Genomic DNA, 71,798 nt, shown 5'->3' on the forward strand with positions numbered 1-71,798 from the left:
CTGCCTGGAGGCCTGGGCCATCAGAACCTGGTGCGTGGAACACAGAGCAAGCTAGAAAGTGCTGTGAGCCTCAGTTCTCTGTGCCTCCTGTGGCAATGCAGGGACATCAGAACATGAAGAAGAAGTTCTGTGCTCTGTCTACAAGCCCAGTCCTGTATCCTTAGGGGACTGGCTCCCAGGGCCAGACTGGGTCACATGTTCACTTCACTGCATAACTCTGGAGGAGAAAATGGAACCCATCCCCTCTCAAGCACCCCATCTCTTACTCCTTCACCCTCCCGTGTGTCACCACCTTCTAAGTACTCGACCTGGGTCCTGACACCCGCTTTTGCTTCACCAAGCTGCCTGGGCCGGGATGCCCTGCCAAGCGAGAGCAGCTATAGCAGGTCCAGGCCTGAGCAGGGAGTGGAGCAAGGCAGGTGAACAAGGTCAGGAGCTGGCAAGGTTGACGTGACCTGAGCCAGCAGCTGTAGGCTTCCTAAGTTCTCTACACCTGGAGTAGGTTGGGCCCTACTGCTTAGAACAGTGCTATGCCCAAGAGCTGAGGCAGGGCCTGCCTGCTTCTTGCTAGAATTCACCTGACATCAGCTGCCTTGTGGTCTTGAGTCCTTGTAGCTCAGGCTGGGACTTTGAATCCTCTGTGTTCATTAGTATATGCTAGCTCTGTGGCGGTGGCTGACAGGACTGGATTTGCTCTCAGCCTTTTCAGATGTCATTTTCATCCTTAAACAACCGGTACTGAGAATGCGATTGTCTCCACTGTGCAGGAGAGAACATTGAGGCACCCGAGGGTAAGCCACATGCCCAGTTACTATCTATAGAGTTATGTTCATTTTTACACTTTGAACCCATGAACCAAGCTGGTGTTTAATAAGTGCTGGGGGTGGGGGCTGGAGACATGGCTGACTCTTCCAGACCACTCTAGTTTGGTTCCCAGCATCCATGGCAGCTTATAATTTTCTGTAAGCTGAGCTCCAAGGGATCCAATATCCTCTTCTTGCTTTTGAGGGTACCTGCACACACATGGCATATACCGAAACACACACAAGCACACAAGTACACACACACACATACACAAACACACACACACACACACACACACACACACTGCTCTTTCAGAGGCCCTAAATTCAGTTTCTAGAACTCAATTGGGCAGTTCTCAATTCTAGTTCCAGAGGATCTGACTTCCTCTTCTGGCTACTACAGATACCTACATGTATGTTTATGCATGCATGTGTACATGTACACACACTCACACATAAATAATTTAAAAATTACTATTAAAAAAATCTGTAAAAGTTTGGCAAGCTGAGCTGAATTAGTACCATACCACTGTGGACTGTTGGTGACTACTTTTGTTCACAGGGACCTGTGTTTCTTGGGGTGACTGCTAATACCTGCAGTGTAGATTGTTTCTTGGGGGTGACTTTTAATATCTGCAGTGTAGATGCTATTCTGGCATCAGGGTGGGCAACCTCACTTCCCTACAACCCCCAACACTTCAGTTTGAGGAAAGATTGTGCCATCCATGTGTTGCCCAGTCTTGGCAAGTTTGGTTCGGCCCTTCATCTACCCTCTGGGCAAACAGTTTGCTCTGGCCTCATTCCACATGCCAGGAGCAGCCGACTCCTGGTGCAATTGACTGGGTTCAGCCCTTACAGAGTGAAAAATCGCTTCAAAAGTGGTAAACAAGCCCAACCCCAACCAGGGCCCATGCCAGTCTTCACAGGACTGTTCTGTTGCTACAAGCTGGGGAGCCGGGGATGGTTCCTGTCTTGTAGCTTGCCTCTGGTTTGCTTAATCTGTTGAGAATGTAGATGAGCAACGGATAAATGTTATCTACCATCTATCAACTCTTTGTTTATGGAGTTCTTGGCTAACCATTATCACCAGCATCACCACCACTGTGAGAGGACATCATGTCTGTGCTAATCTCTGAGCTGTCTTTGCACTCACCCCAGCCTAGCAAGGAACCACATTCGGGCTGGTTAATTGTATCGCTCTTTAAAGACCTTCCATTCAGGTCCAGACTGTGGGTTCAGCCCCACTCCCTCTAGGGCCTGCAGGAAGGTCTTCCCTTCCCCTTTCCAGATCTTAGTATTGCTGGCCATCCTTGGCACCTTCCCTCTCTGTTTTTCTCTGTGCTTGATTTTCTCCTTTGTATATGGACACAAGTCAGCCGGTTAGTGTCTACCCCAATGCTCTTGCTTTAACTTCCTTTTGTATAGTTCCAAATAAAGTCACGGGAACGAGGTGTTAAGACTTTAACATCTCTACCTTGGGAGGCCCATTTGTTGTCTTACCTTTGACAAATTGTTAATGTCAGCTGGGATCCATTTCTTTATCTGTAGAATGGGTTGTGAGATCACTAGATGACTAAATGTGCTGCTGGAGGAACAAGGTGTTTGTTACAGAGTCAGGCACTTTCTCCTGCTGTGTGAGAGCTGCCATCCTCACCTAGTTACTGTGCTTGGACAAATGCAGGCTCCAGGGAAGCCAAAAGTGCTCACTGAAGGGTTCAAAGATGGCAACCCAAGTCCCAGGCTTCCCCCACCTCAGATCAACATCGTGCTTCATAGACAGGCTCCCTGCAGCCGCATCTGGAAAGTAATGTTTTTCCAACTGTTTTGTTTAAAGTCTTTTTTTTTTTCTTTTTCTTTTTGGAGACAGGGTTTCTCTGTGTAGCCCTGGCTGTCCTTGAACTCAGAGATCCGCCTGCCTCTGCCTCTCAAGTGCTGGGATTAAAGGTATGCACCACCACCGCCTGGCTCGTTCAAAGTCTTGTTGAAGAATCAACTCAGATACACATAGGAGAACAGTGGTGGCTTGAGCCCCAGTCTTTAACACAGACGAAAACTTGCTTTCCTGGGTCCTTTAGTGGCAAAGTCAGTATTTGTCCTAATGGTCCCAAAGCTCTTCCTACTCCACAGCCTGTGTTCTGGTGTCTATAGATACAAGGACAAAGTACAAAACTGGGCAGACTTGTATTCTGCCTTTCTACAGGTGGCAGAACATATCTTGATGGCAAGCCATGGTGAGCAAGCCAGTGGGAAGACTCCATGGTCTGCTTCAGTTACCACCTCAACTTCTGCTGACTTTCTTTCCTCCACGACAAACTATAAACTGTAAGCTGAAATAAGTTCTCTCCTTCCCAAGTTGCCTTTGGTCATGGTGTTTATCACTGCAATAGAGAACACATTAGGACACGGGGGTTATGTAAAGCATGGAAGAGTCCAGCCCTGTACCCAGTCCTTCGGGTTCTAGTGATTCAAGGTTGAAATAGAGTAAGGCTTTCCAGAGTGGCTGCTGAATAGCAGGACCACCAGGGGCTTTTGCAGAAAAGGGTGTCAGGTGTAACCCAAGCTTCTGACTCAGGAGCTTGACAAACTTACATTTCTAGGGAGCCCCTCAGATGTGTCCCCACTGTTGGTCTGAACAGTGCTTTGGGCCTGCTGCTGTAGGTGCTTCTAGGACATCTCAAGCCAGGGCGTCTCCTATCTTCTGTCTTCACAGTCCTGCCTCTTCTCCTTTCTACCTGGGGTACTACAGTTCTTCCCCATATTGACTTTGCCCTTTGATAAGTGCTGAGCTGTCCCAACAGGGTTATTCTTTTTCTCAGCCCAAAGGAGAATGGAATGCCCGTAGACTCCCCCTGTCCCTTCTTCCATCACAGAATACCACAGATAGCCAGGTTTATGAAGCATATAAGTTTTTCTGGCTCCAAGTTCTAGAAGCTAGGTAATCCAAAAGCATGGTGTGATACCTGGGAAAGTCTTGTGCTATCTCATACTATAACTGAGGGTACCACATGAGGATGCAGGGCAAATGTGACATCTTGGTTATTGTTTTATTCCTTCTGGAAAATCAACAGGGCCATCTCAGGCCCCATCCTCATGATCTTCCCTAATCCAAATAGGCTAGCCAAAGCCCCACCTCCAAAGATAGTTTAAAAAGCTGGAGATTAAATTTCCAACATGTGAACTCTTGGGGCATACATTCAGTCCACAGCAAGTATTATACCTGAGGGGGAGGTGGTCACCTAAATAGGGGACCAAGGGTACAGAAATGATTCATGGAGTGTCTGGCCTGTTACTTGGCTTCAGAGATGACTAGAATGTGGCCCCAGGGGACAAGGGTACCTGGGAACAGCCAGAAATGCTACTGGGGGAGCTGGGGTGGGGGAGAGGGCTGTTGAGACCTCTCCTGAACTCAACCTGGATTCACTCTCTGTGTCTTTCTGTCACCTTCCAGGACCCCGATAGTGCGAGGAGAGGTGCTCAGCTCTGAGGGTGTTCAGTGCCCCAATGTAGGGAAATGCCAGGGTGGGAGAATGGGAGTGGGTGGGTGGGGAGGCACCGTCATAGAGGCAGGGGGTGGGGTGAGATAGGGGGTTTCCGAAGGGGAGACCTGGAAAGGGGAAAACATTTGAAATGTAAATAAAGAAAATATTCAAGGGGAAATAAGAATATAGAGCACGGTTGAGCAGTTGCTCAGGGTGTGGGCGTTGTGTTGGTGGGTTTGAGACACAAACAGTCTGTGGGCAAGTATACGGGCTTGGTAAACTAGAACAGTCTATAGTCTCAGAGCTAGGTGGGCCCTGTGGATCTGCTTTTAAACCCTTTTCTTTAGAACAACGTCTAGCTGGCTCTTTGCTGAGTCCTGGACTATTCATAGCTGGAGTGAAATAAAGATTTTGCTTGTTTGAAATTAGTTTTCTGCATTAATCTTGCATTAAGGGATGAAAATAAAATGAGGTTCCCCTTGGGGTCTTTTGACCACCAAGAGTGAGTCTGAATTTGGATCTCCACTTCTTGTATGGTTTGTTTTTTCTCTTTATTTTTTGAACAGCACAGAAAACACGGCAAGGGGAAGGGATAAAGGAGTTCCTGCAGAAATTGTTAACTGAGCTTAAAAGGGAAGATTCCTTATAACCTCCCCCATCCTGAGTCTGAACAGTATAGAAACTAAGCGTATGATATATTATATGATATAATTTGATATGGTTTGATATATGATATATGATATGACATGATATGATATGACATGATATGATATGATTTGGTATGATTTGATATATGTTATGATATCACATGACATGATATGTTATGATGGGCAGCTGGAGGATTGGAGGGACAGTGACCTAAGACTCGGCTACACAAGGCTTTGGGTAGTGATTTTTTGAGATTTGTCTCAAATAAGTTCTATATATATCGGGTCTTTTAAAGTCCTAAAGCAGATTTCTAAATGTAAACTTCTAAAACTAAATCTGATGCTTGTCAATCTTTTTTAGCATGGGCCTTTATTTTTTAGTATACCGAGAGCTTTGAAACACCGTCTCCACACATCTGGGGGCGTCCTAGAGTAGAGACCTTGTCTTAGTCAGGGTTTCTATTCCTGCACAAACATCATGACCAAGAAGCAAGTTGGGGAGGAAAGGGTTTACTCAGCTTACACTTCCATACTGCTGCTCATCACCAAGGAAGTCAGGACTGGAACTCAAGCAGGTCAGGAAGCAGGAGCTGATGCAGAGGCCATGGAGGGATGTTCTTTACTGGCTTGCCTCACCTGGCTTGCTCAGCCTGCTCTCTTATAGAACCCAAGACTATCAGCCCAGAGATGGTCCCACCCACAAGGGGCCTTTCCCCCTTGATCACTAATTGAGAAAATGCCTTACAGTTGGATCTCATGGAGGCATTTCCTCAACTGCAGCTCCTTTCTCTGTGATAACTCCAGCTGTGTCAAGTTGACACAAAACTAGCCAGTATAGACCTCATCTAAAGGTTTGTGTGTATGGGTGTGTGTGTATGTGTGTGTGTATGTATGTGCCCGAGCGCATGCACCAACCTCTTTATGAGTCATGTCAACTCAGTTCTTCAGAATGTTTTCTTCTATTAGAAGACAAGGGGAGCCAATGAGATAGCAATTAGACTCTCCACCATGAGAAAATATCCATTTTCTGATACTAAGGGAAGGGAACTTTTTCTCCCTCCCTGCACAGTGGAGGGTACAGAACCCCTGGCAGTGAGTGGCCAGTCAGTGGTCAGTTTCGTTTCAGGGGTTTACTTCCTGGATAGGCCCAACAGCGGCAGAAGGGCAAGGGGGAGGAGCAGCTCTCCATATGTTAGGGCCATTTCTGTCAACACAACTGCTTAACGGAGTGGGACAGAAGTGAAGGGGGAGGTCTCGGGCACATAACCCTCAACCAGAACTGTCACAGGAGTCTCCTCTAGAACCAACACTTCCCACAGAGGCTACCACAACCACACACACACACACACACACACACACACACACACACGCATGTTTCTACCCAACAACTTCCTGTTTAATTTGACTGAAGCCATGCATGTTATTGATCCTGTGGTCGGGCATTATTATTTCCAAATAACTTATCCAAGCCTCCCCTGTTTCCCTTTAAAGCTGCTCCTTGGCTCAACCTCCTTAAATTCCCACATTATTTACCATGCTGCGTTCCCACCTTGACACCCATTCCCAAATAAACTCATCGCCATTGCGATGGATAGTTAGTGTTTGATTTACGTGAAGGACACAGTGGATTCAGAAAAGGGCAGGGAGACCACTTGGTGACCCTGGAGACTCAGGGTTGTAGAAAAGACTTCGTGGAATTGATGAGGCAAACTCAGGGTCCAAGGTGGCATTGAAATGAGACAAGGTTCTAGCTGCCCTTACATCAAGGCCTGGGTCTTGGGTGTGCTGGTGTGAGAGTGATCAGGAGTGGTCAAGGTTAAGGTGGAGGGGGGGTCCCTCTGGAATCCCCATTCTTCCTCAGTTTTCCTGAAAACTCTAAGGTGGGAATAAGAAGAGGCGGGAACAAGAAAATTAAAAAAAAAAAAAAATTTCCACAGCGAGTGCCAGATTTTCTTGGAATTGAACAGCAAAGTAAAACTTCCTGGATTTCTCCACTTTCAGTTCAACTTTAACCTGGGATGTGAAAGGAATTGTGGGATTCCAGTGAGTAATACCGCAGGGCCACGCTGGGACTCCAGGCGCCTATGGACATCCTGAAAGGAGTCATCTTCTCAAGGCTCTATCTAGAACTGCGAAGCACAGACTGAACGCTGGAAGGAAGGTTTGAGGTTAGGCCAAAAGATGCCACTGTCTGAGTCTTTGGACGCTGGGAACACGCTGCCTAATGTAGAGAAAGTGACTTTGCTAATGTAAATAAGTTAAGGATTTCCAGGTCGGGAGACAGGCTCGGGTTTGGTGCTTCAGGAAAGAGTGGTTCTTACTCCACGTTCAGTTCCCACTACCCATGTCAAGTCAACTCCAGCTCCAGGGAAATCCTACTTCCTCTCCTTGTCTCAGAGGACATTGCGTCCACGTACACTTAGCCCCACACAGATACACACACAAAAATGTAACTTAAAAAAAAAAGAAACAAAATATATTTTTTTCAAGTCTCAAGGTCTTTTTGACAGCAAAGAAGGTAATTCTTAGAACTTCAATTTTCAGGCTGCGTAAATAGTATCTAATAAAAATAAAAGCCGAGAGTGGATACTTGGACACAATCAACCCATCCTCCAGATGAAAAAGAGCAAACTGAGGTCAGCAAAGTGTTTGAGTTAGCTATGTGAATTTAATCATGTATATAACTTCATACTGGGTGTCTTAGTTATGGTTTCTATTGTTATGATAAAACTCCATAACCAAAAGCAAGTTGGGGAGGAAATGGTTGATTTCATTCACACTCCATCATCTAGGGAAGTCAGGGCAGAAACCTAGAAGCAGGAACTGAAACAGGCCAGAAAGCTTGCTCCCCACGTCTAGATCAGCCTGCTTCCTTTTACTCTCTAGAACCACCTGCCCAGAAGCTGGACAACCCAGATCAATCATGAGTCAAGCAAATACCTCACAGTCCTGCCTACAGGCCAATCTTACAGACACATTTTCTTAATTAGGATTCCTTCTTCCGGGGGCTCCAAGGCCTGACACTATTACTGATGCTGTGGGATGCTTACAGATAGGAGCCTAGCATGGCTGCCCTCAGAGAGGCCCAAGGAGCAGCTGAAAGAGTCAGATGCAGATACTTATACCCAACCAATGGACAGAAATGGAGGACCCCTGTGGTTGAATTAGGGAAAGGCTGGAAGAAGCTAAGGAGGAAGGTAACACCATAAGAAGACCAGCAGCCTCACCTAACCTGGACCCCCAAAATCTCTCAAACACTGAGACAACCAGACAGCATACACCAGCTGATATGAGGCCCCTGACACATATACAGCAGAGGACTGCCTGGTCTGGTCTCAGTGAAAGAAGAAGCACCTAACCCTCTTTGAGGCCCCAGGGAGTGGGGGGTGGGGGGCTAGTCGGATGGGGAGGGTGGAAGTGGGGACATCCTGTTGGAGACAAGGGAGGAGGAATGGGATGAGGAACTGTAGGAGGGTTGACTGGGATGGGGATAACCACTGGACTGTAAAAAAATAGATTTCACAACAACAACAACAACAACAACAACAACAACAACAACAACAACAAAGATTCCCTCTTCCCTGGAACATGTATCAAGTTGATAAAACCCAACAAGCACACTGGATAATGATCTTATGAAGCTACAACTGCCCCAAAATGAGTTTGTAGGGCAAAGGGTAAGTGTTAAATTACATCCATTTTATTCTTTTTCTCAGGACTCTTGAAGGAAGATTGCTTACTTTTGTTTCTTAATTCCAGCATTCTTAACTCATGGCAGGAGGAAGCTATACATTTCAAGTCAAATACATATCCAAGGCCGAGATCCATTCCAACAGGAAGGTCTCCCAGGTGCCACCACCATCCCAGCATAAGGGTCATGCAAACAGTTAACTCCTGCACACCATCACTCCATGGATCTGCCTAACTTAGGATCCCATTCACTCAATAACAAAGGTGGCACATGGCTTAAGAAAGCCTCAGAGGAGAAGGAAGATCATGCCAGATGCCTTTGTCTACACTCAAGAGGAACTGTGGACCAAAGAGTAATTTGTTCCATCTTATTTTCTGTCTTTGGAAGAACTCGATCATTGTGCTGGTTGGTTTTGTTGACTTAATACAAACCTAGGTATATCAGAAAAGAGGAGTATTTATTTAATTGAGGGAATGTTTCCACCAAACCAGCCTATAGGCAAGTCTGTGTGGGAATTTGATTATTGATTGCTTTGGGAGGGTCCATCTCACTAGGCAGCAGGGGACAGGCTGTCAACCCTGAAGGGCAGTCCTGGATACTATAAGTATGCAGTCAGAACAATCCAAGAACAAGCCAGTAAGCAGTACGTCTCCAGGTTCACGCTTCAGGTTCCCACCCTGAGTTTTCTTCATGAAGAACTGCAAACTGTAATCGGAAATAAGCTCTTTCCTCCTGAGCTGGCTGTGGTGGTGTTTATCATAGAATGAGAAACTTAACTAAGGCAATCATAGAGTCTAATGATCCTTTCAAGTCCTGATGCTCAAGGCCTGGTTTAGGAATGTCAGGAATCCCAGAAACTTGGGAGACAGAGGCAGGGAGCTCTCTGTGAGTTCAAGGCTAGCCTGGTCTACATAGAGAGTTCCAGTCTAGCTAGGGATAAACGTAAGGTCCTAACAAGAGGAAGAAGAAGGAAGAGGAGAAGGAGGAAGAAGAATAGGAGGAGAGAAGGAGGAGGAAGAGGAGAAGAGGAGAAGGAGGAAGAGGGAGAGGAGGAAGAGGAGAAGGAAGAAGAACAACAACTACTACTATTACTACCACTACTAAAGTTCAAACTTAGTAGTGACAGTAGCAAGCCTCAGCAGGACCCATGGAACAATGACTGCTTCTCCTGTATCCCTCCATCTCCATTCATGGGCCCAGCAGCAATAGAATGTTCAGTTCAACTTCCCCACCAGTGCATGGGAAATGACCAAGATCCTTTGAGGTTCAAGATGCCTGTTACCCAAGATGCTTGTTGCAAATGCTGAGGTAGAGACTCCTCCTCAATTAGACCCAATGTGGTTCTGGCTCAGAAACCAGAAGCCACCCATGGAAAACCTGTGGCAAGGTACTTTTAAGTGACATGCAGCCCAGAGAGTGGAGGAAGGTGACTGGAAGACAGTATGTGTGAGCCACCAACATCATGCATGCATGCCCAGTTTGAGGGGGTGGTCTGAACTCTGAATACTTTGACACATTGTCTTTACCATTCATTTGTCTTTAGCAGATACAAATTCTGCGATATTGATGGAAGAAAATATGGTCATCAAATACCTAGGATAAAATTCACAGTGAGACAATATGTGGTGGAGAATTCTAAGCCCTACTCTGGTCAGCTGGGCAACAGAAGGACTCTTTGTCATACAAACAATTCTTTCTCATAAGTACTTCACAAATTAAGGACAGGGAGAGAAAACATGGGCTTCAGACTCCTTTTGGGGAGGTAAGATGAAGGCGGGGGTGGGGGGCAGGGGATGAGATTTGCATTTGTTCTTATTCCTACATCATTCTGGAGGTCGGAGGTCTGCATGGGCCTCAGTGGGCTAGAATGAATTGTAGTCCATACAGGGTCCCTGGAGCCACAAGGGCAGCATCCATGTCTTGGGTTTTTGTCCAGCCTCTGGCTCTCTGGCTCATGGACTGCAGCACTACACACACCATCCTCTTCCTCCTTTGGCTGTCTTACCACTTTTTCCTGAAGCACCAAACCCGAGCCTGTCTCCGGACCTGGAAATCCTTAACTTACATTAGCAGTCACTTTCTCTACATTAAGCAGCATGTTCCCAGCTTCCAAAGACTCAGACAAAAAGTTAAAAACAAAACCAACCAAACAAACAAACAAACAAAAAGCCAAACAAAGGCCCCCCTAAAACAAGCCCATCCATTTAATCCTCCTCCTAGTCAAGAAGAGTTCCTTGGGGGTGGGAGTGGGGATCTTGTGTCCCACTCATTTAAAACCCTCCTTTTCTCTTTAATGGGACCATGGTTGGGTTTTAAGCAGCATCCAGCAGATGGGGTGAAATCTTGCCTGTGAAACTGTTTACAACTTCTTCATGTACAGCCAGCATCACTTTAAAATGTGTTCTTGGCTGGAAGCATGCCATTCTAGCGACACACACACACACACACACACACACACACACACACTCAAATAAGGAAACTCAGAGTTTCCTAGGCCACTTCCCCATATGGCAAGGATGTACGCACAAAGCACCATGAGCAGGGTGCTCCCCGTGAGCAGGGAAAAGGTGTGTCCACCACCACCCAATTAGAGTGAGTGACACAGGCCAGTTAGGAAACCACAAGCAGGAGCCTATAAATCCCTGAGGGGGCTGCTGGGACATCACAGAAGGTGAAAGTCTGGCCCAGCAGCCTTCCCCAGTCAGGCAAGAAGCAGCAAGGTACAAGAATACACAGCTCCAGGTAAGAAGGTGGGAAAGAGGCAGGGGGAGACACCAGGAAGCCAGTCACCAGTCAGACACCAGTCTGAACATCAGGTCTGCTTTTAGTGGGTCCTCAGGCAACCCTCTATGAGTCTCCTAGCTTCCTCTGGGTGAGCGGTCTCCTCACCTGTGTGGAGGTCACTTTATTCCTTGATTGTTTTCTACTTCGTTTTCTCTGTTAGAAAAAAAGGGAGGGGGGGGACTACATCAGAGAGCTGCTATTGAATGTCCACAGATCCAGGTAGCAGGGGACAGACAAGCATCTAGAATTCACCTGGAGGAAGGGAGTGGGCTGGGTTCTTACCTTGGGAGGCTGAGCATCTGGGACAGAGCGCAGAGCACGTTGAAAGGCTTTGGGGACTTTCCTAGGGTGATTTTTTTTTTTTAAATGTACCTGATGCCTCTCAGAAACCATAGCTTCCAGGCAGACTGGGCAGCACTCTAAGACCTGCCTGGCACACACAGTTATTAGATAAATGAATGTACTGGTTTTTTTCCCTCCTCTGCTTCTTAAAGTCTCTTCTCTTCAGTCCCCTACTCTATTTTGAAGCCCATTTTTTCCCTTCTGAGCCCTAGCTTATATGTCTCTGACCTCAGCCTCCTTACACAGGGTGATCTTGGCCAGAGCTTCTCTCTGGGTTTCCTACTGTGTAAATAGAGGCAAAAGACTGGCCTGTCCTTCCCAGTCCCTGCTTGCAGTGGGATGTTGCTGGCTTCCGTCCGTGTTCCATATCGGCTTCCATCAACCTCACCCTCCTCTAGCTCTGCCTTACCTGGAGGCTTGCTCTCCGGGATCAGCATCTTGTTCCTACAGGCATAAGTGCAGAAGAATGTCTTCCCCGAGGCCTCTCTGAGCCTCGCCTGCCTCAATGCATTCTTTTCCTTTTCTTAGCTGGTAGTGCTGCGGGGATGGACCCTCCCTCGTGTGCTGCAGGTTGTCCTGGGCTTCCCCAAGCCATTCTCATTCCCAGCTCACCCTCAAATCCTACTGTTTTGACAGCGAGAATGGAGCGATCACGTGACCACGTCCGACTTTTTGACAGTGAGACCGGGGAGATCACGTGATCACGTCCCTCCTCCCATACCCCAGGATAGCAGCGCCAGCCTCTAGGGACAGCAGAAGCGGCAGAAGCGGGTGCTTTTTCAAGGAACTTCCGACTACTCTGTTTATCAGGTCTTCCAACTTGGCCTTTACCATATCTGCCTACGACACGCATTGCTTGGCCCACGCAGATTTTTTTTTTTTTTTTTTCAGATTCAGTAGATGTGGGTGTGTGCCCAAGGACTCGATCACACGCTGGAACTGCTTGTATGGGAAGAGCCCTTTTGGAGGACTATTTTCTTAGGAGATTAGATGAGGCTCATGCTCATTAGAGAGCCCAGGACGGAGGGAGTTATCTGTGGACAAGGAACTTGTGAGATCATTGCTTCTTGCATCTCCCGGGAGTCTTGTAAACACGCAGGTGACTTTTATTCCTGAGAGTTGATGTCTGGGCATCTGCTTTCTTCTCACGTGTTGATCATGTTGTGAGCAACCAAGCTTTCAAGAGTCAGGAAAGAGACCTTCCTTGGGAGTGAGGAATGAGTAAATGTATAGCATTGGGTGAGTGTTGAATGTTCGAGAGGTCGTAGTCATCAGATGTTTTACATGTGTGCAACAGGCGGGACTGTAGAATGAGACCCACTGATTCATGCCCTGTAGAATCCCCTCTCATTGAGTAAGGCTGGGGTGGATAAACAGAAGAATACTTACAGACATGCTACCTTATATAGTACTACTAGTACTATATAGTATTATATAGTACTCTTAGTGTACTACCTTAAGTAGTAAGGATGAAGGATTTTTGTGGGTCACTTCAGGCTCGGTTAGTTAAGCTAAAGGAAGAACAGGTTGGTGGATCCCATGTAAGAGCCTTACTCTTTGTGAGCTGGTCTGAAGGTCAGAGTCAAGAGATTTGAAGCAGTGTCACATAGGCTGTTGGCCTTAGAGAGAGGCTTCAGGCTTGAGACTCAGCAGTCTTTGACATCTGGCCTTCAGCTGATAAAATAGCAGGGAGTTCAGTACTGCAATCATAACCATCATGTAAACTTGGGAAAGAATCAGAGGCTCAAAAGGGAACATAGCCAGGTTGAGCCTTGGCTATAGCCAGGAAGGACTCGGAGCAGAGAGACCCTCTAAGATGAGCCTAGACATTGGACCACAGCAGGCGAGGCTAAACTGCTGAGTATGTGGTATTGCTTTCACTGCAATAGGAAACAAATCTTTCTCGTTGCTGTGTGCACTAACCCAAGAAATGATGTAGCCGTACCTACAACACCCTGAAGCTTAACACAGTATCTATCAGTCATTTCTTGCTCCTGCTAGCGTATGTTTGGTCAACTGTGCCAGATCTTGATGATTCCTCATAACTTCTGGCCTTCAAGGCCATTTTCAAAGCAGCATTTGCAGAGAACATCTGCTTGATTAATATCGTTTTGATGTTCTTTCTCTCTGTCCCTCCCTCTCCCTCTCTCTGTGTCTCTACATCTGTTTTTGTCTCTCTGCGTCTCTGTTTCTCTCTCTTCCTCTCTCTGTGTCTCTCCTTCTCTCCCTCTCTCTCCTTCCCCTCTCTCTGTGTCTGTCTCTCTCTCTCCCTCTCTGTGTGTCTCTGTCTTTCCCTCTCTCCCTCTCTCTCTGTGTCTCTGTCTTTCAGTGTGTGTGTGTGTGTGTTTGTGTGTGTGTGCTTGCGTGTACACAAGACTTGCTACAGGATATTCAGGACACGAAACTTCCTCTCTGTTCTAAGGAAGTGGTTTTCAAAGTGAACTCCCTGGACTCGTGGCTACAGCATCATTTGGGAACTTACTAGAAATGTAAGCACTTGTGTTTTCACTCATGTCCACTGAGATAGTCAAAGCAGGAAGAGATGCATGGACTGGCAGCTGGAGTTTAGACCTCACCTAAATGAACCTGGGTCTACTGTATCAACCATGTCCTGTTGCTCCGTTATGTTAGCTGGAGTGGCTGGGAGGGAAATCCTGGGCATAAGATTTCAGATTGCAAGCTTCCTAGAGATGTTCTCAGGAACACAATGGTGATTTTGTCTTACAGCTGAGAGAAGCTAGAGGGTTCAGCATGAGAAGGGAATGTAGCCTTTTGAGCAGAGCAAGGGTTTTAGAGCCCATGGAAAATACAATAAGTCTGGGGTAGCTTCCAGTCAAAGATTACATTTTCTTATGGCAAAGGATTTTCCCACACAGTATAGATAAAAAGTTCTTGGATTCCAAGTGTGTGTGTGTGTGTGTGTGTGACTGTGTGTACATGTGTGTGTATGTATGTGTGTGGGAGTGTGTATGTATGTGTATATGAGTGTGTGTGCATGTGTGTATATGTATGTGAGTGTGTCTACATGTGTGTATGTGTGTATATGAGTGTGTGTGCATGTATGTGTATTTATGTGTGTGTGCATGTGTGTAGATGGTGTGTACATGTGTACGTATGTATGTGAGTGTGTATGTGTGTGTGGTGATTGTGTGCTTACTGCTCACCTTTATTTTTTCTCATGGATAATTGTCATGTAGGGCTCAGTGATCCTCAGAGGAAAGGCCATTTTAGCTATTGTCCTTGGTGACTCTTAGATGACAGGCCATTCTAGGTGGGCATAATTTCTGGAGAGTGGGATATAATCTTTCAAAGCATGAAAAGAAAAGTCCTATCTGTGCTGACATCCTGCCAGTTGTAGAAGAAAATAGTTCTACTATATATAGATGTAGTAGAGAGAAACTTCAGTATAGAGAAACTTTATACTCACTGTGGTCACTGCCTCTTGTGTACTTATTCACTGTTGTAAGAAGAATCTCATTTTGTTCCCAAGTCTCCTATCCACAGAGGAGCACGTTCAGCCTGCTAATATGTATTACCTCTGTCTCAGATGCCTCAAGTTATTCTCTTGTGCTCATCAGATTCCTCAGGGTAGACGCACATTCTAGTTCCTCTGTCTGTCCCTTCTAGCCTTCTAGGATCATTCCTGATGAATGGTAGGGAGTGTTCTAGATGTGTGTATGCTGACTTGGGGGTTACTCATCGGCTTCCTCAGAGCTTTGTGTATATCTGCCTGGTCCTAGAGTCACTACTACTGGGATCCATGGTTGGGAAACACCATAGTCTAATGCCTAAGGTATGTGACAGCCAATGTTCTGGCCAATGTGTCCTCTGTCCTCCGGTCCTCCATTTGGCCAAACTTAGTTTTTTTTTTCCCACTCTCTGGTTCAGAATGTCTGGGTGACAGTCAAAATCATCAGCAACCAGTGGGGGACCCACCCCAAATGATCTGAATGGATCCTGCCACATCTGTCGCTGGACTGTGGGGGTGGCTGGGGGCACCAAGAAAACTGGAACATCAGTGAGTGGAGCTCAGGACCTTGGCAAAGTAGATTGGGAGATTGGGAAATGATAAGTAGAACCTGCCCTGCTTCCTTCTCTGGCTTCTCCTTCCAACTGCAGCCTCAACTGGACCAATCCATTTCCTGTTGGTGGCCCTAGCCCAGCCCTTAGTTTGCCTCCTATTCTTCACTGAATGAACAGGGGGACGGTTTAAACACTCTGTTAAGTGAGACCAGTAGTGAGCAGACTTCTAAAAACCCAGTGTTCCTTCTGCCGACATTTCTCATCATTACTGCCTTTCTTCTCTGTCATCTCCGCCCTACTAAGAGCACCAAGGTTCCCACACAGACCCACTTGTGATGAACCAAAGTTCTTCTGCTTCTGGCTTCTTAAAAAGAATCTGAATTCTATTCTTCTTGGCTTTCAGGTTTCAAACACAGGTTAGGTCTATCTGTCTCCTTCATCTGGTACACCTCTTTCCAAGTTTTCTCAGACTTCAAAGGACCTTTCTCTTCTGCTTGTGTCTTCCTACTGGGAAGGAGTTTCCTCCATGTCTTACCTATTTCCTTCTGTCCTTTCTGAGCAATGTGCCATGCTTACACTCCTGGGATCATCTTGGACTAGCAATAAAGACACTCCGGAAAGCGATTGCAATATTGCCTTCAGGAAACGTAGGCCCTGCTCCATCTTACAGAAAAGAGCTTGAAGTAGAGTGTTCTCTGTGACCTAAGATTGTTGTGTGCCCCCCACCCCCACCCCCACCCCAGTGTTCTTGTTGGGACACTAATGTGGAGGGCAATTCTTGTGTCTGCTCTTCCAGGCCCTAGATGGTTTTTTGCTTTGTTCTTTGCAGTAATCTTAGTTCTTTTCCTGTTACAGGCAGCTACCTGTTGTTTGCAGTATGCATTTTCTCCCGTCAACCATCTAATTTTCTACCACCGGTCAGTCTCCCTTCTGTCTTCCAGGAGCTCAAACATGGTCAGCCTGTGCTCCACTCTGACCCTAGCAGTCCCTTGGAACTGGCTTTTGAATGAGCACTTACCCTTTGTTCCATGGAAAACTACACTAAAATGTGGCCGTTTGTCACTTTGTTGTTACAACTCATACATCACGTAGACCATACACTTGAGAAAAGCCAGATCATTCCTCTCTGCTGTGTATTTCAACCGGGTCCCAACAGTGGTTATCAGTTAATGAATGGGCATGTTTGTGGAGTCTAAGATGGTTACCTCACATGGGTGGTATCCTTGATGGGGTTGGAGAGGTTGCTGACAGCTCAGCCAAGACCCCTTCCACCTGGCCTCCCTGGGGACAATCAGGCTGCTTCTATGGTGACTGGGTTTCTGTGAGGGAACCAGGTGGAAACTGTTTAGATCTCCCTGACGTAGCTGCAGAATTCACACGCAGTGAACTCACTTCTGCTGCATTCTTTTGGCCGCACCTGAGTTACTAGCCTGTCAACATTCAAGAGAGGTGAGCTGGATTCCTCCTCTCGATAGTAGGTTGATGGTAACACTACAGAAGGCCGAGGAATGGAAGACATGACTGTGGTCATCTATAATGGCTAACCCACTCTGCAGAAGGAGCTGCCTTACATATAGAGAGACTATCAGAGGGAGTCTGCTAAGCTTCTGCTGTGAGCAAACACGCAGACCTATGGCCCCTTCAGCTCTTACAATCCTTCTGGCCTTGTCCTGTCATATTTTAGGTGGACAAGTTAAACGGGTGATTGGTTATTTGGATGTTTGTGTTGTTTCCTATATTCAGGTTACAGGAGATGGAAGGTGTGTTATGTGTGCTAGCAGTCAGACTTCAGCCCCAGTGCCAACAGAATACCCAGTCACCTAGAAGTTGGCCAACAGAGGCAGAAAGTCCAATGCCTAGGACTGCGAACAGTCCTGCGGGTTGGTTTTGTTCTTTGCTGGCTAAGGGGCTTGGAGCAAAGGAGCTGACTTGGTATACATTGTCTGAGGAAGACCCACGGATTTGAGTCTTTGGAAACGGAAGTTGTAAGTCAGACAAAGAAAGACCTGTGCTCGAATCCAGATCAACGTTGAATCCCAGGTGTCTATCCTTGGTAGTGAGGTCTCACTAGCGCAGCCTTTGTATTTTAGAGATGAAGAAACTGTGACTCAGATTGTGCAACTGACTTTGGGGTTGCCCAAGATCACATAGCTAGGAAATGGCCACGTGAAGACAGAGCCCAGTTTCGATCTCCATTATCCGTGTCTAAGGACTCCATCACTAAGGGGTCAATCTGAAAGAAGGTACCAGAAAGCTTAGAATTTGAGACCAGTTTTATAGATGTGTACATATCTGTCTCTGTGAACTTAAGATCACGTTTGTATGTTAACATATTATATAGTTTGGATCTATGTCTTCGGACTTACTGATTCCATTAGGCAACACTAAATACATTTCTAGCATCATAACTGGTGTTAGCTGCCAGAAAGTTGCAGGCTATGGGGTAATCTAAGCAGGAACCCGGCAGAATGGCAAAGGGTGGACTCTGATGCTTTGCTCACATCTGCCAGCTTCACATCCTTGCCATGTTACTGAACCCCTCAACCATCAGCTTTCAGAACGTGCTAGTGAGCCCGGCCATGTGTTGAGCACTTCTTCTTTTCCAGCACTGTGGTGAGTTCTTCATGTGACACGTCTGTCATTCTACCTGGTCGGATCCCTTTTACAGATGAGGGAATGAGCCACCTACATTCTGACCCATGTACTTTTTCACTGTATTTTTCTGAAGAGTCCCACTGAGGTCTAGGACTACCAACCAGTGTGAACAAGCTTCCTGTGAACGGCTCTAGATAGCAAATCTGACCAACGAATGTCTTTTAGAGGTGGGCAAACTTGGGCTCTGAGCTGACAGAAAAGTTTCACATTAGGAATTTGTCTCAAAATGGAAAATGCCCATCTTTAATGGGATAAGCTTCACCATCTACCGGTGATACTAATGGAATGGGTTGTCCAGGAAACATTACTGTCTCCCTAGGCTTTTCCAGAGGGTGTGTGTGTGTGTGTGTGTGTGTGTGTGTGTGTGTGTGTGTGTGGCGGGGCAGGGGTCTGATTAAGGAATGGCCAACTTTCACTCTGGCATGATTTTGCAATCACAAACAGCACCCTTGTGCAGCTTGGAGGCAGAATTCCCTTTATTCTGGGCATAAGAAACAAGTTGCTCTCTTTTGTACAGAGTAGCAGTGATTTTTGAACAGCCCATCAAGGGCTCTGCCTCTAGCCAGAGCCCTTGCCGATGAAAGCAGCCACCATCCCTTTATACATTGCTCCCTGCTCACACCAATGATCCTCCCTTTCCTTTGCTGCTTAAAGTTCTGAGACCTCCTGCCTGAGATCTTGTTGATGTGACTATTCTCTTACCAGCTGGAGAATGCTTTGGAAGGTGTGCACAAGGCACGATTGGGTTTTTAGGATTTTGTTTACCACACTGAATATGACTAAGAGGTAGGCACTTGAGCCAATAGCTAGTTAACACGACTAATAGTAGATTCTGTCACCTCGTTCTGTTCTGTCTGACTCAGAAGGGTGACAGCTGCCCAACAGCCTCCAGGCATCAAAACAAAGATAATCACAAACGTAAGCTCGTTCTCTCATGTTAATTCAGTCTTGACACATACAGTACAGGGTAGGATTTACAAAAATTTTAATTGATCCTTAAAAAGAATTTTTAAGGTGGAACAACAATATGAACTAACCAGTACCCCCAGAGCTCGTGTCTCTAGCTGCATATGTAGCAGAAGATGGCCTAGTCGGCCATCACTGGGAAGAGAGGCCCCTTGGTATTGCAAACTTTATATGCCCCAGTACAGGGGAACACCAGGGCCAAGATGTGGGAGTGGGTGGGTAGCGGAGCAGGGTGGGGGGGAGGGTATAGGGGACTTTTGGGATAGCATTTGAAATGTAAATGAAGAAAATATCTAATAAAAAAAGGGAGAGAGAGAGAGAAAAAAAAAGAATTTCTCATGGATACTCACCTCTGGTTTCACTCAAAAGAACTCTATATCCCTCTCCCAACTTCAGGCTCCATTTTTATAACCCAGCGAGTCTAATTAGTGCTGTCTCTGTGTGTGTATGGTATAGAGACACTCACCGGAGCATGAGAAATCTACCAGGGGCCAAATCTTGAAAGAAAACTGATCCTCCATCTCAGTAGCCCATAGCTGTCAGTGGCTCATCAGCCAGGAGCAGGGCTTTAGGAATCCCTCTGCCAAGCATGCTGACACAGTGGCTGGCTTGAACTTCTGCAGGTCTCTTGCAGGCAGCCACAGATGCTCTGCATTCATGACGGTAATGTTCTGGTCCTGTCCAGAAGTCACACTTGAGCAGCAGGCTTCCCTGACCTTGGGCTCTTACAATCTTTTCTTCTCTCTTCTCAAGATGTTCCCTGAGCCTTTTGCGGAGGGGGTTGAGACAGATGTCCTGTTTAGGGATGGGTGAGCACTCCATAGTGCACTTTGACAACCTGTCTCTGGAGTAACTGCTACCTACCCTGAAGAAGTTTTCTGTGGTGAGGGTTGAGAGCTGCCTAATCTATGGTTGGAAACTTAAGTATCTAGAAGGCAGTTTGCTGCTGCCCATTTAGCAAAGCAATGACCATAGGTCATCCCGTAGGGTAATGGTTCTTTAGCCCGTGGCTTGCATTCCTTTATTTCTATCAATCTGCTGAAACATATTTATTCTTATATGTATTCTGACATATTTAGAGGTTTGATGATACCTGTATTTTTTAGTTGTTATATTTTTTCTGTATATAGAATTTTACAGTGTACACAGGAGAGGGAGGGAGGAAGGGAGGGAGAGAGAGAGCGAGAGAGAGAGAGAGAGAGAGAGAGAGAGAGAGAGAACATTAATTAGTCTAGGTGAAATATATTCTTTTTTGTGTATTTTCTGTGTGTGTGTGATTTTTTGTGGTTTTTTGAGACAGGGTTTCTCTGTGTAGTCCTAGCTGTCCTGGAACACACTCTGTAGATCAGGCTGACCTCGAACTCAGAAATCTGCCTGCCTCTGCCTCCCAAGTGCTGGGATTAAAGATGTGAGCCACCACTGCCAGGCTGATGAAATATATTCTGTAGTGCCCCATACTGTTTTTTTTTCCTTTCTTTAGTTTACAGTCCTTTTGTAGCTTATAAAAGTTAGACTAAGAGATGACGTAATCATGTACATGCTCTTAGGCTGTCTGCATTCTCCATATGCAGAGGTCAGGACACAAACAGCTGATCAGAGGCACAGTTGAGCAGTCTCCCAGGCCTGGGTGTCTGCTCCCGGTGGGTCATCTGAGCCTTTTACTTTACCAATCTTTTCTCTCTCTCTTTTTTTTTTTGACCCGTCTTCGCACACGCTCCTCATTTTCATATACCCCGCCCCAGTCCTTGGAATGAACCAGTCTTGAGGTTTCCTCTGGGCAGCAAGGTCTCCTCAGACTCCAGGAGAGAAATCAAGTCGCCAGTTGGAGTCATGTTTAAAGAAAGTAGGACAGGGGAGTGTGTTTGGCTGGGAGCTGAAGAAGATGATTTCTTCCCCTCTCTGGACCTGCCAAGGACTCCCTGTTTCCTACACTACAACAATTTTGGTTCCAGCCTTCCATGAGGTTTTGATTATTGAAAACTGTCACTTTTAAGTGCCTGTGGTTTGCTTGCCTGAAGCCACTTCTAGGGAGAGTCACATTGAAGCACTTATTTTTGCTGAAGTCGAGAGAGAGAGAGAGAGAGAGAGAGAGAGAGAGAGAGAGAAGCCAAGACAGCCCCTAGACTTGGGAGTAGACTGGGGCATGGACAGGGGCTAGCAGAACTCAAGGAGGGGTACATTAGAGGATTTCCTTTCCTTCTGGAAATGGTGATCTTGATTGGCCAGATGGACAAGCTGGAGAGAGTGGCCAATTTCAAATGCTCTTTGGTTTCCTGCCAAAGGAATTCTTCTGCCCTAGAGTAGAATTCTTAGACAAGTTCCTTTTTCAGCTGCTGGAACAAAACACCAGACAAGAAGCAATTTAAAGCCAATTATTTTTTGACTTACGGTTTTAAGGGGCCTTAGTCTATCATGGTATAGAAGGCATGACAGAAGGGGTAAGAGGCAAGCTGATCAGGTTATATCTGCAGTCAAGAAGCAAAGTGTGAATCGGAAGTGAGGCTGGGCCATCAAACCTCAAGGCTCGCCCCTGTGACCTACTTCCTCTAGCAAGGATCCACCACCTAAAGGTTCCACAGCCTTCCAAAACAGTGTCCCTAGTTGAAGACACACAAGCCTGGGACATTTCCCTTCCAAACCACACTCCACCAACTCCACAGCTTCACAGTTTTATGGAACATCAGCTAGAGACCATGCCTGCGTAAATGCGACCAGACGTTTTGGTGTCAGAGCAACTTTGTTCATGTTTATAGACCTCCATATAAACCCAAGGAAAGCCTGACTCAGAAACAGTGTGGGCCTTGGGTGGGCACTGCATTCATCCCAACAGAGGCTGCAAGGCATCTCCTGAGTGAAAAGTAATTTTTCAGAATCAACTATCAGAAAACTTCTGATCTAGATCAGGTTGGTGTCAGAAGGAGGGCTATGGGAACAGCGCCCCTGGTGGTGGTACCTTTTAGGGCTCCTACCTCTTGCATTTATCTATCTATCTATCTATCTATCTATCTATCTATCTATCTATCTATCTATTTAACAAACTCTAGATAGGCCATGTATGAGGTTTGGCCACATATTATAGAAGCATATAAAAGAAGGCAGTCCAGGAGTCAACTCTCTCCTCATTGTTCCAACACTATCCATGAATCCTCTTAACTTGTGGTCCAAGATGGCAGTTACAGTCTAGCCCCCAGTGAGCGTGAACACTGAGGACGGAAGGAAGGATAATTGATGAGACCTTGTTGGTAATGTAGTTCTTTCCTAACTGATAATGGTACTCACTTATGATACAATGTGATGAGTTGGTACGTATATATTCCATAATGATTGATTGCTTGCAGTTTGCATGCTAACCACTTGGTATAGATCTCATTTGAAAATCTCCTAGCTTCTTTGGAGTACATAGTACATCTTTGTTGACTGTAGTCACCCATCATCTTGTTGTACAATTAAAACAGAATATTTATTCTTCCTGTCTACTTCTAACTTTGTGCCAGTTGACCAATATTTCACATCCTTTTTGCTCCCACCTTCATCTCTGGAGACCTCTATTCTACCTGTGAGTTCTATGTGATCAACACCTCTTCTTTACCTATGACTACTATGTGACCAGCATTTTCAGATTCCACATCCAAAGGAGATTTAACAGTCACTGCCTACGTCTGGCTCTTTTTGTTTGCCATGATATCCCTTTTACCTATGTTGACGCAAGTGGAAGAATTTATAATTAAAACAAACAAACAAACAAACAAACAAACACGCAGTATTCCAGATGTGTACATATGCACCATATTCTTCACTCATCCATGTTTGGATATTGGATTGACTCCAAACCTTGCTTATTGTGAATAAATATGAGAGTCTCTTTGACACACCGATTTCATTTCCGTTGGATATATACCAAATAGCAGGGCTGTGAGTTTTGTAACTATTACTTTAAGAGACCTCCCCAGGAAGATTACAAATTTCAATGACATTCTATCTGCCCCAAATTTCTCACATGGACATTCCTCATTATAGAGGATGATGGGAAGGGTGGTCTCTGTGAGGGTTGGCTGTGGACGCTGTGGAGAGACAGAGGTTATTTTATTGGAGAAAACAGGGTAGATAGGTATTAGGGAAGGGGAAAAGGAGTCTCTGTCATAGAAAGTATAATTCTGAAGAACAGGGGGCTTTGAAGTCAGCAGTCTTGGGTTTAAACGCCAGTTTTGTAGGTATACTATCATGGCCAACCCCCTTAGTCTCTGATTTATTTTCATATATCTTGTATAAAATGGTATAATATTCACCTCCTAAAGATAAGAGAAGGAATGTGTGTTCTGCATTTGTCACAGTCACTGTGGCTGTGACATTAGCCCATGTAGATTTGGCTTTATTCTCTAGTCCAAAGGCATACGCTAGGCATGGTGTTATTTTTACTTCTTTTCACACACCAACTAGAGAACCAGTTAGTCTGGCTAGAGCCAGTATAGCTGGGAACATAATGTATGGTTGAGCGTCTTAAGAGGACAAAACAACTCCTAATACTGTATGGCTTTCATACTACCAAACCCGAGGACAGGGTTAGAGGTGAGTCTTAGGAAGTATTTGCGTTTCAAGAATGTGTGAATGGGAGAGACTCACCGAAGCAAGAAAAGCTTGCGGGAAAGTGCTAGGCCAGATACAACCTAAGGCAGAACTGTCCACTGTCCTGTCACCACAGCCAGGTAGCAAGGCTGTAGGTCTGAGGCCTTGGACTCGGAAATTCCCTTCATATGGGAGAGGATTACTGGAATATTCCCGGTGTTTTCCCTGCATTAACAATATGTATCCATCTGGACTACTCGAAGGGAGCACAGCAGTGTTTCAGATTACACCTCGGGTAGAATTTGTGATTGGACACTGTGCAGCCAAGAGGCACGATGCAGACTCTGACCAAACCAGGCAGAGAGCAAGCACAGCAGAGAACACGAATGCTTCCATACGAGCCCAGCTGGTGTAAGCCTTTCCTTGACCCCATGACTTGCCGAGGCCAGAGGAAAGGTGGGCAGGAAATAAGGGGCTCATTCCAAGGAGAGCATGGCTTGCTTCTGCCTGCATTGCCTGGCTATTCCTGAGAATGGGTGTTTGCTGCTATAAGGAAGATGGTGCTGTCTTGGATTCTACCTGTATCTGGGAGCCATCCTCAGCCCTGCCTGGTCTTGGCTAGTCAGCCTCTATGTGGCGTAAAGACTTGTGAGCAAGAGTAAGCTACCAACTTATGACACCAGCACTGCGATGATCTGCTGGGCTGCCTTGCTGTGGCAGCGGTTAGCTGGTCTAACCAACAGCAGCGTGTTACATGTTGTGAAAAGGGCCATGGGGAGATTTCAAAGGACAATTGATGGGCCAGTCTTGGGGGAGGAGTGGTTCATTAGCTTCTGTGTGATATTCACTTTTTGGATACTCATTCTCTCAAGATATTCATGCACTGCCTCCTGGAATGCTTTAGACCAGGAAGCTAGGAGTGTGTAGAATCTCTACGTGCATATCAGAATTGTATATAAAATGAGGGTCACTCTCCAGGGAGTTATTGTTTCTTGGTGACTATGAGTCATTGACTTAAGGATCTCCTTGATACTGAAGACCTAGGATGCTCAAGCCCCTTACGGTTATGAGCTGTTTAAGCTTCCTGTATCCTTTGAATCATGTCTGGGTCACTTATATCAAACATAAAGGAAATGCTTGATGGGTCCTTGCTATAATGTCTGGCTTAAGGAATGGTGACAAGAGCAAGGTCTGTGTATGTATAGCAGAGGCACTGAGAAAAAAAAGGAAGGTCAGGTTTCCCAACCATGTTTTCTGAGTTTAACAAGCAGCCTTAGCAAATGGGTCTTTCAGATATAACACCATTCTGTGAAGAGGAGGAAAAATGAGAAGAAAAACACTAAGTACCTTCATGAAGTGGGATCAGAACTGTATTGTGAGAAACTCCTGTCCTGGGTCTCTATGGGCACCACTATCCAAACCCCTCCACCTCCAGCCTACAGCCCCCAAACTCCGACAAGCTGACTCCCTTCTATTTGGAATGTCACCAGAGTCTTGTCCCCCCACCTCCCATAAAGAAGGCTGTATTTGGGAACGCAGCAGCAGAGATGTGTATTTTTTTTCAACCCTCTCCCCTACTTTCTTTTGGAATTTAGAAAAAGGGAAATTATCCGATGGGAATTTGATTCACATATCTTTGAAAGGGTACACGGTGACCTATCCAGATGCCGACTGCTGGTTGGCATCATCTGGGGGAGATTGATTTCTGATTTGGGGATCCGCTTTCAGGTACCATTGCGCAGGGTGTTAGGTACTTTTCGAAAGCTTCCAGATGACCCTAGTGCATAGCAAGGTCAAGAAACGTTGGTCGAAGTCAAGTGGGGACTTGCTAAGAAGACATAAGTGAATCAGAATCCCGGCTTCACAGCCTCCTAACCTGACATGTGCTAAGCGCGTCTGAAGACAGCAGGGTAAGAGGCAGAGGGCTAGCATCTCTGCAAACTGTTTCTGTGCACTTTACCAGCATCATCTTAGTAAAGATGCTCAGCCCTGCATCTAAATGCACTGTGCAGTCACATCGACAAAGTGAGACTGATTTACTGAGTTCTCTGAGTTTTTCCATCCCAGGTTTCAGGGGTTGAGATATTTCTTCCTCATTGGCCACCTATCCCCCATTCATCCCATCTTTAAAATCAATTCTAATTTTGGGAAATGACAAATTGAGGCAGAAAGATGGACAGGGTACAGGCTCCCTCTCAGCAGCAGGTATGACCCAATGTAAAGATAGGTTTGTCAAAGTCTCAGAGAACACTGAACGATTCAGGGCTGAGTCCCTGAGGTTGGACTTTCGTCTTGCCTTGGAGGTGTGTTATCACAGCACTGCAGGCCAGCAACCAACACATGGCCACATAATTAATGTTCAGGGACCCAGGGAAGATGTAGTTTCCTCTGTTGGTCCCCACCAAGACCTGGGGAACTTCATCTTGAAGCTAGGGAGAGAGCAGATGTCACTTGATCTGTGTCTGAGAAGGAATGAAGGTCTAACAGGTCCAGCTTGTTAACGAGATGAAGTTAGAACCTCTATCAGGGCACTTCTGCAAAACCCAGCAATGCTGTTCCTAGCTCAGAGCAAAGAAGAACTGCAGTGGCCTTTCATCTTATAGCACAGGCTACCCCAGCTTCCTACAGGAAGTTACACAGCTTGAGGCAGCCTCTGACCCTTTGTCAACTCTGATTGCCTTTAAGGTTAATAACTAGAGTAGGCGGAAGATGCTTGAAGAAAAGGAGCTTAGAGAAACCCATGAAGCTCTGGCTGCCCTGATTTGGTTGATACCCCAGGATAACCCCACAAGCCCCTGAAGATCTACCACCAGCTTCCAGTAGGAGCAGTGACACCCGGTTCAGAACCAGTGTGCAGACTGCAACAGGAAGGGAGACTGCTCTCTTTGGTCACCTCAGAGAGGGCAAGCTGAGGGGCATCCCACGCTAAGCCCAAGCTTGGGTCTGGTCCCCTAAGGGAGAAAGTCACCACGGGAACTGAAGAGGCCTGAGCATCCTGCAGGCCCTACCACTCCCTTCACAAAGTCACTATCACATCAGCAGAGCCCGGGCCTTAGGGAAGCCTTGGCTGGCAAACGGAGAAACAGTTTTATTAGATAGAGTTTCCAATTCTATTCCGATTCAGCTCCTTGGCTCCGGTTCCAATATTAGCTGTGCAGTGGTGGCTATACCCGCGCAGCCTAGAGCAAGAATTCTTACTTTCTTTCCAGTTTAAACACTTGCTCCTATTTCTCTCTAGAGAGAGCAGATAGGGTTCTGAAGAGTCAGAAAGTCCTCATCAGCTAGCTCCCTTCGACAAGCCTGGTTCTTAACTCATGTACATTCCTAACAGACAGGCTATGAAAATGAAGCTGGGCTCTAGAATTGCTAGTGATACTTCTTGGACACGAACCCCTTAGACCCCACCCTTATGCGTAAAGACAGATAAAAGAGAGTGCCATCTTGGTCCCTGGGACCCAATATTTATCTAAAATTTGAATCTCGTCAGAGCCACAACTCTGTGTGCCTTATGGGGTGGGATCAGGGTCAGGGAAAGTCTCCTTTTTTTTTTTTTTTTGGCAGTGTTTTGGCCAAAGATCCTCAAGAAAATGACCTAAGAAAGGGGACTGGGCTACAGACATAAATAACTGTTATTTGTTAAGATTCAGAGGACAATACTTCCTGGGCATGGTGAACTACAGGTTGAAAATTATGCCCTCAAGAGAAGAGCTGGGATCACACATGTCACTAGAACGGTCAAGCAAAGATTTCTAAGCCTCTAGTTTTAGCGGCTAGAAACAGCTAATGTCAGTCATGACCGGTTAAGACCTAAGAAGATAACCATCTTGAGGGTGGAGGGTGGAGGGTGGGATGGGTGGGATGAGGCGAGAAAGAAAGTGATGATTTCTCAATCCCGGTCTCTATGCTTAATGAGAAGCAGGTTTCGCAGGAATCTGCTATTTAAGCTGTTTCACTCTGAGGGACTTCAGTTCTGAGCAGTCCGGCTGGTCCAAAGTGAGCATCTCTGTGTAGGCTCCCTCCTCGCCCCTTCAGATTGGCCCAGGGGACCTTAGCCTGTGTTCTGCTCCCTTTCGCCAGAGCAAAATCCCCCGCCACAGCCTCATTCTGTGGCTTGCTTTATTTCTGCCTTGATCTGAGCAGATGAACCCAAGGCTGAGGAGGCACAGTAGCTTTCTGCGCGTTGTGGTCCCACCCCTGGCGGCAGACAGCTAACAGTAAGAGCTGATGGGTCCTGGTGAGAAGACTTGCTGAGTCTGCCCGCGTGGAATCAGGCAAAGCTCCCTGACAAGAGAAACCAGAGGATCTTTGGGCTTCTGGAGATTTGTTGAGGTGTTCACGAACTCAGCAACTGAGTTCGGGCACGGTAGGACAGTGCATAGGACGAAGAGAATCCTTATCTATCTGTGGAGAGCTTACGTGTGTTCAGTGATGAGTGCTGCAGAGGCGCACAGGGCCAGTGAGGAGACTGTGGGAAGGGCACTGGGGGTCAGAAAGTGGCACAGGCTTACACTGGGGGTAAGGAGACACCTCACTCAGAGAGTGGCTAGTGGGCACAGGCCTGGAGGAGCTAAGGGTACCAGCTGTGGCCCAGGCAGAGGGGCAGGGACTGCTCAGATTCATTTCTGGAGAGGCAGGCACTTAGGACCTGAAACTTCCATTCCAGGCAGGTCTGTGGGAGGTGCCTGGGGGTTTAATGTTAGTCAAGTTCATAAATACAGCTGCAACTCTTTGTTGAACACAAATACAAATGGTTTCAATTTCCTTATTTGAAAATTATTTATATATATATATATATATATATATATATATATATATATATATATATATATATATATATATATATATATATATCAAACATTCTCGTTCTCAGGTGCAGTTTAAGATCCTGTTCTATTTCCCACCCCACCCCCAACCCCAGGACCACCTTCCAATGGAAGCTCAGGATCCTACTGACTCCTCCCTCTTTCTCCTCCCATAGGCTCCAAGGGTCCTGTGCGCTCAGGAAGTTGGTGCGGACAATGTTCATCTTGCTTGTGTTAGTAACTGGAGTTTCTGCTTTCACCACTCCAACAGTGGTGCACACAGGAAAGGTTTCTGAATCCCCCATTACATCGGAGAAGCCCACAGGTGAGGAATGAAACGACCACTTCAGCTGGGAAAGGGCTTTGGGGAAAACAGGTTTCTGGCGGGGTTCGGTTAACAAGCAGCAGACTACAAATATTCATGGCTTGGCAAGCGAAATAACAGATATTCTGCGTCCATGTTTTGAAGGCCTGGGTGTGTGTCTTTCCTGCAAGGAAGAGAATGGGGAATATGACCAATTTGCCCTTATTCAAAGATACCTTTACTTTGGAGTTTGAGATGTCCGGAGAAGACCACAGACTTAATCCAGATTATAGTCAGTTAAAGTTGTTGAAGCTTTTAGCAGAACAGCAATCTCTAAGACAGATTAGAGACCACTGCTCTAAGAGGGGTGAAGGAAGGAGATTTTAAATTAGTTAATTTATTTCCTTTACATCCTGATTGCAGCTTAGCTTACCCTCCCTCCTCTCCTCCCAGGCCACCTCTCTCACCTCACCCCTGCCCTCCTCCTGCTTTCCCTATCTCCTTAGAAAAGGGAAGCTTTCAATGGACCTCAACCAGCCTTGGCATGTCAAGTTGCAGCAGGACTAGGCACATCTTCTGTTGGGGTCAGACAGACAGCCCAGTTTGGGGAAAGGGATCCAAAGGCAGGCAGCAGAGTAAGAGACAGCCACTGCCCCTGCTGTTAGGAGTCTTCATGGACCACACGGCACAACTGTTACATATGTGCAGAGGTCCGTCCCATGCACGCTCTCTGGTGTACTTTGGGTCTCTGTGGGCCCCTATGGGCCCAGGTTAGTTGATTATGTGGGTTTTCTTGTGATGTCCCTGACCTCTCTGGCTCTTTCAATCCTTTTGTCCCACTGTTCCATAGAATTCCCCAAGCTCTGCCATGGGTCTCTGCATCTGTTTCCATCAGTTGCTGGGTGAAGCCTCTCAGGTTACAGTTATGCTAGGTGCCTTTCTGGAAATATAGCAGAATATCATGAATAGTGTCAGGGGTGGGCTCTCTCTCTCATGGCATGGGTCTCAAGATGGGTCACTCATTGGTTGGCCATTCTTTTGATTTCTACTCCATCTTTATCCCCAAACATCTTGTTGGCAGGAGAAATTGTGGGTTTAAGGTTGTGTGGCTGGGTTGGTGTCCCAGTCTTTCCATTTGGAGTCTTTTTCTGTTTGTTGGAGATGGTCTTTTCAGGTTCCATATTCTCCATTGCTAGGAGTCTCAACTAGGGTCACCCCAAAGATTCCTGGAAGTTTCCATTGTCTTAGACTTCCTGGTCATCCCACATATACCCCCGCTACACTTTCATCCTCCCTCTAGCTCCCCTCCCTACCCCTTTCCCCACCCAGTTTTCTCCCTCTATCAATACCCTTGTCTATTCTATTTCTCCTTCTCAATGAGATTCAAGGGCCTCCCCTTGTTGTTTAGCTTCCTTGAGTTCGTGGAGTGCAGTTTGGTTATACTGTACTTCATGGCTAATATCTATTTATAAGTGAGTACATATCGTGTTTGGATCTGGGTTACCTCACTCATGGAGAATATCATGGATGATATCTTCTGGTTCCATCCATTTGCCTGCGAATTTCATGATGTCACTGTCTTTAAATAGCTGAGTAATATCCTGTTATGTACATTTGCCACATTTTCTTTATCCATCTTTGGCTGAGGGATGGGTAGGTTGTTTCCAGTTTCTGGCTATTACGAATAAAGCTGCTATGAACATAGTGGAGCAGGTGTCCTTGTGGGATAATGAAACATCTTTTGTGTATAGACCCAGGAGTTGTATAGCTGGGTTTTGAGGTAGAACTAATCCCAGTTTTCTGAGAAACTCCCAAATTGATTTCCAAAGTGGTTGTATAACTTTTTATGTTCACCAGCAAGAGAGGAATGTAGAACTTTAAAGGTAGAAATCACAAGCTTATCTGCACAAGGAAACCAAGAGCTTTGTGCTCTGCCAAGATTAGGTCATCAAGGCAACTTCAAAATAGCCCTTGAATGTCTGCATAAGATGATTATAGAAGCCCCCCTCCCCCCAAGCAGTCAGTCCTATCATAAGTGACAGCTGTATATCTCTGTATGAGAGTCACTGAGTCAGAGTTATTAGAAACTTATCTTCTAGCGACTGGAGTCAGAGACAAATGGTAGTGGGCAATCAGATGGACGCTTAACATAAGATGGAGTTTCTTTAGCTGTCATAGCTTTGACTTGAAATGGATAGTCTGTTACAGCCATTCCCCCTTACCTCTATTTACATAATTCAACTTTTAATATCAGCAAATGAAAACTGATCCTGTATTTAAATCTTTTAGAAAAGATTTAAATTTTTGCCTTTATCTGTGTGTGGTGTGGTGGTGGTGGTGGTTGTGTGTGTGTGTATGTGTAGGCAGGTGTCTTGGAAGACTAGAAAAGTGTCAGATCACTTGTAGCTAGAGTTACAGATGCTTGTGAGCATTCTGATGTAGATGCTAAAGAATTTCCAGCCCCAAATCTTTTTTTTTTTTTAAATTATAATGTGAACCTGGTCTATCTACCTCCACAGGATAGAAATTGAAATTGATGGTTCCAGATTATCATTTGGGAAGTCTAAAGTTGTAGTAACAGAGGGTACTGTCCATGGGAACCTGGGTGCAGGTCACTTTGCTGAGACCATGCAGAATCTTGCTTAGATGTGCTGTGTATCCTTGGTTTGGGTCCACCCTCATTTTGGGGACTTGTTTTGTGATGTGAGCAGGTTTGGGACCTAATGCCCACTATCTCTGACTTACAGTCCATGGAGACAACTGTCAGTTTCGTGGCAGAGAGTTCAAATCTGAATTGAGGCTGGAAGGTGAACCTGTGGTTCTGAGGTGCCCCTTGGCACCTCACTCCGACATCTCCAGCAGTTCCCATAGTTTTCTGACCTGGAGTAAATTGGACTCTTCTCAGCTGATCCCAAGAGATGAGCCAAGGATGTGGGTGAAGGGTAACATACTCTGGATTCTGCCAGCAGTGCAGCAAGACTCTGGTACCTACATTTGCACATTCAGGTAAGGCTCTTTGGGTCTGGGGTAATGTGGACTCAATGTCCAGGCAGAGGCAGAATGGACTCTAAGGTTTTCACAGTGACAATTGTACTTTCAAATTACATGAATGGCAATCCACACTATGTTCTCCTTTGTGTCCCTGCAAAACCTCCTGTGCTGTTTAGGAATATATCTATATCTATATATCTCTATCTATGTCTATCTTTTTTCTTCTTCTGTCCACTTGACATAAGCTAGCTTCATCTTGGAAGAAGGAGTCTCAATTGAGAAATTGTCTCCATCAGACTGACTTTAGGCAAATACATGAAACATTTTTCTGGTTAATGATTTATGTAGAAGAGCCTAACTCAATGTCTTAGTGTTTCATTGTTTTGGAAGAGACCCCATGACCATGTCACCTCTTATAAAAGGAAGAATTTAGTTGGGGCTTACTTACAACATCAGAGGTTTAGTCTGTTATCAGCATGGTGGGCAGCATGGGGTGAACAGGCAGACATGGTGCTGGAGAAGGAGCTGAGAGTTCTACATGGGGATCCACAGGCAACAGGAAGAGAGAGACACTGGGCCTGGCTTAGGCTTTTGAGAACCTTAAATCCACCAATCTGTGACACACTTCCCCCAACAAGGCCACACTTACTCCAACAAGGCCACAACCACCCCAACAAAGCCACTCCCATCCCAACACAGCCACACCCACTCCAACAGGGCCACACCTCCTAATCTCTCCTAAAGTAGTACTACTCTTTAATGACCAGGCATCAAATATACGAGCCTCGGGGTGGGGGTGGGGGCATTTTTACTCAAACCACCACACCCACTGAAGGTGGTGCCATCCCTGGTCAGGAGGTCCTGGGTTGTATAAGAAACTAGGCTGAAAAAGCCCTGTATAACAAGCCAGTATGCAGTGTTCCTTTATGGCTTCTGCTTCAGTTTCTGCCTCTAGCTTCCTGTCGTGATGTCATGATGGGTTGAAAGCTGTAAGCTGAAATAGACCCTCTCCATGGTACTTTTAGTCCCGGTGTGCCACAGTGTGGAAGTGCTTAGCTTGTTTGAGTGGTTCACTTAAAGACAGTCAACACGGTAGGCTCCATGTCTTACGTGTGTTATAACAATTTGTTTTTAAAAGCAGTAGGACATAGATTAGGGAGATGCATAGTGCAGCCCCTCTTCCTGCCCTGGAACAACTTTCATGACTGTTCAGTTTCCTTATTTGTGCAATAGCATTTGGATTAGTCTGATGCTCAGACTCCATCTGGTTCTAAAATTCTGCTGGGGATTTCCCATCTATGTCTTGTTTCTCTACCACGTGGAGTTAACAGTGAAAAGCACAAAACAAGTCTCCCTCCTTCTGGGGCTCACATTATGATGGTGGACAGATGTTACATATATGCACACAAAACAGATGTGTCTTGTGGGGAAAACATCACCAAGAAAAGTCACATCGGGGCAAGAAGCCAGGACTGAATGCTGTGCCGGCTAACAGGGCTCTGGGGATTTCTCTCTAGCGAGGTGACATTTGAGCAGAGACCAAATACACTACAAGGAGGGAGGGAGCTATGATCATGTCCAGACAAGAGGCTGTTCTGGTTGGCTTTCCATCAACCTCCAGAACTCCCTCTTCTTCACAAACCAAAGCTTATTCTTCGTTAAACTATAGCTATCCATCCATTTCCCGGCCCAGCCCCTGACAACCACCGATTACCTTCTGTCTCTGTAAACCTGCATCTTGTAGGTGACTCATGCAAGTGTTATAGCCCACATTGGAATCCGCTTCCTTTTCAAGGCTGACTGTTGCTGTCTTGTGGTGCAAACATCCCACATTCTGTTTGTCCATTTGTCCTTCCTTCTGCGATCATACAGGTTTGACCTGCTGTGTGGCTCTCATTAGGAATGCCAACTTGAGTAAGTACATAAGCTTTTGTTTGTGTTTCCGTATCACATGGCCATTTATGAATTTCTTTGATTTTCCGCAGCAGCTGCACTGACTTCCATCTCTGCAAGGGTTCTGTTGCTCTCCAGCATTGCCAACACTGGTCGCTTACTTATTTTCACAGTGATGTTCTAACGTGTGTGATGTGGCACCTTGTGTCCTTGGTTGTAGCTTTCTGTGTCTTCCTTAGCCACTTGTGTCTACTTCTTGGAGAAATGGCTACTCCAGTCCTTGCTGGTTTTGAGAACTGCATTGCTTACTGTAGGATTTTTGGACTGTCTTCTAATTAGCTGTACGACTTGGGGACACTTCACCTCACTCCGTGGCTTGCTTAGGCACTCTGTCAGTGGTGTCCTCCTTGTGAACATATTTACATTTTGGTGAGTTCTAAATTATGTCCATTTTTTTTTCTTTTAGTGTTTCTGTTCCTGGGTTCAGGGAATCACAGATTATTTCAAAGCAATGGAGCTTTCCCCTTCATTTTCTTCCTATACTCTTACACATTTAACTGCCATGTTTCAGGGCTGACATGCTTTGAGCTAGTTTTTGCCCGCAGTGTCAGGCCAGGGTGTAGGTCTGTTTTTGCATGAGCCCTTTTGCTTTCTCAACACTGTTCGTTGAAAGGATTGTTCTTCAGTGGTGACATGTTCTGCTGAGTCTCGAAGGGTAAAGTTGTTGGCATCATGTTCTTAATAGTTTGAAAGGACTAGGACACACCCTTGGCCTGACTGGAGAACAACCATCCCACTCCAGCTGGCTGCCCTGCTCCTAGGCCACTGCTCGTTCCAACCACTGCTGCCTTTAGAGTCCTCCTAGATTTCATTAACTTGTTTATAGAGAAATTGCCTAGCATATTGATACTTAGAAGAACCAGGCAGGGTGACATTCTTTGCAGGAATGGAGGAAGTTCAGACAATATCAGCCCCAGTCCTAGGGAGGTGTAAGAAGTGTGCATATGGGGTTGGAGAGATGGTTCAGTGGTTAAGAACAATGGCTGCTCTTCTAGAGGTCCTGAGTTCAATTCCCAGCAACCACAATCACATGGTGGCTTGAAAGCATCTGTAATGGGATGCAACGCCCTTTTCTGGTGTGTCTGAAGAGAGTGACAGTGTCCTCACAAACACATTCTGGGACAGAGACTGCCCTGCCCTGTTTGTGCTCTTGCTATTGGGAAATCATGTGACCTTTCTGTCACTCAGAATAGTCAATAAGTAAATCTTAAAAAAAAAAAAAAAGAAAAGAAAGAGAGAAAGAAAAGAAACATGCATGTGCTGGGAAGATGGCTCAGTGGTTAGAAGATTATGCTGCTCTTGCTGAGGAAGCAGGCAAGTGCTCTCTCCTGTACCGGGGAATAGGAACGTCTGCCGTGCTGCAGGCATAAAGCTGCTTTCCTCCCAGGCTTTCCAACTGACTTTCTCTGAGGAGCCTTACCAGGAAAACAGTAGAAAATCAAGCATGCAAACAACCACCACAACGAGGCCTCCATCTTGGAATTGGAAAGGAAAGATGGGGATCTTAGCCCCTCCCTTTTGTATCCTGACACTCCAGTTTATGTCTCTTCCCTGTACAGTTTGCTGGGGGTGAGATGGGCTAACCACAGCCTGGGGAAAAATAATTGGTGTGGGGAGAGTCATGGTCTGTGATCAATACGAGCACTGAGCCCTTTCAGGGCTCTTCCAGGAGGAGTTGCCAATGTTAGGAGAGGTGAACAGGGGCACACTGGACCATCCAGACACTGCCCCACCTGGGGATCCATACCATAAACAACCACCAAAACCAGGCACCATTGTGGATGCCAACAAAAGCTTGCTGACAAGGAGCCTGATATAGCTGTCTCCTGTGAGGCTCTGCCAGTGTCCAATACAGAAGTGGATGCTCACAGCCATCCATTGGACTGAGCACAGGGTCCCCAATGAAAGGACCCAAGGAGCTGAAGGGGTTTGCAGCCCCATAGGAGGAACAACAATGTGAGCTAACCAGCACCCTCAGAGCTCCCTAGGACTAAACCACCAGTCAAAGAAAACACATGGTGAAACCCATAGCTCTAGCTGCATATGTAGCAGAAGATGGCTTAGTCATCAATGGCAGGAGAGGCCCTTGGTCCTTTGAAGGTTCTATGCACCAGTATAGGGGAACGCCAGGGCCAGGAAGCAGGAGTGGGTAGGTTGGTAAGCAGGGGGAGAGGGAAGGGGATAGGGGGTTTTAGGAGGGGAAACTAGGAAAGGGGATAACATTTGAAATGTAAATAAAGAAAATATCTAATTAAAAAAAGAATTTTAGCTGATACTCTTATTTTTGTTGGGAAACAGATTCTGAGATTGAGGGGGTACTGACATCCTCAGTGTGTTCAAGTGTTCTTTGCCCCAGGGAAAATGCTTGCCTTCTCTCTCGACTGCGTAATGCTGGGCTTCAACTGGAGTGGAAATCTCCAGCGACTGCTAAGACATACTTAGGCATTCACAGTTCCAGGACATGAGGCTGCCCTGCCCTGTTCGTGCTCTTGCTATTGGGAAGTCACACGGCCTTTCTGTCACTCAGAGTAGTCAAGATAATACTGCCAGAACAAACAGTGCCCAGATCTCAGTGTTTTCTCCAAGGGGAACTACCAGATCAATAATGTGAACAAGCTTGGGGCTCTTGGTAGGTCTGGCAGGCGTGGTTTCTAGAAACTTCTAGTTTATGGGATTTCTAAGAGCCTTTGATGGTTTTTTTTTTTTTTTTTCTCTTACTAGCTACAGAGACTTAGGTTACTTCAATCTGTACTTAATTTACTTTAGTTGTAAACACTGGCCTAACCAGTACCATCCTGTAGATTTGTTACTAGACAGGAGATCAGTTTGCTGTTAAGCGGGTACCGAAAGCGCTCTTCAGTCTTCTCATTTTCATCTCATTGGTTTATTAGACCATTTTATATGCTTATTCACTGGATTTAGGATATTTTTCATTCCCCATCACAGTCTTTTATCTTCTTCCGACTCTGGGGTCTTTTTGTGTGCACGACACACCACGTTTAATCACGGGTGCTTGCAGGAGTGGGCTGTGAGTTACTAATGCCTGGTTACCCAGGACCTGCCTACAGTGAGTGCCTCACTTCGGTGAGGAGTGGGCCTCAGATGACCCTCTCCGTGCATTATGTAATGGAAGCCAGCCCAGTCTTATGCAGGTAACCACGCCCATCTGAATTCATGAGTACAGCCACCATGTCATGTCCAGAAGATGCTATTTCACAGCATTACCCCCAACGGCTGGGTCGTACATTCTTTCTGCTCCCTGAGTCTCTGAGTAGGTGATACGAGTGTCCCATGTAGGGCCAAGCACTCAGAGTCATTTATTCTTTCCATTTGTGCCACCTTGAGTCTCTGTATTGCCAGCCACTGAAAACAGAGGCTCCTCGGGTGAAGGCTGAGTGCAGCTTTCATCGATGGGTATAACACAAACAGCAGTAAGTTTTCACTTAGGAGCTATGGCCTCTCTAGCCTTGCAGAGCAAGTGTACAGAACCACGCACAGGTTTCTTCCTGGGGAGGAAGCCTCAGATCTACCCAGAGAGCCATTGGTTACCTCTGTTAGAGCCATGCCATTACTCCACCAGGAAGCTGCAGCTCACAAGGTCCACTTCTTTGGATGTATATATTGTTAGGCTTTAAAAATTTTTTTGGAAGTAATTTTTACACCTTTTTTACAATTGATTCTGATGGTCTCTCTCAGTTGGTGTGTTATTTATCATCGGTAGCTATTCATCTTAGGGTCTTAGCTAATAGAATTATATTTTTCTTATTTTATTTTGTTTCATTTTCATTTGTTTTGACTGCTGCAGTTAAATGCAGAGCCTCATCTAGGCAGAGCACATGACCAACCTGCCAGCTCCTTGTTTTTCTATTTTAAACATTCAATTTTATTAATCTCTTCCATCCCTTCATCCATTTTCCCTCACATTTCCAGCGCCACACACACACACACACACACACACATTTACCTCTGGCCTTTTCTCAGTTCTAAGGACAACATTTGGTGTGTTCAAGTCTTCCTCAAACACTTGATAGCATCATAGTCCTAGAATCATGGGCGGTCTGAAAAACAATCAAAGTATCTTTCCAAATTAGTTGTTTTCTCCAAGTTCCTGCTATATAGTTTTGTTCGTGTTTTTTTTTAATTAAAAAAAATTTTTTTTTTTAAGAGTCCAAACACAAAGTTCTCAGCAGTCTTCTGAAACTAGAAATCAGTTGGTAAAGCATTCTTAGGGGGAATCTCAGTGCCCTGGGCTCGGGAATGAAGCTTCTGCAGTGGTCCTTCATGAAAGGCACAGGGCACACAGCTTGTAGATAGCAGTCAGGCGTGATGGTTTTGTATCACAAGAAGTTAAAAACTCGCAGGAGGTAAGCCGCACTCTTCAAGGCAGGGCAGACTGGGTATGGCGGGGGCAGGAAGCTGTTCTTACGTTCATTTGGTTTTGTATTTCTGTCTTTCCAATCATTGCCTTTTTCCTTTTTCTTAACAAACAATTAGAAACGCATCCCACTGTGAGCAAATGTCTGTGGAACTCAAGGTCTTTAAGAATACTGAAGCATCTCTGCCTCATGTCTCCTACTTGCAAATCTCAGCTCTCTCCACCACCGGGTTACTAGTGTGCCCTGACCTGAAAGAATTCATCTCCAGCAACGCTGATGGAAAGATACAGTGGTATAAGGTAATGCTTTCAAAATGCATATGCCACAAAAATATCTCAATGGTTGTAGAACACATATGTAAAAATCTATTTGAAGACAATATATTTGTGTAGACACATAGATAATTATGTATTTAGAAATATAAGATTAATTAAAATGGCGATGATTAGATTAGTATTTTATGGTTTGGATAAGGGTCATGCAGGCAGAGTGTGAAATGATTTCAGAGTCAATAGCTGCTAAAGAGCTTTTTGAGTGTCACTTGCCTAAAAATAACTAGGAAAAACTGCTCAAAACAACCCTGTTAATTTTTTACAAAAATTTTATATCCATGTTTAAGATATCTTTTTTATTTTTAAAGCACAAGGCAACTTTTGGGTTGCAGGAATAAATACTGTTGCAGTTTCTCCTTTGTATCCTTAAGAAAAGTAGCAAATATTTTATGGCTTCTCTGTGAGGTCATTGCTTTTTTTAGGAGACATTGTTGTTTACAACGCAGGCTGCAAATTATAGCCTAGAGCTATCATCTGTCTCTGTAACTCATCAAGTATGGAGAGTTTTCAGGTTTTAAATGCTTGAAAAAAAATGAAAAGAATACTCAAGTGCATGTGACCATTGACTAAGGCTCACACTCCCATGTCCATAAGCACATTTGTATCGGGGTTTCCGTTTACGTATTTTCTTTGTCTGTTCCACTGTGTAGTAAGACAGAGACCGTGTGGTCTATGTGGGCAATAAACTATGTCCCATCTGGCTCTTATCTGTAAGGACTTGCCCACCCCTGATGCAGACTATAGAGAGATGCTGAGAAGGCTTGTATTCCTTTAGTCATTGATAAGAGTTCGTCCTTTAATCAATAGGTCAACCAGCTGATCGTCAGTATTAACATCAAGATGTGTACACACACACATGCACATATGTATGTGCACATATTTATATACACCGTAGCAATGCAATGCTGGAAACTTTAAAATGCCTTCCTGAAAGTAGTTTGTGCCTATGGATAAGCCTGGGGAACCACAGAGAGCCTTCTCTTGGTTTAGAAAGAGCAGGCAGAGGACACATACAGAACTCCCCTGCAGAGGATGAAACATAGATCTGGAAACAATGTGTCTGGGTTAGAAACCTTCCTTCTTTTAGTTTGTTGCATTTGCTTCCTGTCTTGTAGCTGTTGCTGCCGTGAGCAGGATGCCCGGCTTCCTGGAACTGTTTTGAAGGCTAGGGATGGAGTACTGTGCATGCAGCCCCTGCACCATGCTTAATCAATGGGGCTGGCATGGGATGTTAACAATAGCCGCGCCTCCCACAGTCCCCCTGAGCATTGCTAAGTACTTACTCTGCTCCCCCTGTTCTCACCTCAGGGGCAGGGGCTGCTCACTTCTCCCCTCTCCAGAGGACAGGGACAGAAGAAACTGACTCAAAGTCTACGTTTATAGAGCAACTGTCATAATGTGCCCTGCATTCATATTTGTCTACTCAGGCTAGGAGCTGTGAGATTTCCCCCCTTTAATTAAGTATATTTTGAAGAAGGGCCATGGCAGTCTCTGAAAGCCTTGATCTCTGATCACATTTTTTTTTCTTTTAAAGATTTATTTCTTTATTATATGTAAGTACACTGTAGCTGTCTTCAGACACACCAGAAGAGGGCATCTGATCTCATTACAGATGGTTGTGAGCCACCATGTGGTTGCTGGGATTTGAACTCAGGATCTCTGGAAGAACAGAGCCATCTGAGCCATCTCTCTGGCCTCTGACCACATTTTATCTCCTCCACTCCCTCTCTCCTTTCCACCTAATCCCTCCTTCCCAACCAACCCCTCCTTCCCACCCCTCCCTTCTCCCCACTCCTTCCTCCTCCTTCCCACCCCTCTCCCTTCCCCCCCAATCCCTCCTCCCCACCCTCTTTCCTTTCCACCCCTCCCTCCTTTCCTCTTTTCTTCCTTATCACCCCTTCCCCCACCGTTGACAGGGTTTCTCCATGTAGTTGAGTCTGGCCTCAAGCTCACAGTCCTCCTGTCTCAGCTTCTCAAGTGCTGAGATTACAGGTACAAAATACCATGCGCAGGGTTCTCGTGTACTGAGGCTATGGAACACTCAAGATGTTTTTACCTGGCCTACTCCTTCCATTTTCCCTGGAGGCCTTGCTCCCGAGGGCTCTGTTTTGTCAAGAACCTCTAGGACTCTATGTCTTTATGAGAAGATGGACCCCATCTCTCCTATTTTTCTATTTACAAAATTTCCTTTCCTGTAGTAAGTCCTAAATTGAAATAATTTTTAGATAAATTCCTCCAACATGGTCTCTTCCAGCCCTAGGTTTTCATGTCTTCCTGGCTGTTTAGTAGTGATTTTCTTTTCTTTTTTCTTTTTTTTAAAACAATTTTTCATTAGATATTTTCTTCATTTACAATTCAAATGCTATCCCAAACGTCCCTTATACCCTCCCTGACCCTTCTCCAACCCACCTACTCCCGATTCCTGGCCCTTATATTCCCCTAGTAGTGATTGTTCTTGATACTGCTCATAGTCAGAAGAAGGCAGTTAGATCTTAAGTATATTTGTACTTAAATGGTTTAAAATAACTTAATCTTTAAAAAAATGTATTCTTTTTTTTTTCTAAATGGAGCAGGGGGGCACACCCATGTCACCCTAGAAGCCAGGAGGCTTAGGCAGGAGAATCAAGAGTTTAAGTCTAGTGTGGGCTACATGACAAGATTCCACCCTAAGGGGGAAAAATTGGTCATTTCTCTAACAATACAGCTAAAAATGCGCCACAAAGACAAAATGGCCAAAGTAAGTATATGCCAGGGAATCTCTTGGGTTGTAGATTCCACATCGATTGACAACAACACTCAATGTTCAAGAGCGATGTTATTCTATAATGTAACTCTCAGATGCATCTCCCCTCTAGGGCGCCATACTCTTGGATAAAGGCAATAAGGAATTTCTGAGTGCAGGAGACCCCACACGCCTATTGATATCCAACACGTCCATGGACGATGCAGGCTATTACAGATGTGTTATGACATTTACCTACAATGGCCAGGAATACAACATCACTAGGAATATTGAACTCCGGGTCAAAGGTAAATACATACCACCGAGGTACCTGTCTTGCTTGGTTCTAGAAGCAGCTTGATAATAAATTCAGGATCACCTAAAAATCCTCGAATGTCTTTGGCATGAAGGAAAAAGAAAAACATGTTTATCAACTATTCTAGATGTTACTAAACCACGAACAAGATACTTTAAGACGTATAAGGCAGGGAGTTCTAAGAGAAGGAGAGTTAATTCTTGGTCAGGAAAGGGATGAAAGCAGGTATTTGAAGGTTGCAATGCTAAAACTCACCACTAGAGGGGGTACAAACTAAGGCGTCCTGGGAAATGGAAGGTTCATGAGCTCTGAGCTGGTACGGACACTCTTGTCAAGCCTTAAAATATACTTCGGAGGGACTGAGAGTTTACTGCAGTGGTTCTAAACCTGTGGCTCACGACCTGTTTGGGAGGTCACCTATCCTTCATGTCAGGTATTTCCTATATAATTCGTAACAGTAGTAATTTACAGTTATAAAGTAGCAACTAAATAACTTTATGGCTGACATAAAATGTCCACATGAGGACCTGTATTAAAGGGTCACAGCTTTAGGAAGGGTGAGAACCACCATTTTACTAGGTTTTTGACCAGAGCGCTGAGCAGAGTGCCAATTGTGGCTCTTTGTACAGGCTGACTACTACCTGCCTGAGAGTTTGACAACAGAAACCTTCAAAATCTTGATTTTTTTCCAAGAATTGGCATATTTTCACCAGCATAATGAAATCTTGGATATAGGCACAAGTTTAAACATGAAATTAGTGTATGCTTCATATATATTTTTTACACATAACCCAAAGATAGTTTGATGTGATATTTTGTTTACATCTTTTTTTGAGACGGGGTCTTGGGCTATACTTGGTCCAGTGGCTATAAGCTGGCTTCTAACTAGAGAACGTACTGTAGCTCTTCCATGCAGAGGTAACTCATGACTGCCACCAGGTCGACTATCACAGTATTTTAATTAATTCTGTGCATTCAAACAAAGTCTTACAGTATGGAATTTCCCACGCACAGCATTATATTGTTGCTTAACAAGTTTCAGGTCTTAGAGTAACTCAGATTTTGCAAACCCAGAGAAACGATGCTCGGCCTATGCCAGGACAGATTATACGTGAAAAGAACGTGATAGGCAGAGCTGGCCAGTATTGAACAGTCGTTTAATGTAGTCGTTTACCCCCAACTCTTACATGCTGGAGAGGAAGCGAGGTGAAGGGAAAATAGAATCAAATATGTGAGCCCCAGAGACTCATTCGTGTCACTATCCTGCCTGAACCGAAGCCTCTGGCCTATATTTGTTTTCCTGTCCTGTGAGAAGAGAACAGGCTCACATCTTCTTGCTCAGTTCAGGGTGGTGTCTGAGAACGGGCTTCACCACTCGTCTGTGTGATACTGCACAGAAACACTAGGGGGCGGCAGACCTGCGTATTGTACCGAGTTGTGAAACTAGGGCCACACAGTGGTTCTTAAATGGGGCTGCCCTGTCTGGCCTCAGTGGGAGAGGAAGCACCTAGCTTTGCAGAGACTTGAAGTGCCAGGGTGGGGTGGGGGTGGGGGATACCAAGGGGCGGGGCAGCACCTGCTCAGAGGAAAAGGGGCTGGGGGGAGGGGGAGGGGTTGTGGGAGGGGGTGACCGGGATCAGGGCAGTAAGTTCGATGTAAAGTGAGTAAGTAAAATAAAATAAAATAAAATCAATCAGTCAATAAATCAAATCAAATTTGATGAGTTGCACACGAGATAATTTAAAAAAAGTGGGTCCTGAACCAGACACAGTAGAGTTACCTGAGGATTCATCACACACACAATCCTAGTGCTCCTCACACAGGGAAGGAAGATCTGAGTGCTCCTCACATGCGCAGTCTGACTGTAGCGCCCCCCCCCCCGCCCCCCGCCCCCCCCACCCCCCGCCCTCAGACTCCAGTAGTACCTGCACAGGAGACTCTAAGGTCCTATGCAGATCTGATAAATAGGCGCTTGGGAGCTGAGGTGCTGTAATCTATATTTCCCAAGCACTTTACCTTCAAGGCCGTGGTGTAGGCACACCCTGGTCTCATCTGGTGCTTACATGGTAACTTAAGTGCTTGCTTTTTTAGTAGTAGAAACAAGAACAAGAAAAATGGGTCCAGTTGAGGGATGGCTCCCAACCCTCTTCTCACTCCCCAGCTGGCTCCTTTGCTCCACTTCAGGTGCCCAGTTTCTTCAAGCTGGTTCGAATCCTTTGGAGGTCCACTCCAACCTCCCTAAGGAGTTAATATGACATCAGTGACCAAGGTGTGTCACTGAATTTAGTTCCCAGTATGGGATTGGTCTTCCACACAGATGGCTCTCTAACCCACTTTCCGACCCCCCCCTTGCTCCCCCCCCCCCCCCCCCCCCCGCCTGCTCTTGAAGACATGGCTCTTTAATCTTGAGGGAGGGCAAAACATGCTGTGGAGACCATAAGTGTGCATTCAGGAAGCCCGGGAGAGGAATAGCTAATTGTTCAACGCAGAGCAGATAACGAAGACCATCTGCCAGAAGAATGTGTAACCATGGCCTCGTCCGGGAATGCCTCTGCCGGGAAAAGCATTGGCTTAAGATGCTCAGTTTCATGGAGAGGCCCATTTCCTTTGCCAGACAGAGGCGGAATCTCACAATGTCTGCTCCCATGGGGGCAGGGCCACTTAATTAGCTAAATAAGCAAATCTGAATCTGTACTGGAAACCAAGGCGACCTCCTCATGCAATCTCTTTTCCGTTCTATCTTCTCAGGAACAACCACGGAACCCATCCCTGTGATCATTTCTCCCCTGGAGACAATACCAGCATCATTGGGTAAGGATCTACAAGAATTGTGTGGCCCACGAACCCATGGTGGTGCCTGAAACCATCAGAGGGTTTGGGACCTGTGCCAGCTGACCACATTATGCTTTTGGGTGCACAGTGCCTGAGTGAGGCCCACGAACCACACTATGTAGGGGCCTGACATGACCACCGAAGGGACCTTTGTCTTCAAGTATTGTTTGGCAGTATTGCCATTCTTTGAGAGCAATGATACTTTATTTCCTGAAAGTTAGACCCACAAAAACCTAAATGTTACGGGGAAAATAATTTGGTAATAGTTATTAACTGTAGGAAGGGGGTCCACAGAGTTGGCTGGCACCTTTAGTACATTCAACTTAATTCTCGTTCTCAATATTTAGCAGCTACTCAGAATTCCTATAAGACTCTCTTTGTCAAACAGAGCCAGCAGCGACTGCAGATAGTTCCCCGTGATTAGAGTAGCTGGTATATTCACCAATGGTATGATGAAAAGGGGTTTCTGTTTTTACCCCTGCTGATGCAGGACGTCTGGCCAACAGACTTGTTGGATGGTCCGTAGTGGGTGTCCAGTGAAGGCACATTAGTGAACTGTAGCGATCCTTTCTGAAGCTCATGGGAGGGAAGGGCTGCCCATGTACTGAGCATCTACTCTGCCTGGTGGGTGTGCATTTCATGTCAACACTGACTCTCTCCGAAGGTCTTATTTCTACTGTTTACCACAAGAAAAGCCTCCAAGGAGTGATAGAGATATAGTGTACTTCAGAAACTCGGGGCTGGGGTCAAGTTTGGCTGTAGATTTTGGTCTGTGTGCCCGGGAAACTGATGTGGACATACCTTCTCATATGCTTGTTTCTAATGATGCAGGTTTTAGAGTTCTTATGCTCATTCATCAAGTTCTGGCTTCAGAGTCCGTTTTAGTTTTTTATTTTAAAAGATTTATTTTTTTTATTAGGTATTTTCCTCATTTACATTTCCCAATGCTATACCAAAAGTCCCCATACCCACCCCCCACTCCTCTACCCACCCACTCCCCCCTTTTGGCCCTGGCGTTCCCCTGTACTGGGACATATAAAGTTTGCAAGTCCAATGGGCCTCTCTTTCCAGTGATGGCTGACTAGGCCATCTTTTGATACATACGCAGCTAGAGTCAAGAGCTCCGGGGTACTGGTTAGTTCATATTGTTGTTCCACCTATAGGGTTGCAGTTCCCTTTAGCTCCTTGGGTACTTTCTCTAGCTCCTCCATTGGGGGCCCTGTGATCCATCCAATAGCTGACTGTGAGCATACACTTCTGTGTTTGCTAGGCCCCGGCCTAGTCTCACAAGAGACAGCTATATCTGGGTCTTTTCAGCAAAATCTTGCTAGTGTGTGCAATGGTGTCAGCGTTTGGAAGCTGATTATGGGATGGATCCCTGGATATGGCAATCACTAGATGGTCCATCCTTTCATCACAGCTCCAAATTTTGTCTCTGTAACTCCTTCCATGGGTGTTTTGTTCCCAATTCTAAGAAGGGGCAAAGTGTCCACACTTTGGTCTTCGTTCTTCTTGAGTTTCATGTGTTTAGCAAATTGTATCTTATATCTTGGGTATCCTAAGTTTCTGGGCTAATATCCAAGGTAAGTATCTAAAAGATTTATTTATTTATTTTATGTATATGGATATACTGTAGCTATCCTGAAAAAGGTATAGGATACCATTACAGATGGTTGTGAGCCAACATGTGGGTGCTGGGAATTGAACTCAGGACCTCTGGAAAGCAGCTCTTAACCACTGAGCCATCTCTCCAGCACCCCCCCCCCCACCACCAGCGTCTGTTTTAAAACAAAACATTATTATTAGTTCTGTTTGGGGTTGGCTTCAATGTTAACGTTTACCTGGAGGCCATAGAGGTAGAGGCCCTTGTGCATGGGTTCAAATTACTGGTGTTCCTCTTGCTTATCTGACTGTCTTCTCGAAAGCCAGAGTAGTAGAGACAGTGGTCGGTCCTGGTTTCCAGTTTGCTGGGTCTCAGGTGCTCTCCAGCTAAGTGGAGCCCAGTCCTGTCTGTGGCTTTGAAGGCACTGCAGTGCGTGGTGCAGTTACATGCCCACTTTTTGCTTGTGTGTTTTGTTTTATCCTAGCTATGAGCGCGGGTTCAGGCTTTCTGTACTCTAGGCATGACCTAGATATGACGGCCTGCCATAGCTGGTGGGAGCGTTTAAAGTCCCAGGGATAAGAAGTGATGGAGAGTTGCTGATGCTCTCTGAGTGTGACGTGGGGCCAGACATACTAACAGGCAAACTGTAGAAGCTGTATCTTCAAGAGTCCGAAGTGAGTCTTCTTTTCTATTGCCTCCTCTTTGGTGACTCAGAAAGAAAAATAATTTCCTGTGATTGAGGCAAGGGATTGGCATCATCGAAGTGCACAACAGTAGAGAAAGTATTGTCCTTAGATTGTGCCACTGGTTTTCAAAGGGTTAATTCTAAACCCAGACCCTCTTGGAATGAAGCATCCCATTGGGAAAATGTAAAGCTGAGGCCAGCAATGGCAGAAGAAAGAGTCACATGTGACGGGATATTTTTTGCAGTTAACATCGGTTGTGGAAAGAAACAGCTCTGAGTATTGAATGTTCTGTGGTATTACAGTGGCCTTGGTGAAACCATTCAAGTCTATGTGCTTTGGGGCTTTTGCCTGCTGTGTGGACCAGTGGATGGTGACATTTGGCCAATAGGTGCTAAAGCTTTACTTGAGCAGAGCTATTTGAGGAAACTAAGTTTCCTCCTAAAGAGGGGGTTAATTTCTGAGGGGTGTTTGAGAAGACAAGCAAGGCCCTGTGCTGAGAGCTTCCTGAAGATTGTGAGGTAAGGCGGCCCCTTTTCCTGCTGAGTTCTGACAATCCGTGTGTTCTATCTTGCTGTCCCCAGGGTCAAGACTGATAGTCCCGTGCAAAGTGTTTCTGGGAACTGGTACATCTTCCAACACCATTGTGTGGTGGTTGGCTAACAGCACGTTTATCTCGGCTGCTTACCCAAGAGGCCGTGTGACCGAGGGGCTACACCAGTAAGTGGGTGAGGGTCTCTGCTGTGATTTATTTTCTTCTGGAGCCGATGTCACATTCAGGGCCTGTTCACATGAAATACATACTATATAAAATATTATAATATATAATATGTATTATGTAATATATGATATAATATCAATACATATAATATTTTATAGATAATATCAATATATAATATTTTATATATAATATATATGTTGCAGTAAAAGTAACATTTAATAAAGGTATGAACTGTTAGGGATTCAGAACTTTAAAAAATTAAATTTTGCTCAACATTGTCTTAAGAACCAAGTGTTCTCTATACTTGTATGAGTTGCAGTTTGCTAGTTGACTCTTCAAACGTTTTTTTTCCTTGATTTTATTTTATTTTGTCATTGGTTATTTCATTTATTTACATTTTAAATGTTGATATTTTTTGCATGTCTGAAATATTTCAGTTGGTTCATTTCCATTTTCCACTTTGTTACACTCATGACTCTTAAAGATTTTCACCAGCTCTTGTAAACATTGTAAAGGCTTGACACAGTATCTGTACTAGACCTGTAGTCTGATATGTCTCTAGAGAGAGAGAGAGAGAGAGAGAGAGAGAGAGAGAGAGAGAGAGAGAGAGAGAACTGAATATAGACATCCATCTCCTCCTTTAGTTTTCATACTCTGAAAGCCGGAAGGGAAGGAGACAGAATCTGAAATCTCAACCACTTTGTTGTTGTTGTTGTTATTGTTTTGTTTTTTTCAAGACAGGGTTTCTCTGTGTAGCCCTGGCTGTCCTGGAACTCACTCTGTAGACCAAGCTGGCCTCGACCTCAGAAATCCGCCTGCCTCTGCCTCCCAAGTGTTGGGATTAAAGGCGTGCGCCACCACTGCCCAGCCCGGCTACTCAAGCACCTTTTAAGTAGCAGTCTTGCTACTTTGAATTAGCGTGGGCCTGGGCTTGCTACTCTTTTGGGAAAAGAGTAACAAGCATGTTTGTTTTAATGGGTACAATTACTGGATGAAAGTGCTGCATGGTGGTATAATTATTGGCTTGCAGTGTCACTGTAAGTGTCCAGTGTTAGTGGACTCACTGCTTACTTGGTCCTCCTAGTGAGCATGCTCTGAGATGCCTTTACTCCCTTGAATGGATAGTCAGGCCACCTCATTGGCTTCTGCTTACGTTACACATGGGAGTCACCCTGACTAGGACCATCCCCAAGCTGTCCAAAGCCTCTGGCCTGTGCTTGTTTCCCTATGAGGGAGGATATCCTTGAGGGCTGGAGTCCTGGAAACTCCCTCTGCCTCACCAAGTGGTGAGAAAGTCTAATTCCCCAAACTAGATTTTTCTGTTCCTACTTGATTATTGGAGGTATTTTTGATGACCCCAAAATGAAGTTTTCCAACTAAACCAAGAGGAGGGTATGTGCTTTTATTGTGACATATGTCCTGTTACAGAGGAGAGCAGCAGCAAGGACACATGGTCCTCTGGGACAGGCTAGAAAGTCTCTCAGATGAGCATTGCACACAACAACAAGTTCTGAGAATGCTTCAGAAGTTGTGGTCAGTTTAAACACAATGGATGTTTCTAATTTGAGAATGTCTGCCTGGTTATCCTGTAAAGGACAACTACTTCAGATACATACATCATGCTCTGCATACATACTTCATGCTCTGCATATGTACATCATGCTCTGCATACATACACCATACTCTGCATACATAATCGTGATCTACATATGTTATCATACTCTACATATGTTCATCATACTCTACATATGTACATCCTACTCTACATATGTACACAATGCTCTACATACATACATTATGCTCTACATATGTACATCATGCTCATATGTATATCATGCTGACTATGTATAACATAGTCAACATACATTATGTTTTACATATACACATCATGCTCTGCATACACACATACATTATGCTCTACACACATGCTCTACACACATCATGCTCTGCATACATACATCATGCTCTGAATACATATATTTTGCTCTACATCCATCCATCATGCTCTGCATACATACATACATACATCATGCTTTACATACAACATCATGCTCAATAGAGTGTTTTCTCACCCAGCCAGTACTCAGAGAATGATGAAAACTATGTGGAAGTGTCGCTGATTTTTGATCCAGTCACAAGGGAGGATCTGCATACAGATTTTAAATGTGTTGCCTCGAATCCACGGAGTTCTCAGTCACTCCATACCACAGTCAAAGAAGGTATGTATGGGGGGTGGGGGGAACTGAAAGGAAAAGGAACGCATTGAGTGCTTTCTGGGTGTTGGGTGGAAGCATGCGTATTTAGATGTCTTCTTGTAGGGCACTGAAAGCAAACATCAAACTCTGTGTGTGTGTGTGTGAGAGAGAGAGCGTTGTACATACATGTTCACACGTGTGTATTGTACATTCATGTTCATGTGTGCGTGTGTGCGCACACACACACATAGGTGTGCAGGTGAGTGTAGGGGCCATAAGTGGATGTTGGAAGTCTTCCACAATTGCTCTCAAACTTATATTTTTTTGAGACAGAGTCTCCCACTGAATGTAGAGCACATTGAATTGGCTAGACTGGCCAGGCAATACGCTCAACGATCTACCCATCTCCACTCTAGGGTTCAGGTTATAAATGTGTGCACCTGGCTTTTATGTGGCTGCTGGGAACTCAAACTGAGGTCCTCATGTTTGTTCAGCACACATTGCACAGGCTGAGATATTGCCCCAGTTGCTCCTCCTCCTCCTCACCCTCCTCCTCCTCTTCTTGGCATGTAAATGTGGTGTGTGTGCACATATATATGTGTGTTAATATGAGTGCATGTTCAGTGACCTCCCCCCCTTTCTCTGAATGTGCTTATGTGTGTATATGTATGTGAAAGCCAGAGATAGTCTTTCTCAGTCACTCCACACTTTATTTACTTAGGCAGTGTCACTCACTCTAACCCATAGCTCATCAACTGTATTAGTCTCTCTACAGCCAGCCAGCTCCAGGGTTCCCTATTTCTGTCTCATGGGTACTGGGCTTACAAGCAGGCTCTCCCATCCACATCGCATATATGTAGGACTGGGGATCTGCAGTCTGGTCCCCATGCATGTGCAGGTAAACACTTCATCTACTGAGCCACTCCATGCTCCACAAACCTCTGCTTTAAAAAGAATTATCAATAGAGTGGACATTTGGCATTGGGAGATTATACTCAGGTAAAAGTAAAAACCGAGCTGGAATAATTTTTAGTAAACATACAAACCCTTGCAGTGAGCAGAACACCGTGTCCTCCTGTCCTCTCTCTTGGAGCACCAGGGTTCGCTGAACCCACATCATCTCTAGAAGGTGATGGATCTCCTTATCTTAAACATGAAGCTGAAAATCTCTTTCCTGCTTTGTGTGGACCAGGATTTCAGGGCAGCAGGCAGCTGTAAGGTCAAAGCCATCAAATGGCAGGAAATCAGTATCGTCTACAAGGACATTTCAAAAAGAAAAAAAAAAACCTCAGTGATTAAATCTTATTGTTTAAATGCTGAGAAGGAAAGGGAGGTGCAGTTAACATAGTTTCTGCTGAGAGGGCACAGATACAATAACTTACAGACCACAGTAAACCTAGAGAGGAGTCCGAACACAGCTCTGGAGCAGTAGCCCGCAAACTGCCTTTGGGCCATAATAGTGTGCATGTCCAGGGAGGCAGCTGCAGGCATATTTAGGTTAAATTACGAAGATGATTTGTCCAAACCTCAGAATGGCAATGGATACTGAGCACATCTCCATTGCAGCTCTGAACCTTCCCAGCACCCACCTAACCCAAGCCTCTACTAGACCATAGGCACATCTCTCTGATGTCACAGGTGTCATCCTCAAAGGGCTTAGCTGTAAGAGACAAGTTTTCCAGAAATCAGTGTGCATTTATCAAGGAAAACAAACTCTGATGTTTTTCTTCCCTGTCAACCTATGGTGCCCTGTTCTGCAGGGAGGGATGCTCCGTCTCACACCCTCTCTTCCCTCTACAGTCTCTTCCACGTTCTCCTGGAGCATTGCGCTGGCACCTCTGTCTCTGATCATCTTGGTTGTGGGGGCAATATGGATGCGCAGACGGTGTAAACGCAGGGCTGGAAAGACATATGGACTGACCAAGCTACGGACTGACAACCAGGACTTCCCTTCCAGCCCAAACTAAATAAAGGAAATGAAATAATACGAGAGTGACCCATGTGGTTTCTTATGGGGGTGGGGTGGGGTAGGGTGGGGTGGGGTGGCTGTACTGCTTGAAAGGTTCTGTGTTTTGCTGTGTTGTTTAGCAAAGCTCTTCATTTGTAGCTGAGGTTGGAATCTTATGCTCTACTCTTCTCTGAAAATTAGTTCTGGGAGAAAATGTGGAGGGGAGTATGAACAACACTGCCCTTTGTGACCAATGTATGAGAACAAGCCATAGCAGCCATAGAGGTCTTGTGGAGCAGCTGTCCTCTGGGTCTGATCCTTACAGTCACGTCCCTCCTCATCCTTCCCAAGCAACCACGAAAAAGGGCACCGTTAGTCTTGAGTAAGACTGCTAACCTCCAGAGCACTTTAAAAGCTCATAACTCTTTCAATTAAAGTATGTTAATTTATATAATTAGTCTGTGTAGATAGGCTGATGGGAGACACTGGAGGGACAAAGATGGGTAAGACATAATGTGCCTTTAGAAAGGGTGACTTTCATTTTGATTCTGGAAGGATGATTAAGACATACTGAACCAGAAGAATCAGCAAGGATTAGTGATTCAAAAATTAGCAATCGCCTTTTTGTAGCATATGGCCACCATCACAAGAATCTTTAACTGGTCAAAACTGCAGAGAACAATCGCCTATGGGGTGCTGCCTGTCCCCATCTGATGCATCTACAGCACAACTTCTCCATCTAGGGCTCAAGGGCCATCTTAGAGCGATTGTGAAGATCAAAGAGCCAGAAGTCCAGGGCATCTGCTGCAAGATATGACAAGGAATTGCTCGTACAAAATATCAGCAATGTGGCCTTCTAAACAAGGCCCCAAACATTACAACACCAGTCGATCAGGGAAATTTCACAAATCCCCATCCCTAGATAAAGGTCTACAGCTAACTAATGGCTGTGGAGGGAGGGAGAATCAGTCTTCTGCAGGGGTGAGCCTCCATTAGCTTACTCAATTTCAAGTGGTCAGCTCTGAAAACACACACATGCGCACACACACACACACACACACACACATGCATACACATACTTGGACAAATATATACACATACAAGAACACTCATACACATGCATGCACCTCATAAACATACATGCACATATATAAATATACATACACTCAAATATATAAACACACATGCACACTCAAATGCATACACATATGCACACATATATACATACATGCACACAGATGCACACACACATATACATACATGCATGCACACACATGCACACACACATATTTGTAAGTATCCCCTTTATGGTAATTTGTTACAGTAGCTGTCCTGGTTAGATTTTGTCAACTTGATACAAGCCAGAGTTATTTGGGAAGAAGAATCTCTACTGAAAAACGCCATCAGAGTGACCTGCAGGCAAACTGTCTTGATTACTAATTGATGTGGAAAAACCCAGGCTACTGTGGGCAGCACCATCCTTAGGCATGTCTATGTCTATGTCTATGTCTATGTCTATGTCTATGTCTATGTCTATGTCTATGTCTATGTCTATGTCTATGTCTATGTGTATGTATGCAACACTAAATGGACTAGCAGGTTATTATATGTACACATATAAGATAATACAGCTTATATCATGACTTTGAGAGGGAGTTGGGGGTATGGATAGAATTGAATAAGGGAGAGGGTATAGGAGATGATGAAAATACAGTGCTCATGTGTAAAATCCTCAAAAAATTTGTAAAAACACAAAAGAACAACAAAACGAAGCTCATTTAAAAAATTCACCATTTTCCCACTAACAGTGGAATAATTTAAATAAGTTACTTAGCTTAGAGGCATCATTTTTAGTGTGCTTTGTTACTGTCTTAGTTTACTCTCTGTTGCTATGGAAAAAAAAACCACAAAAAACCAAATCAATGGCCCAAAGCAACTTGGAAGAGAAAGGGTTGATTCAGTGTTCAGGTTTTAGTATATCATCCGGGAAGCAATGCAGGATTCAAATGAGGCAGGGACCATGGAAGAATGCCAGTTATTGGTTTGCACATTGGGCTTATATTCAGCTAGCTTTCTTATACCTCCAAGGACCACCTGCCTAAGGATGGTGCTGCCCACAGTGGGCAGGGTTCTTCTACATCAATCATTAATCAAAACAATTTGTCTGCAGGTCATTCTGATGGAGGCGTTTGTCATTAGAGGTTCTTCTTCCCAAATAACTCTGGCTTGTATCAAAATCTAACCAGGACAGCTACTGTAAAAAATTACCATAAATGTGGGAAGGCTTAAACAATGGGAGCTTCCTTCCTTCCTTCCTTCCTTCCTTCCTTCCTTCCTTCCTTCCTTCCTTCCTTCCTTCCTTCCTTCTCTCTCTCTCTCTCTCTTTCTTTCTTAAATTAGATATTTTCTTTATTTACATTTCAAATGTTATCCCCTTTACTCATTTCCCCTCTGAAAACCCCTTATCCCCCTCCCCCCACCAATCCACCCACTCCCCACTTCCCTGTCCTGGCATTCCCCTACACTGGGGCATTGAGCCTTCATAGGACCAAGGGCCTCTCCTCCCATTGATGTCCCACAAGGCCATCCTCTACTACATATGTGGCTGGAGCCATGGGTCCCTCCATGTGTACTCTTTGGTTGGTGGTTTGATCCCTGGGAGCACTGAGGGTACTGGTTGGTTCATATTGTTGTTCCTCCTATGGGGCTGCAAACCCTTGCTCCTCCATTGGGGACTCTATGCTCAGTCCAATGTTTGGCTGAGAGCATCCACCTCTGTATTTGTCAGGCACTGGCAGAGCCTCTCAGGAGACAGCTATATCAGGCATCTGTCAGCAAGCACTTGTTGACATCCACAATAGTGTCTAGGTTTGGTGATTGTATATGGGATGAATCCCCCGGTGGGGCAGTCTCTGGATGGCCTTTCCTTCAGTCTCTGCTCCACACTTTGTCATTTCTTACAGTTCTGGGAGGTCAGAGTTCAAGATCATGATTGCTGCTTATTTCTAGCTTGCAGAGAGCTACCCTACAGGACAATTTTCTAAGTATGGTCCCATCTCCTAGTGCCATTCTGTTGAGAGTTAAAATTTCAACATAGGGATGTTAGGAAGACACAGTCTAATAGCACACACACCCTCATCAATGTGAGAACAGGGGTAGGAGGCAGAGGCAAGATGCATTTGTCAGTGATCATCAAATGCAAACTAACTTGGAGTTACCTATGTGCTCACACTGTGTCTGATGTTAATGAGTAAGATCAAGGGTGTTTGGAAGCCTGAACTCTGATATCCCATAGTTCCTTTTGTAATTTGATAATAGGAAAAAGGCAATATTAAAGCCAGAGAGGTACGGAGGTCAACTTTCACATGTTCCCAAGTGTCTCTTAACTTTTCTACTCAGTGACATCGTGCTGGTGATCTAGAGCCATTGCGGTTTTATTTCACCATAAATAATGGTAAGTGCCACAGATGAATAGTTCTGCAGCTTCCCAGCTGCCAACAGGATTAGGCAAGACCAAAGAGGTGCTGTCATGCTGCCCCTAGCAACCTACCTTAGGCAATCCTTTGGAAAGAAAAATGGTTGCAGAGATACAATTTAGATAAAAAGTATGCGTCAATTATCAGTTATGGTTTCCCCTCTTGTGAGACAGTGAAAACATTAATAGAAAGTTATAAAGTGTTTCCTATGAGCCTTAGAATTCTGTTAGTAAGGGTCCGAATCTGGAACAGTTCCAGTTTCTTGGACTCTTAGTTAAAGAACTAAGACTACACATTGATTTTCAAAAGTAGCAAGGAGACTTAGACACAGGTTAACACCATGTCAAGACAGACAGTGATAACTTATGGGCAGATATTTAAGGCCTGACAATTTTTCCAGGGTTTTCTTGAAAGAGATTCAAATGAAGGGGGAGTTTCGTTAGGGCATAGTTGGAAGGAGTCTCTGTTTTGATTGGCTGATTCTGCTGCATAATCATTTTCCTTGGTATGTATTTGATTATAATCATATGCACACCCAATTATGCCTATACATAGATGATGCATAGATTCCTCCTTGGGAGATGGTTTTGCATCGTTAGGAAATAAATCCAAGAAGCAATCTAGACAGGGTTGGCCCCCTACCTTCATACCTAGATGTAAGCCGAGCATGACTGGATAGAATCTAAGCTTGATGGTTCATTGTGAGAAGGGAGAACACGTTGCATTGTTCAGAGTGGGGTGTGCATTTAGCTTGATTGGGGTTCTAGGTTGCTGAGGAGTTGCTAGCAGCATTGTTTGGAGTCAGGTGTGGGCATAGGCCTAGCCAAGTGGAACCCCAGGTGACTAAGCTGTTCTTCATGCTTGACTGCCTTGGTTACAATGCAATTAAACTGCATCTAGACAGAGATGAAAGTTGGGAATAAGGAACTGAAAAAGCTCTCTGGGCTCAGGTTCAAACAGTGGCTTGTGTGAGTTTTGTGATCTTGAGAGCAAATCCTTTAATCTTGCAGGCTACTGATCTTCTCACTAGAAAAGTTAGTTGGGATGATCACAAGAAAACTATTTAGTGTGTATATTATACCTTTCCTTTTTTTTTTTTTAAGAGTTGAAAGTCAAACCAGGAAGCATTGATAGAAATCAACATGGCTGATTCTTGCAGGCTACATACAAGCAGACCAAAGCCTGTGAGCAGCTCCAGTCTGCCGCTGGCGTCTGTGCATATCTGCTATCAGAATCTATACCCTGAATGTTTGTGGGTTGCTATTGGTTGTCTTTTCTTTTGTAGACAGAGAAGCCCAAATGGTAAGGCCTGAAACACTGTCTGGCTCTTCATAGAGAGAGTTGTACAGTTCCTGATTTGGATCAAGGAGAACCAGGGCTGGTTTTGACTTTTCTTTTGAAATTTCCCTGTTGTCTCCTCCTGTCCTATCCACCTGCTTTTTAATTATTTGAGAAGAAGAAGAACTAGGAGGAGGAAGCACAGGCTTTTGAACATCTAGGCTTTACCCATGAAAGCAGAGCACACAGGCTCAAGAAGGAAGGACCGGACAGGGCATCGCAAGCTGTGGTGGTTGCTGGTGGGGGAGCTGGGGCTTAAGGGTTCTGCACCCTTCATTAGTCTCTCCAGCTCCCTGGAGTCCACACCTGTAGATTTTGGCAGCTTCAGCAATGATTTTTAGAAAAGTCTGGTCCTGACTGTGACCAGAAAGAACTGCCAGCCACTCTTTAGATTCATCCTGTCTGCAGCTTGAATGTATTGCCTTCAAATGATGCTTCTGAAGTGCTAGAAGATTGGAGACAGGAATTCTAAGCAGCTTATATCTGTGTCAAAGATAAAGCATGATGAGCTAAGTAAATTAAAAGAAAAAAAAGGAGCTGTTATTTTTCTAGAAGACACACAGGATTATTTAAGGGAGCATTTTAGGTGGAAGAATAAAAGAAATAAGATTGTTCATGTGTTGACAATTTTTGTTACCAGTGACAGTTTCCCTGGGCTTCTGTATGCCATATAGTCTATTCTTGTATGTGCTTGAAAATTTCCAGATGGGAGAATAAAATACAAGGCAGAACCAAGCCAGATGTCTACTAGGCAAGAGATGTGTATGTGAAACTGCTGTACAGAACACGGTGGGCATACATAGTGGAAGAATAAAAAAAAAGTCATTGTAATAAATGGCATGGAACAGTATCATGAGTCTTAGAAGTATATAAATGAGTGAAGTCAGGAAGCATTTAGTCTTGGCATTTTGCCCTTCTAGGGAGAGTGGGAAAGATGACATTGGACAACAATGTTCCCCCTCTACTTTCTTTCTCTGTATACATGCATACACATGCACAGTCACATGTCTGAGATTAAGTATGATTTGGTCATGCATCTATTCCTAAATATAAATATGTGTATTTGTGAAGAATGATTGAATCAGGTATCAAGTCTGGGATATTGGTGGAAGAACAGGAAGGTGTCAGATCCACCAAGTCCTCATTTTCATGTTGGGTAGTGGACTTTTATTGCTTAGCCTATTATTAGATAAGCAAATTACAAACCAGGCCATCCATAGATGAATGAATAGTGTGTGTGGTGGACGGAGGATCACAACCCATACAGGTTCATGCGCTTGAGTCCAAATGAAATATACAGCAAGTTGATTTCTTTATGTGACTGACCCCCTCCATCTTAGGCTGGCTCTCTTAACCATTGGAAGGTGGACTTTTTCCATACTTCTCTATGAAGGTCAGATGTGCAGAGGCAGATCATGTGGGGACTTTACACTTCCACATGTTGCTGAAAGAAAAAGGACCAAGCCTTGTGCAAGAAGACGCCATCTTCCCAAGAAGCAACAGATGACAGCAGGTGTCAACAGTGTCACAACAGCAGGTGTCATCAGTGGTCACTGAAAGTGTCTGGTGCACTAAAAGGTAGACTTGATGCCTCGTAGATTTCAAATGCCCACGGGAATGCAGAGGGGCTCTTAAGTAGTAAAGGGAGAGAGTTATTGCAAGGGTCTCAAGGCAGGAGGGTTCCTTCTCAAGGGTACATCTCTGGCACTGGGCATGGTGCCTTGCCACACTGTAGACACTTACAGCATGTCTGCAGAATGGGCAAACTTCTTCCACCCCAAACTTGCACTGGCTTTTGCTCTTGCCCTGACTATCTGCCAGGCACAAATGCTCCCTGTGTTTCTGTGGTTGTTTTCTTGAATATGTGCTCTCCACCCCTGGACATCTGCCACCTTTGTCACCTCTTCAAGTCGACTTGTTACTGCTCCTGGGCTCCAAGAGAACACTGCCATCTGTTGTAGCCTCTGGGTGTTCAGGGACAAGCTGTTCAGCTGCCACCCTTGGTTGCAACCTCAGTCAGCTATGGTCATCCTCTGTAGCCCCCCCCCCCCGGAAGTTCTTTTTTTTCTGAAGTTCATGTTATCAACCAGACTCCACGCCAAGGTGGTGGTGGCATGGTTGCAAATGCCCAAGGTGGTGGTGGCATGACTGCCATCTCTTCCCACTTCTTCAGCAAAAGCAAAGCAAAACAGGTCTGCCGTGGAGGGATTTCTGGAACCCATTGCTCACTGGCTCTCGAGAAACTGCCCAGGTCATAGTTGTAGGGCAGGGTTACCAGGGTTACCAGGGTAAGGAGGGACAGAACCAGATCTAAGGACAGAGGGAGAGAAAGCTTGGGGTGAATGGAAGGAGTTAAGAAGAAAGAGAAAGCATCATGCATTTATGGTATGTAAGATTTTGTTTTACCCAATTTAATGCTCAAAGGAAGAAAGAAACTGCTAGGTAAATGCAGTTACCCACACTTTAGACATAAAGAAACTGTTACACATGGGGTCTCCCTCTCCCTCTCCCTCTCCCTCTCCCTCTCCCTCTCCCTCTCCCTCTCCCTCTCCCTCTCCCTCTCCCTCTCCCTCTCCCTCTCCCTCTCCCTCTCCCTCTCCCCCTCCTCCCTCCCCCTCCCCTCCCCCTCCCCCCTCCCCCTCCCTCCCCCCCCCCCCCGTGTCTGTACATTTCATCAGGGTGTCTTCCTGGACCTCTTTCCCACCTTATATTTTTGAGGCTGCACTCTCACTTAACCTGGAGCTCAGAACTCCAGGAGCTCAGTGCATTTCACCTGGGTTGTCTCAGCAATCAGTCCTGGAGAGATGCCTACTCTGTCCTGCAGCACTGAGGTCATATTCACCTGATACCACACCTGCCTTTTACGTAGGTGTTGGGGATCCAAACTCAGTTCCCTTTGCTTGCACAACAAGTATGTTACCCAGTGAACCATTTCAGCCGTGGCACATTCAATTCAAAAGTTACATCACATAATGCGGCTTAGAGGAGCAGCGACAACCACTTACTTAACTGCTAACAGTTGGCCCAGGTCAAGGTTACCAGTACAGGGGACAGAGTAATTGTTTTTAACTCTTGGGAGAGCTGGCTCCCAAGAAGAGGAAGTAGACTGAGACACAGGGATCTACTTTCCCTCAAACTCACCAACAGACAAGTGTGGAATCCCTCCCTGGAGCAGGAAGCATCATAGTGAACTAAGTGGTTTTATACTTCAGGTTCTCTAAGCTGGGTGGACTGCCTAACAAACCTATGATGTATCGAGCCAGATACCCTCACACCCGCAGGCATGGCGATGACCCATTTGTTAGGCAGTCAAGCGTGGCTATGACCTTTGCAGCCTGCTTCCCCAGGGAAATGCAGCTATGCCTTTGGGAACCATTCTGAGTCCATTGAGAAAGAATCAGGATTTCACCATCAGAAAGGTCTGAAATATTTAAAACAGTATGTGAACTAAATTAATATCAAAACCCTGCTACCCCGGAGGCTGACTATTTAACCTTGTATTTTTTTTATCTCAAACTATTGTTTTAAAATGTAGACATTATTAGCCAGGTATGGTTAGGCCACTAGATCAGCAGGCAGGTGCCATTGGAGAGGATCCAATGCTATCATCCAAAGGTAAGGACATGTGTAGTGTGAGAAGGCATGGGAGACAAGGGCTTGGTCAGGTGGCTAGGAAATCAGGGTGGAGGAGTGGGCATCAGATTTTGCGATGCTTCTCTGGGAGGAGCATAGCTGGAGGTGGGTTCAGGATCAGCACCTCAGAATAGCTTCAGTGATCCCTGGAGTCGGGGTTGGCTGGCCCTTGGTCGTGCAGGGGAGTGGATCCACAGTGGGAGATTTGAGACTATGCTCTTGGCTTAGTTGGTGTGCATTTGAATGGCTCATTTTCTGGGTAAGTAATTACCTGTGGGAGTTGACTGAACCTGGGAGAGGCAGACCTTCCAGGGTCAGCAAGCCTCCAGTATCAAGTCACTGGAAGCACACACTTAGCATTTCTCTGAGATGGTACATGAGAAGCAAGACTAGGAAATCAAATGGCCAAACGTAGCATTGGGGTGGGTGTTAGGGCTCTGTGGTGGAGCTTTGCCTAGCTTATGCAAGGCTCTGTGTCTTGTCCCCAGTGCTGAAAAAAGAAAGTCAACTAAACAAATAGGTCCCCAATATCAAACATCATTTACCAAGCCCAGTAGAGCAGACACAGTACAGTCTTACAAGCACAGGCAACAGAGGGCCGATGCTGTGTAGACATGTGGTCTTGGGTTTCTAGCTTGACCAATAGAGCTTGAGAGCCCATTCCACAGTTCCTTCTTGCTGAGTCTCATCCAGGAGCAGTGCAGTCTGAATCAATCATCTCCTGCTGGGAAGCCCGTGCTTCCAGATCTTAGACTCTGGAGTGGTCTCTCCCAGGCAGCCTTTGCTATACCGATAATAGGTGCTAATACAAGGCTGGGGCTGCACTGACTCTATCCCTACAAAATTTTAACTCAAGCTTTCCTGTCTCCCTGAGGCAGATTTTCAGAGGTGTATAGCCTAGGTCCTGGCTGAGTGTCAACACTGTTCACAGTAGAGATTGGGGGTTTTCTGGGAGAAGAGGGGAGGTAGATGACAAACCAACTCTGGCTTCTCCAGGCAACATGGGCTCCATAGAACTGCTGTTGAGAGACTTAGACTGGGCTATAGTTCAACATCCTCCTCGACCCCTGCTAATGCTTGTACAGCAAGTCTGAAAATTTGGTCTCTGTGGTCAGCCTAGATCCATGATCTGGGATTGAAGATCTCTTGGGCCCTTTCTTCTCAGCAGAGGTCAGTGATAGGACTGTGTTTATCACAACTATGGAAATTTCCACCTTGCTTCTTACCCCAGCACATAGGGCTTGGACTGTCTTCAATAGCACACAGCTAGGGCTAGACACCTATCTCTAGACTCAACCTTTTTGAATGGGTCCCCTTCTTGCCCCCTGACACCATGCTTTTTACCTGTGACTCCATAGTTTAGCTTTTGTTGGTGGCATAGGTCCCCATTTTGTTATCAGTAGGCAGTTACTATATGCCAGTCTTCTGTGGAACTTTCTAGACCTATGCACCTTCCTCAAGGAAATGGCTCTTTCCTAGCTGTATTCCAGCTGCATCATCACCCTGAGTAGGTCACCTCCACCACCTGTGTCCCATGAGAATGGCCCTTTCATTGTGTGCTCCTTGGCTTGCGTTGGGCATGTGAGTGGTTAGAACAGTGTACCACATTTCTTCCTCGGAATCAGTCTTTAGAAGTGGAGGGACCACTTCCCTTCTGCTTATGTGGTGAGTAAGTGGGAGATTCTCAGCCCTGGATGCAGAATGAGATCTCTGGGTATCCAGATCACTTCAGGATCGTGCTACAGAAGCTGGACTCTGGACGTTGTCAAAGCTTTGCAGGAATTTAATGAATGGTGTTGGAGGAAGCCCTTGCTTGGCTCAGTTTAACCTCTTTTATATTCTGACTTTTGTGGGTTGCTGTCCTGTCCTTTGCTATCCATCCATCCATCCATCCATCCATCCATCCATCCATCCATCCATGTATACTTATGTCCATCCATCCATCCATCCATCCATCCATCCATCCATCCATGTATACTTATGTCCATCCATCCATCCATCCATCCATCCATCCATCCATCCATCCATCCATCTATCCATCTACCCACCCTTTCTTCCTTTACCTACTCTAACATACACCTCTAGATTTTGATCATATACATGGATTTTCAGTGTGACTAATATAAAATCAGTAAGTTCAGGCCTGGCAGAAGATCCCTGAAGATTTGGGAGTGGGGCAAAAGAGACCAAGAGCATCTGGTTTCCTAATCACATCATGTCTCCTAATGAACAGCATAAAAGCAGGAGAGCAAAGCTCACATAATTAGCTCCTGTCTGAAACTCACAATAAGGTCCCATACTCCTCTCTTGGAGGAGTGTCCACAAAGAAGCAAACATCAGGCAATGGGAACAATTGTGTCCTCCTCAAACCCAAACATATCTCAGTTATTTCTAGCAATTGTGCCATAGCTTTTCTGGTCAGGATCGGCTCTCCATTACTACAATGTGTGCCTCTTCCCTGGAACACAGCAACAGCAGTGGTTGGCATGTCATTTTGAAGTTGGAGTACTGCTGAGCTATCTCTTTGGAGTTCATGCACTCGGAAGTGGGACAGGAATCTTTTAAGCTCCTGTGCCCCATTTTATGTAGCCTCATCTTTTTTATACCACAGGGCATTTTTGTTTGAGCATGAGAATCTATCTCTTATACTTCCAGAAAAGAGGTTTCATAGACAGTAGGCAATCAGCATGTGCTTATTGTTTTTGTACCGAGGGGAAAAGGCTTGATGAGAAAGAGCTTTTCGTTGGCCATTGGCTCTCCCACAAAGGCTGGGGTCAGGATCCCATGGAGCTCCTCATCTACATCTTATTATAGAATTTGTGGTTCCTACTTCCTATACTATTGATTTTGTTTTCCTCTTTCAGCCCCAGTTGGCATGTAGATAAGTTCAGAACAGATACGAAGTCTGAGTGATCTTTGCTTTAGAACCCATCCTGTGAGATTTCACAGAATAGAAGCAAGACATGAGATCATGTAAAAGCTTTGAGGAAGAAGGGGAGTAACTGAAAACTGCCCAAGAGTCTTATAACTGTGCTATGACACAGTAAAAGGCTGGAAGACACAAACTCCTTTTGGCTCTCCATACTCTATCCAAGGAAGCCAGGAAGCTGGTAGGTCTACAGGTCTCCAATGAGTGAGGCAACCTGTGGGGATGGAAATGACCATCTAGACCAATCAGATACACTTCTTGGAGTCTGAATGCTTTAAAGCATCAGTTCTCAGTCTGTGGGTCATGATTCCTTTTGGGGCCAAACAACCCTTTCACAGGAGTTACATATCTGATATCCTGCATATCAGAGATTAACATTATATTTCATAAGCGTGGCAAATTACAGTTATGAAATAGCTATGAAAGTAATTTTATGACTGAGGGTCACTGCAACATGAACTGTATTAGTTTGCAGCACTAAGAAGGTTGAGAACCACTACTCTAAAGGCAGTGGGGTTAGAGACATCTTGTGGGTAGTATGGAAATACAGTTGTAGAGTGCAGTCAAGAACTGTTCCACTGTTCCATTCTGGGTTTGCTTGTGGTGCAGCTTCACACTTTCCTTGGCCTACCAGATCTTCACACTTTCTTTGGTCTACCAGATGGCCCTATTCTCTTCTTGCCCTTTTTAAATCTCTCCTCCAAAGCTTCTCCATAGGGCACTAAAGTGTTCTTTCTCAGTCTCACATCTGATAGCATTCCCTTTCTGATACATACCTATAGATAGCTGCTGCATTCCTATAGTCCACATAGCCCAGCTAAGATACAAAGACCTTTTTTTTTTTTCTCCTTTAGCCAATGTATTGGGCCCGCTCTGTTGCTTTTATGATGTAAGCTTCCAGGAAGCTTTCCTAATGTCCTTCCAGATTTCAGAAGAGAATCCTTGCCATGGAGTTAGTGCTGAGAACATCCTGAATGTGTAGGTCAGTTCTCAGCAATTTGGCATCGTCTTTTATGACTGCCCCCCGAGTCTCTCCTCCAGCCTGTGGCTGGGCACACAGAAACATCAGTGCTTACCCTTGGGTCTCTGTTATTGCTTGTGTTGGAGACTTGTAAAGTGTATCTCTTGCATCTGAAGAGCCATTGTGTCCATGGGCTGATCCTCCCATTCCTGTCTAGGTTTTACTCAGGAGATCTTTCTGGATCCCCTTCCATCAGTTGGCAGAGAGGTCTTCTTATTGGATTTCAGAGCACAAAGCAGCTATCACAGCTTGAAGTGGCTTATTTTCTTGTCACAGAGACCCCAACCACACAAATTGAAGAGGAAAAGGTGTTAGAGAGAGTCAGTCCACAGTCATTTTTCCCCATGCACTTTGGCAGCCATGGTAGCTAGAACACATGAAGAAAGAGAACTGTCCACTTTGTGGTCCAGGAGAATGCACACAAGGAAGAAGTAGACAGCCAGGGATAGTATATTTGCTAGGGATGCAGGGATTCAGGTCCTCTAGCTAGACTCAACTATCTAAAGTTTTTTCAGTCTCTCAATGTAATACCTGGGACGAAGTCTCCAAAATATGACTATGGGCAACATTAAGTTCATAGTTCAGTTAGAATAGTTGCCCTTTATTGAACTGACAGACAGAAGCAGACCCTGAACTCATACTATGTGATGTCAGAGGCCACGTTTTCCTCCTCCTTACCCTCCTCCTCCTCCTCCTTATCCTCCTCCTCCTTGTCCTCCTCCTCTTCTTCCTTTTCTTCTTTTCTTTTAAGTTTTTTGTCTCTTCTCTTCTCTTCTCTTCTCTTCTCTTCTCTTCTCTTCTCTTCTCTTCTCTTCTCTTCTCTTCTCTTCTCTTCTCTTCTCTTTTCCTTTCTTTTTTTTTAAAATTAGGATCTTTTTATTTCATAGCCCAGGCTGGTCTTGATTTTGTGATCTTCCCAAGTGCTGGGATGGAAGGTATGACTAGCCTGGTCAGATACTGCATGTATGTGTATATACATATTTATCTGCACATACATTTGTGTCTATATATTTGCATATATATGTTCATGTAGGTGTGAGTGAATATATGTGTTCAAATCCATATATGTGTATGTGCATGTATGTAGAGGCCAGAGGTCAACTTTGAGTGTTGTTTCTCTAGAGCCATTTGCTGTGTGTGTGTGTGAGTATGTGTAAGTGTGGGTGTGTATATGTCTGTGTGTATGAGTGTGTGTGTATATGTATGTATGTATATATGTAGGTATGTATGTGTATATGTATGTCTCTATGTCTACACATGGAGGCCACAGGAGGCTGGCAGGTGTCTTGTTCCATCATGCTCTACCTTATTCCTTCAAGACAAGGTCTCTCAGATAAACCTAGATCTATGCTGGAAACCAGCAAGCCCCAGTGATCCTCCTGTCTTGGCCTTCCACACTCTAGGCTTACAGTGGGAACATGTTAGTGTCCATCCAAACTTTTTATGTTGGTGTTAGGGAGTCAAACTCAGGTCTTGAAGCTCACATAGCAAATACATGTTCCCATTGAAATATATATATATATATATATATATATATATATATATATATCCTGTCTTATTTTGGAGGCAGAGTCTCTCATGTAGACCTGAGTCTTGCAGATTGGGCTAAATTGGATAGCTAGCTAGCCTTCGTGTCTTCAACTTCCCAACACGGAGACTCTAAATTCTAGCCTTCCTACATGAGTACAGGAGGGTTGAACTAAGGTCTCCATGCATGCATGACATGCACTTGCTGACAGGGCTGTTGCCTTGGTCCCGGATAGTGTATTCTTTGCACACATGTGCTTCTTTGCACATTCTAAGCACTCAGCAGACACTAGGGGAAGGAATGCATGAATGAACAAGCAGAGGGGAGTGGAAGATTCTGGATGTAAGGCTTTATTATAAGCCCCTTCCCCACCAAATAGTCTATTATCCCCATATGGGAAAAAAAAAGAGTGTTGCAGGTTTCAAGATGTCAAAGATGTATACTTGCATGAGTAAATGGATGAATGAGACATAATAGCCATGGGGCATGATATTCAGAGATCTACCACAGCGTTTGCTCCCTGGGATGGAGACGTGAGTCCTCTCTTAGCCAACCACCGCTCGTTGGGAATCGGTCTCTCCCTTTCCTAACTAAGATCCAGATTCTGCTGTCAATCCTTCATTTCATGTAAAAGGAAACTCTAAAGCCTTCCAGTTGGTTTCAGGCTGAACACATCTCTCAGCAGAGGAGTGAGGGACGCCAGGAGTCTGCTGTGATCAGGGTGTGTAGTCTTTCCCAGGCACCTCTGGCATGCTTCTAAGTGTTTTTTGTTCTCTGGACTAAGGGTTTCCTGTTGAAAAGGCCCGAGAGAGTATCAGAGTTGGGCACAGAGCACTTGCTGGACTCTTACTAAATACAGCCCTTGATTAAATCCTTCAGACACCAATGAAAATATTTTTTTAGGAGACTCTTCTGGGAGCCATGCCAACTGCGAGTGAGCTTTTCTCGGTAAACACTTGGACTTGCCCGTCTTTCTGAGTCAGCTCGTACTCAGCATGCCTCTCCTGAGGAAACGCAGGATACTGCTCTTCAAAGCCGAAAGTGGGAGTCAATTTCAGACATCTCCTGGAGATAACGGACCTGAGAAGACAGCTCCTGGAGCGGCCCCTGCTTTCCGTCTGTGTGCGTTGGCCTTTTTATTTAAACCCATTAAATAAAAACTTCCAGCAACATGCTTGTAGTGAGGACCTGTCAGGAGAAAACCCACAGAGGAATTTTTCATCACCCCTCAGCATTGTACTATTCCCTAAATCCAGACCATGTCATGGTAGGCTGGGGGGTGACATGGGGAGTTTCTTGAGCACAGGTGACAACTCTGACAGAGTGATTGCTTAAATCACATTCTCCTCTGTCCCCTTTCCCGCAATAACCAAAGCTAATTTTCAGCCTCTTCCTGCCGAGAAGCAAAATGGACATGGTTGGGAGGTCCTGTTTGTCAAGGTCTTGGGAGGAAGTACTTCTGTTGACTGTGTGGATTTTTGGGACAGCCACACAGGAGGCAGGTTCTCGTCCCCCAAGCTGCTGGAATGGCAGTTGACTTCTTCTTTAGGTCCAGGTCTGGAACAGCAAGGGGATGGTTTGGCAGCAGGTAACAGAAAACTAAACAGAGTCACTTACACAGTCAGTCCTGCCAACTTCCCTTCCACCACCAGGCACTTAGCAGCTTAACCATGTCAGGGCCTTGGACACTCTCAATGGTCTTTTCCTGAAGGCCATAGGGGGACTGATGGGATGCCATGTCCATGGGGGGAATATTGAAGTGTCATGGTGTCTACACTGTAGAAAGGCAACAGGGGAATGAAACCCCTACCTTTACTATTCCAAACAGCCTCTCCCTCAGCTGCCAACCGACTTCTGCTTGTGTGTTGTTGATTAGAACTCTCTCGTGGGATTCACATTCCCTAAGGGAGGGTAGGAAAGTCCCATTTCAGTTTCTCATGCTCCCTTCTCATCTCTAACATCCTTTCCAAAGGCCATTGCTGTTCATCTTTTCATAAGCTCAGTTTTTTAGTTTCCAAGCACAGATCAACACTCTGTTTGGGGTCATCTATAAAGGATAGGCACTATGGTGTGTTGACCTGACATTATTCCCAAAGCAATGCATTGTAACAACGATTTGCATAGCCTGTACTCATGTTGGGTGTTCTGGTACTCTAGAGGTGACTGCAATGTAGAAAAGCTCCTGGGGGCTTCATATAAAGGCAACAGGAGTCTCCTGCAGCATGTGGCTTCCCATACGTCCTCTGCTGTCACTAATCAATTGAAATCCTCAGGCCTAGCTTCCACTCTGACATTCTTTCTCTTGAAGAAGTTTCTTTTTTCATGAGGCTATTATTTGGAGAGTATGGGCCATCCAGTGCTTCTTGATTTGGGGAGTGATGAATCTTGGGCAAGGATAGATATCAGACCAGTGAGGAGCTCCACAGCTTCAGGGGACTCAAAAATGGGATGGCAAGGGTGACCAGACAGGCCAGAATTCCTGTTATGCTAGGAAGGAAGGAGCAAAGCAAGAGGAGGAAAGAAGTGTGTGGGGGGGAAGGGACGAGAAGGGAAAGGGAGGGAAGAGGAGCGAAAAACAGAAGAATGAAAGAGACAAGGAAAGCAATGAAGAAACACAGTCAGACACACACACAGAGGGAGAGGGAGAGGGAGAGGGAGAGGGAGAGGGAGAGGGAGAGGGAGAGGGAGAGGGAGAGGGAGAGGGAGAGGGAGAGGGAGAGGGAGAGGGAGAGGGAGAGGGGGTGGTGGAGTGAAAGGGGGAGGGGGAGGGGGAGAGGGAGAGCGCTGTGGGACCACCAGTCTCTGTGCCAGTTGCTTTTTCTATTTAGACTTTTGTTATGCCCTAGTCCAGTCCTGTAAAGGCCCCTTAGATCAAAGATTAAAACAGATCGTGAGACAAGGACTTGGATGTTAGGAGTTATGGAAGGGACAATTGAGGAAATCAGGAGAAAGGGAAGACAGACCAATGGACCTGAACAGAGGGTGATTAAGAGTGATGGATGGAGGTCCTTATCATGGCAGCCAAGCTCTTGTATGCTGGCATTTTTAGACAGTACAGTTGGCCCTTGGCATCCCTGAATCATCATAGATTCATAGACACATAGACTATTTTTTTATTTATTTATTATGTATTTTCCTCAATTACATTTTCAATGTTATCCCAAAAGTCCCCCATTACCACCCCCCCCCCAACTTCCCTACCCACCCATTCCCATTTTTTGGCCCTGGCGTTCCCCTGTACTGGGGCATATAAAGTTTGTGTGTCCAATGGGCCTCTCTTTCCAGTGATGGCCGACTAGGCCATCTTTTGATACATATGTAGCTAGAGTCAAGAGCTCCGGGTACTGGTTAGTTCATAATGTTGTTCCATCTATAGGGTTGCAGATCCCTTTAGCTCCTTGGCTACTTTCTCTAGCTCCTCCATTGGGAGCCCTGTGATCCATCCAATAGCTGACTGTGAGCATCCACTTCTATGTTTGCTAGGTCCCCTCCTAGTATCTCAAGAGACAGCTATATCTGGGTCCTTACAGCAAAATCTTGCTAGTATATGCAATGGTGTCAGCGTTTGGAAGCTGATTATGGGGTGGATCCCTGGATATGGCAGTCTCTACATGGTCCATCCTTTCATCTCAGCTCCAAACTTTGTCTCTGTAATTCCTTCCATGGATGTTTTGTTCCCAATTCTAAGAAGGGGCACAGTGTCCACACTTTGGTCTTCATTCTTCTAGAGTTTCATGCGTTTGGCAAATTGTATCTTATATCTTGGGTATCCTAAGTTTTGGGCTAATATCCACTTATCAGTAAGTACATATTGTGTGAGTTCCTTTGTGATTGGGTTACCTCGCTCAGGATGATGCCCTCCAGGTCCATCCATTTGCCTAGGAATTTCATAAATTCATTCTTTTTAATAGCTGAGTAGTACTCCATTGTGTAAATGTACCACATTTTCTGTATCCATTCCTCTGTTGAGGGGCATCTGGGTTCTTTCCAGCTTCTGGCTATTATAAATAAGGCTGCTATGAACATAGTGGAGCATGTGTCCTTCTTACTGGTTGGGACATCATCTTGATATATGCCCAGAAGAGGTATTGCTGGATCCTCCGGTAGTACTATGTCCAATTTTCTAAGGAACCGCCAGACTGATTTCCAGAGTGGTTGTACAAGCTTGCAATCCCACCAAAAATGGAGGAGTGTTCCTCTTTCTCCACATCCATGCCAGCATCTGCTGTCACCTGAATTTTTGATCTTAGCCATTCTGACTGGTGTGAGGTGGAACCTCAGGGTTGTTTGATTTGCATTTCCCTGATGATTAAGGATGTTGAACATTTTTTCAGGTGCTTCTCTTCCATTCGGTATTCCTCAGGTGAGAATTCTTTGTTCAGTTCTGAGCCCCATATTTTAATGGGGTTATTTGATTTTCTGGAGTCCACCCTCTTCAGTTCTTTATATATATTGGATATTAGTCCCCTATCTGATTTAGGATAGGTAAAGATCCTTTCCCAATCTGTTGGTGGAATTTTTGTCTTATTGACGGTATCTTTTGCCTTGCAGAAGCTTTGCAGTTTCATGAGGTCCCATTTGTCAATTCTCGATCTTACAGCACAAGCTATTGCTGTTCTATTCAGGAATTTTTCCCCTGTGCCCATATCTTCGAGGCTTTTCCCCACTTTCTTCTCTATAAGTTTCAGTGTCTCTGGTTTTATGTGAAGATCCTTGATCCACTTAGATTTGACCTTAGTACAAGGAGATAGGAATGGATTGATTCACATTCTTCTACATGATAACAACCAGTTGTGCCAGCACCATTTGTTGAAAATGCTGTCTTTCTTCCACTGGATGGTTTTAGCTCCCTTGTCGAAGATCAAGTGACCATAGGTGTGTGGGTTCATTTCTGGGTCTTCAATTCTATTCCATTGGTCTACTTGTCTGTCACTAAACCAGAACCAAGCAGTTTTTATCACAATTGCTCTGTAGTAAAGCTTTAGGTCAGGGATGGTGATTTCACCAGAGGTTCTTTTATCCTTGAGAAGAGTTTTTGCTATCCTAGGTTTTTTGTTTTTCCAGATGAATTTGCAGATTGCTCTTTCTAATTGGTTGAAGAATTGAGTTGGAATTTTGATGGGGATTGCATTGAATCTGTAGATTGCTTTTGGCAAGATAGCCATTTGTACAATGTTGATCCCGCTAATTCATGAGCATGGGAGATCTTTCCATCTTCTGAGATCTTCTTTAATTTCTTTCTTCAGAGACTTGAAGTTCTTATCATACAGATCTTTCACTTCCTTAGTTGAATCATGCCAAGATATTTTATATTATTTGTGACTATTGAGAAGGGTGTTGTTTTCCTAATTTCTTTCTCAGCCTGTTTATTCTTTGTGTAGAGAAAGGCCATTGACTTGTTTGAGTTAATTTTATATCCTGCTACTTCACCGAAGCTGTTTATCAGGTTTAGGAGTTCTCTGGTGGAATTTTTAGGGTCACTTATATATACTATCATATCATCTGCAAAAAGTGATATTTTGACTTCCACTTTTCCAATTTGTATCCCCTTGATCTCCTTTTGTTGTTGAATTGCTCTGGCTAGGACTTCAAGTACAATGTTGAATAGGTATGGAGAGAGTGGACAGCCTTGTCTAGTCCCTGATTTTAGTGGGATTGCTTCAAGCTTCTCACCATTTACTTTGATGTTGGCTACTGGTTTGCTGTAGATTGCTTTTATCATGTTTAGGTATGGGCCTTAAATTCCTGATCTTTCCAAGACTTTTATCATGAATGGGTGTTGGATCTTGTCGAATGCTTTTTCTGCATCTAATGAGATGATCATGTGGTTTTTGTCTTTGAGTTTGTTTATATAATAGATTACGTTGTTGGATTTCCGTATATTAAACCATCCCTGCATCCCTGGAATAAAACCTACTTGGTCAGGATGGATGATTGCTTTAATGTGTTCTTGGATTTGGTTAGCGAGAATTTTATTGAGGATTTTTGCATTTATATGCATAAGGGAAATTGGTCTGAAGTTCTTTATCTTTGTTGGATCTTTCTGTGGTTTAGGTATCAGAGTAATTGTGGCTTCATAGAATGAGTTGGGTAGAGTTCCTTCTACTTCTATTTTGTGGAATAGTTTGTGCAGAACTGGAAT

General features: G+C 45.0%; 1 protein-coding gene and 1 long non-coding RNA gene across 15 annotated transcripts; one reads left to right on the forward strand and one right to left on the reverse strand.

Moving 5' to 3' along the window:
• Window positions 1–2,754: 2,754 nt before the first annotated feature.
• On the reverse strand, window positions 2,755–12,394 carry Gm16894 (predicted gene, 16894). Its single transcript, NR_037980.1, has 4 exons — window positions 12,156–12,394; window positions 11,687–11,830; window positions 11,510–11,557; window positions 2,755–3,181 (listed from the first exon to the last, which is right to left on the reverse strand). It is a non-coding gene; the product is annotated as a predicted gene, 16894 (long non-coding RNA).
• Window positions 11,235–51,773, forward strand: Il1r2 (interleukin 1 receptor, type II). Of its 14 annotated transcripts, none has more exons than XR_003952762.1 (10): window positions 11,235–11,362; window positions 12,638–12,985; window positions 28,932–29,080; window positions 31,807–32,065; window positions 38,498–38,678; window positions 41,567–41,741; window positions 44,498–44,560; window positions 47,452–47,595; window positions 49,665–49,807; window positions 51,584–51,761. XR_003952762.1 is itself a non-coding variant. In XM_017317722.2 (10 exons), exons 2-10 carry the CDS (start codon window positions 12,972–12,974, stop codon window positions 51,748–51,750), a joined length of 1,287 nt encoding a protein of 428 aa, XP_017173211.1. In that variant the 5' UTR covers window positions 11,236–11,362; window positions 12,638–12,971; the 3' UTR covers window positions 51,751–51,773. The 14 variants fall into 14 exon arrangements, 11 of the variants coding, with proteins under 11 accessions (XP_017173211.1, XP_011236739.1, NP_034685.1 ...); XR_003952776.1 differs by having other exon boundaries at window positions 11,236–11,362; window positions 12,638–12,845; XM_017317722.2 differs by having other exon boundaries at window positions 11,236–11,362; window positions 47,452–47,587; window positions 51,584–51,773.
• The last annotated feature ends 20,025 nt before the right edge of the window (window positions 51,774–71,798 follow it).

Source organism: Mus musculus, chromosome 1, assembly GCF_000001635.26.
Source record: "Mus musculus strain C57BL/6J chromosome 1, GRCm38.p6 C57BL/6J".
NCBI classification, from domain to species: domain Eukaryota; kingdom Metazoa; phylum Chordata; class Mammalia; order Rodentia; family Muridae; genus Mus; species Mus musculus.

Excerpts from the sequence above, each read along its gene's own strand:
- Il1r2 (XM_017317722.2), top strand. Across the intron at positions 38,679-41,566 it reads GAAAGATACAGTGGTATAAG|GGCGCCATACTCTTGGATAA; the intron begins GTAATGCTTTCA and ends TCTCCCCTCTAG. Across the intron at positions 49,808-51,583 it reads CCATACCACAGTCAAAGAAG|TCTCTTCCACGTTCTCCTGG; the intron begins GTATGTATGGGG and ends TTCCCTCTACAG.